The following is a 71,078-nucleotide window of genomic DNA, read 5'->3' as shown; positions in this document are numbered from 1 at the left end:
CTTCTATATCTTCACTTTTTTTAATGTTTACTTGCTCCATCAATTACTGAGATAGGTATATTAAATCCCCTATTATGATTGTGAATTGACCTATTTCACCTTTAATTCTATCCATTCATGTATTTGAAGCTGTGTGATAGTTACATAAAAATTTAGAATTATATCTCCTTGGCTGATTGATCTTTTTATCATTATAAAATTCTTCCCTTTGTCTCAACTAATGCTTCTTATCTTTCTTTTGGTTAATATTTGTATAGTGTATTTTTTCCCCTTCATTTACTTTAGATATTTATATGTCCTTATACTTGAGTTGCATCTCTTGCTAGCAGAATAGAATTGGATTTTGTTTTTGTCCAGTGTGACACTCTTTTTCTTCTAATTGGAGTATTTACTTTAATTTTTTCATTTACTCCTCACTTTATTTACTCCACTTATATTTAGTTTAGTTACGGAAATATTTGTGTTTAAGTCTACCAATTTACCATTGCTTTCTATTTGGCCAATCTGTTTTATGTTTTCTTTTCCTTTCTTTCTTGTCTTTTTCTCTGTTTGATTAAACAAGTATTTTTATTATTTCATATTGTTCACACATTAGCTTTTAAATTATATTATTTTACCCTTCTCATAGTGCCAATCCTACATCAGAGGTTAGCAAACTCTGGCCTGTGGGCCAACCACTTGTTTTCATAAATAAAGATTTATTGGAACACAGCAACCTTCATTTGTTTATGTACTGTCTGTGGCTGCCTTTGCTCTGTAAAGGTGGGATTGAGTAGTTGCCATATAGATTATATAGCCCGCAAAGCCTAAAATGTTTACTATCTGGCCTTTACAAAAAAGTTTGCCAACTGTATTTTTATTTCTTTGTCTCTCTTGCTTTACTCTGTATATTTTCTATGGATCTGTCTTTTGGATCACTAATTCTCTCTTTCAACTGTTTCTAATTTGCTATTAATCCCATCAATTACCTTCATTTCAATTATGTATATATTTTTTATTAATAGACTATTTTTTTAGAACAGTTCTAGATTCACGGAAAAATTGAGCAGATAGTACAGAGATTCCATATATCCCCTCGCCTGCCAGTTTACCCTACTATTAACATGAAACATTAGTGTGGTACATTTTTTACAATTAATGATCCAATATCGGTACATTACTATTAAGTAAAATCCATTGTTTACATAAAGGTTCACTCTTTGTGTTGTACAGTCCATGGGTTGACAAAAGTATGTTTTATATTGCCTATTATGGTATCATACAGAGTAGTTTCACATCCTAAAGATCCATGGTGTTTCACCTATTTGTCCCTCCCAGACCCCTGGCCACTACTGATCTTTTTATTGTACTTATAGTTTTGATTTTTCTAGAGCACCATATATATGGAATCATATAGTATGTAGCCTTTTTATGTTATTTTATTTTTGAAGATTTTATTTTTCCTTTTTCTCCCCAAAGCTCCCTGGCACTTAGTTGTGTATTTTTTTTAGTTGTGGGTCCTTCTAGTTGTGGCATGTGGGACACCACCTCAGCATGGCCTGTTGAGCAGTGCCATATCCGTGCCCAGGATCCGAACCAGTGAAACCTTGGGCCACTGAGGCGGAGCGCACGAACTTAACCACTTGGCCACAGGGCCAGCCCCATATGTAGCCTTTTTAGACTGGCTTCTTTCACTTAGTAATATGCATTTAAGGTTCCTTCTAGGGTGTATTTTCATGGCTCGATAGCACATTTCTTTTTATCACTGAAGAATATCCCATTGTGTAAATGTACCACAGTTTGTTTACTCATTAACCTATTGAAGATCATCTTGATTGATTCCAGTTTTTGCCAATTATGAATAAAGCTGCTGTAAGAAATCTTGTGCAGGTTGTTGTGTGTATATACATTTTCAACTCAATTGTGTAAATACCAAAGAGAGTGATTGCTGAGTTATATAGCAAAACTGTGTTTCACCTCATAAGAAACTGCCAAATTATCTTCCAAACTGGCTGTACTATTTTGCATTCCCACCAGGAATGAATGAGAGTAGTTCTGGTTGCACATTCTCACCACCACTTGGTATTATAAGTTGTTTGGATTTTTGCCATTCTAATAGGTGTATGGTGGTATCTTGTTGTTTCAATTTGCAATTCCCTTCTTTTTGTTCTATTTTGTTTTATTTTTTTCCAACTTTACTGAGATGTAATTGACACATAACATTGTGTAATTTTAAGGTGTACAACATGTTGATTTGATACTTTTATAAATTGCAAAATGGCTGTCACCATCATATTAACTACCACCTCCATCCCATCACACAGTTATCATTTCTTCTTTGTGGTGGGCACAATGCCCTCCTGACACTTCATGTTGAGCCTCTTTTCCTACGCTTATTTGTCATTTTGTATATTTTCTTTGTTGAGGTGCCTGTTCAGATATTTTGCCCATTTTTTAAATTGGGTTTTTGTTTTCTTGAGTTTTTAAAAAATTTTGAATACAGGTCCATTTAAGACATGTGTTTTGCGAATATTTTCTCCCAGTCTGTGGTCTGTCTTTTTGTTCTCTTTCTTTTGCAGAGCAGAAGTTTTTAATTTTAGTAAAGTCCAACTTATCAACTTTTCTTTCATGGATTATGCTTTTGGTTGTATCTAAAAACTCATCACCAAACCCAAGATTACCTGGATTTTCTCCTATGTTATCTCCCAGAAATTTTGTAGTTTTGCATTTTACATTTACGTCCATGATCCATTTGGGGTTAATTTTTGTGAAAGCTGTAATATCTGTTTCTAGATTCTTTTTTGGAGGGCCTATGAATATTCAGTTGTTCCAGTACCTTTAATTGAATTTCTCCATTGGATTGCCTTTGTTCTTTTGTCAAAGATCAGTTTACTACATTTACGTGGGTCTATTTCTGGGCTCTCTATTCAGTGACATTGATCTATTTGAATATTCTGTCACCAATACCATGCTATGTTGATTACTGTAGAGTCACAGTAAATCTTGAGGTTAGGTAGTGTCAACCTCTGACTTTGCTGTTCTTCTTCAGTATTGTGTTGGCTATTCAGGATCTCTTGCATTTCCATATAAGCTTTAGAATAGTTTGTTGATAACCACGAAATAACTTGCTAGAATTTTGACTGGGATTATGTTGAATGTATAGATCAAGTTGGAAAGAACTGACATCTTAGCAATATTGAGTTTTCCTATCCATGATCATGGAATAGCTCTCCATTTATTTAGATTTTGTTTGATTTCTTTCACCAGAGTTTTACAGTTTTCCTCATATAGATCCTGTACATATTTTGTTAGATTTATGGCTAAGTATTTATTTTTGGTGTTAATATAAATGGTGTTGTTTCTAATTTAGATTTTCAATTGCTCATTGCTGGTATATAGGAAAGCAGTTGAATTTTGTATATAAACCTTGTATTCTGCAACCTTGCTATAATCAGTTGCTTGTTTCAGAGATTTTTTTTGGTCAATTTCTAGGAATTGTTGCATAATCATATTATCTGTGGACAAAAGACAGTTGTATTTCTTCTTCCTCGATCTGTATACATTTAATGTTTTTCTTATCTTATTGTACTTCAAGTACAATGTTGAATAGGAGTAGTGGGAGGGGTCAACTTTGCTTTGTTCCTGATCTTAGGGGGGATGTACTCAGTTTCTCACCATTAAGTATAATGTTAGTGATACCAAACTTGAAGTGAGTTTTCTCACTCATTGCACAGCAAGCCAGTCTCTGACACTGAGTGTGGTGGAAGAAAGTAGGAATTTTATTATTGCACAGCGCTGAGCAAGGGGAGAGGGCAGCTAACACTGAAATCCCAAACTCCCCAAAAAGCTAAAAGGAAGGGTTTTTATTTGGGGTTTTAGGTGGGGGGGGGGAGCATATGGCCTTGCTGGTTGGAGCTTTCCCACCAGCCTGTGTTTGTCCTTGAGACAACTTGCAGAGAGGAGGGAGCCTGTGACCTTGCTGGTCAGCAGCTTTCCCACCAGTCTGTATCTCTTTGTGGGAGGAGATAATGAAGCCAGGTGCTTGTCCTTGGCAGTGTCTATCTTCATGGAGGATAGTGGATTCTGGAGCCAGGATGCCAGGGAGTAAGCAGGAAAAGAGTGTTTTGGTTTTAACCCCATATGTGCTGGGTTTAACGTAGGGAAACTGATATCAGGGTTGATATCATTAGGTGTAGAGTTTTTGTAGATATTCTTTACAAAGTTGAGGAAATTCCCCTCTATTCTTAGTTTTCTGAAAGTTTTTTTTTATCATAAATGGGTGTTGGATTTTGTTAAATGCTTTTTTTGCACCTATTGATATGATCATATGATTTTTCTTCTTTAGCCTGTTGATGTGATGGATTATATTAATTGATTTTTTAATGTTGAGCCAGTCTTACATACCTGGAATAAATCCTACTTGGTCATAGTGCATAATTCTTTTTATACATTGTTGGATGCAATTTGCTAATATTTTGTTGAGAACTTTTGCATCAATGTTTATGAGAGGTAATGGTCTATAGTTTTTCTTTCTTGTAATGTCTTTATCTAGTATTAGATAATACTAATTTTAGAGTATTAGAGTAATGCTGGTTTTGCAGAATGAGTTAGGAAGTGTTCCCTATGTATCTATTTTCTGGAAGAGATTATAAAGAATTGATACCATTTCTTCTTTCAGTGTTTGATATAATTCACCAACGAAACCATTAGTAGCTAGTCTTTTCTTTTTTAGAAGGATATTGATTATTGATTCCATTACTTTAATAATAGGCCTATTTAAAAGATTTATTTCTACTCATGTGAGTTTTGGTAGTCTGTGTCTTTCAAGGAATTGGTCAATTTCATCTAAGTTATCCAATTTTGGGGCATAGAGTTTTTCATAGTATTCCTATATTGCCCATTTAATATTCATGGGATCAGTAGTGATGACCTGTCTCCCATTTCTTATATTAGTAATTTGTATCTTCTCTCTTTTTTTCTCAGTTAGCCTGGTTAGAGGTTAATCAATTTTATTGATTCTTTCAAAGAACCAGCTTTTGGTTTCATTGATTTACACCATTAACTTCAGTTTCCAATTTTATTGATTTCTACTCAAATTTTGATTATTTCTTCTCATGTGTTTGCTTTAGATTTACGTTGCTCTTTTTTTCTTGTTTTCTAAGGTGAAAGTTTAGATTACAGATTTTATATCTTTCTTGTTTTCTAATATATGCATTAAATTTCATAAATTTCATTTAAGCACTATTTTCACTGAATTCCACAATTTTTTATAAGTTGTATTTTCATTTTCATTTAGTTCAAAATATTGTAAAATTTCTCTTTAGAGCTCTTCCTTGACCCCTGTTTTACTTAGGAGTGTGTTAACTTCCAAATATTTTGAGATTTTGCAGTTATTTTTATGTTATTGATTTCTAATTTAGTTCTATGTGGTCGGAGAGGATATTTTGTATGCTTTCTACTCTTTTAAACTTGTTAAAGTGTGTTTTATGGCCTAAAATGTGGTCTATCTTGGTGAGTATTTCATGTGAGCCTAAGAAGTACGTGTATTCTGTTGCTGTTGTTGGGTGAAGTATTCTACAATGTTAATTAGATCCAGTTGATCAATGTTACTTTTTTCTCCCTTTATATGAGACAGTAAGTCTAGATCGAGCTGGAGCTGGCTAGGTGTTCTTCCCCCAGGTCAGATAAGGCCCTGGTAAAGTAGTTTCTCTTTCAAGACAGGCTTTGTTATGGAGAACGCTCTAGACATATTTCAAAATGGTTACTTTTCCCCTGAGCTTAATTCACCATGGCTATCTTCTCCTCTCCTGCCAGGGGATTTTTCTCTGATCTTCATTGTGAGAACCTGTTGGGGTTCCTTGAGGTAAAATCAAAGTGTGGGACTCTCCCCAAAAGTGCCCTCCTACAAATTTGTAACTCTTAAGCTAGTCTACACTTAGCTTCTAGCAATTAATCAAAATTACCATTTAAATGTTCTAACTAGTTATTGGCTCCAGAGCCTTCTGCTTCAAGTAAGATTGTCATAGCTGTGATTCTGCCTTTATTTCTAGATTCTGAGGTGTTGGTTTGTCCTGTGGCCTTAATTCTCTGATAGATCTTAGAAAAGCTGCTGATTTTCCATTTGTTCAGCATTTTTTTATTGTGAGGAGGGTAGTGAGGACTTCTAAGCTTTTTATATGTTGAAGCTGAAACTGGAAGTCACTATTGTAGTTTTTAGTTTTAGAATTTCCATTTGATTCTTTTTTCCTCCACATTTCAGTTCCCGGGTGAAATTATTTGTCTTGTAATCCATTTTCCTGAACATATTAATCGCAACTATTTTAAAGTCTATGCTTGATACCTACAATAGCTTAATCTCCTATAAGTCTATTTCTATTGTCTACTTCTTTCTCTCTGGTTTCTCTTCTTCCTTTAAGAAGTTTTCTGTTTTTCTTGTTTCTTGGTATGCTTTTGTTTGAATGCTTAACAAAATGAATTTAAAAATTCTAGAAAATCTAGATAACATTCTCTTGATTTGTAGAGAATTCTCTTTAACTTTGGGAGGGCATTATAGAAGTAAATTACCTTAAGCCAATCAAGAATCGAACTAATTTGAGGTTGGATTTCAATCTTTGTCAGACCTATTCTATTTCCAGTTCACCCTTACTCCTAGGGCTTCTAACCAACAGCATGGGGAACTTATCAGGCCCTCCAACCTTGGAAGTCCCCCAAACTCCAATTTCTATCTTCCCTCCACTAGGAAGCTGACAATAGCGCTATCTTCCCACCCTCTTAATTGCCTCCTTCTACTTGGCTTCTTTGCTTCTAGCTCTACACGTATTAAGAATTGGGAATGCCACAAGGAGAAAATTAGCTCAGACTGCCCATTTCATTTCTTTGTAATTTCCTTTTCTCCAGGATCTTAGCCTATCAAATCCTGGCTGTCTAGGTAGCCCTGAGTTCTAGATTTTGAATCCTTAGCTCTGCATAAATGCTGAAAGCTCTACGCAGGTTTTCTGCCTCTTAGCAGCTTATTTTTCAGTCTCTTCACCCATGTTGATAAAGAATTGATAAATGCCTTAAAGGGAAAATTGGTGTCAAATGTTGGTTTCACCTCATTAAGTTTCCCTTCTTTCCGGGATTTTGGTACCTCAAATCCTGGCTGCTTTGGTAGCTCTCCAATGTATTTATTTATTTATTTTTTTTTTTTTTTTAAGATTTTATTTTTTTCCTTTTTCTCCCCAAAGCCTCCCAGTACATAGTTGTGTATTCTTCATTGTGGGTCCTTTTTTTTTAGTTGTGGCATGTGGGACGCCGCCTCAGCGTGGTTTGATGAGCAGTGCCATGTCCGCGCCCAGGATTCGAACCAACGAAACACTGGGCCGCCTGCAGCGGAGCGCGCGAACTTAACCACTCGGCCACGGGGCCAGCCCCTCTCCAATGTATTTAAACAATTTTATTTGTTTAAACATAATAATTTATTTTTCAGCTTTTCTTGTCCTTCTAAGTGGGAAGATTGGTCTTCTAGTAGTATACCATCATTGCCAAAAGCAGACCATTCTCCAGAACTTTGAATGTAATATTTTCATTACCATCCCATGCCAAGTGTTTTCTAATTTTAATTATTGTTTCTTCTTTGACCCATGCGTTATTTAAAAATGCATTTCCTAATTCCAAAAAATGTGTGAATTTTTATTTATATTTTTATTATTGATTTCTAGTTAATTGCACCATGGTTAGAGAACATACTCTGTTTGATTTTAATCTTTCAAAATTTGTTAAAACTTGCTTTATGGCTCAGTATATGATCAATTTTTATGCACATTCCATATGTTTTTGAAAAGAATGTATCTTTTGTAGTTGTTGAATGTAACATTATACCAACCAGGGATTGAACTAATTAAGTCAAGTTTGCTAATCATGTTAAAATCTTCTATATCTCTGTTATTTTCTATCTGCTTATTCTGTCAACCGTGAAAAGAAGTATGTTAAAATCTCCCACTATAATTGGGGACCTTTATTATTTCTTATAGTTCTGTCCATTTTTGCTTTATATATTTTGAAGTCATGTTGTTAGATGCATACATTTGGAATTGTTCTATCTTTCTGGTGAATTATACTTTTTTTTCCTCATGGTGTATCCGTCTTTATCTCTAGAAATGCTTTTTGACTTGAAGTTCATTTTATTTGATGTTAGTATACCTTCACCAACTTTCTTTTGGTTAGTGTTTTCATGGTATATATTTTTCACTCTTATACTTTCAAGCTTTCTCTATGTTCAAGTTTTAGATGTATCTTTTGTGAACAGCATATAACTGGGTTTTGTTACTTTTATCCAATCTTGCAGTATTTATGTTTGAATTGAAGCATTTAGTCTGTTTTCATTTAATGTAATCTCTGATACATTTAATCTCTTATCTTATTTGATGCTTTCTTTTTTGACCTGTCTACTCTGTATTCCAATTTCTTTCCTTTCTTATCTTCTATTGGATTTATTGACTTTTTTTCATTATTTGCTTTTTCTCTGTTGTTTTGAAAGTTGTACTAATGTTTAGTGGTTAGCCTATAAATTAGAATATACATTCTTGATTTTTAAAAATCTGCTATGAATTGGGCCTTTTACCCTCTTCCAAGATAACTCACAAGACTTAAAATAATAACTCCACTTATCCTCATCTCAATTTATATGCCATTGTCATCATATATTCCAACTTTCTATATATTTTCAACATAATTCTCTCTATATTTCAATATTTGAAGACATATTTATCATTGTTAAATATAGTCAAGAATTGTTTAGATCCTCTCACATATTTATTCTTTCCCTTGTGCTTCTTTTTTTCCTGCTTTGTAGGAAGATACATTTTTATTCTGCCTGAAGGACAACTTTTAGTATTTCTTCTAGTGTGATTTTTTTTTGTCTGAGAAGGCCATCATTTCACCTGTATAGGTGAAGGATATTGTCTATGGACATATAAATCTAAGTTGGCAGTAATTTTCTCTCAGCACTTTAAAAATATTCTTTCATTGTCTGGCTTCCATTTTTTCCTGTTGAGAAGTCAGCTGTTAGTCTAATTGTTGCTTCCTGTAAGTTAATCTGAGGTTTTTGTTTTATGGTTGATTTTAAGATATTTTCTTGTCTTTGGTTTTCAGTAGTTTTTATAATGTGCATAGATGTGATTTTTTAAAATTTATCTTGCTTGAGATTTGAAGGGCTTCTTGAATATGTGGCTTGGTGTTTTGGAAAGTTCAGAAAATTCTCAACCATTATTTCTTCACATATTACCTCTGCCAAAAAGTCTTGAAATTTGGTCCTGTCCAAAATGTCCATTGAGACATTTGGTCCATGATTAGTTAAATAATACAAACATTTAACTTCGTTAAAATTTTATTTTTGTTATTTTTTATTGTAGTTCATTATGAATTTGGGATTTCACATTTGTTCTTGTTCTTCCTCGTCATGAAGTTTGGTAGGGTTACTCTTAAGTCGATGAACAATTGCTCTCAAGTATGTATTGATCCGATTATTGGCTTTATATTTGTTATATCCATCAACAGTTTCAGTTACACGAATTTGATTTTGTCAGTGTCATTGTGAAGTTGGTGGCTGTATTTGAGTGTGACCACTGAAAACCTGGGTGATAACTTGTTTATTGCTATTCTTTTACCTCTTCAATAAATCTCCAGATTAAATGATGATGCACTACCATCAGCTTTTGAAATTTTCTATGCCAGCCTTACACTGCATTGTTCATCCTGTGATCACCATTCAGTACTGCTATATAAACATTCCAAGTTTCTAGTGGAAATCTTGGAGCTTCTTGTCTTCTTCCGCCTCTGCCATGCCTTCCAGGGACATACACTCTCACGACATAATCCATTAGGTCATCTAAGTTTCCTTCTGCATTCCCCACAATGTACTCAAAAGTTTCATTAACATCTTCCAAAGGCACAAATGGAAGTCCAAACAACATTGATGCACACTTACAAGTGTTACTTTTCATTGTCACACTCTCATGTTAGACCCCAAAAAGATATTTTTCAACACAGTGATTGTGAAAAATGAAACAAGAATCCTTTTACTTGTGCATTTGGTAGGAGTAGTTGAATCGCATTCATATTTGAAATCTCAAAATCCATCATGCACAATGAAGGGTTAATGTCAAAATTTCTTTCCCATGCAAATGCAAGTACTTTCTCATATAGATATCTGTAAGTGTCTTCTTGCCTTTTCAATGTTAATACATAAATCAATGGCATAGTATAACCCAATACCATACCATGCACAGTAAATTACTGAGTTAACTGTGTTGGTGCTGTCTTGAAGGTACCATCACTGAATAATGTGGTACCGGCACTTAAATACAAAATATTGTCATAAGTTGTGTAAGTAAGAATTGTTTCGTTATCATGAGCACTGGAATCTGCATAAGAATGGTTTTGCGCATCTGGTTCCTTTATTCTCCTCTGGAGTTTCAATTCCAGGCAATGAAGTTGAGTTTGGAGGTCGATGTCTGTTTTGAATTCCATTTACTTGCATCTTTAATGAGTTTCTTTCTGGTAGCATTAACAAGACCTCTTCATTATGAATATCACAGAGAGTTCTTCAAAGTACCTGTGATAGTTTTGCATTTGGTTCTTCTACGTGATGTTTTAATCTGTTCAGGTTTTCTTTACTCCTCCTTCAACAGCAACATTGTACTGATGTTTCCCTGTGCCATCTTGAATGATTGTAATGTTACACAGATCCTGACTAGTTGTGCATTGGGCATTGCAGATTCTCCTCTCTTCACAGCGCCAGTGCCTTTTACTCCTATCTCTGTTAAAGGAATAGAAATAGTAACAAAAACCATTATAATGTAGCATTGGCTTTTCTTTTTGTGACTATACTATTTCTGCCATATTCCACCGAGAATTTTCAAATAAAGATGTCATATTGCCAAGCAACAGAAGAAAGGTTATTTATTTTTTCTTTTGTAGCTGTCTGACCAATGGTCACTGGTTTACTGGTAGGGAAAACCTTACTAATGTCTTATGGATTTCATACCTGGTTCAGCCAGGCTGGATCAGCCAGTGGGTAGGCATCAGCTGAGGATGTGGCGGTTCACCACTGATTGGCAGGTAAGTGTGGGAATCACACCCACTAACAATTCTCCAAATAGCAGCAGATGCTTCTTGCAGTCTACCCAGATCTTACCTTTGTAGGACATCAATTCAAGGGAAACATCACCCATTAACCCTGGGCAATGGGATAGTTCTAGGGGGATTAATTAGATGCCTGGTATCCTCCACATGGTGGCTGTTACACGTGACTGCTATATAGTAAGAGAGCCACACTGGTTTGCATTCCTCCCAAACGAGCCAGAAGCTCTGTAAAGTGTTTACATCAACACATTCGCTGCCCATTTTACATAGCAGCTTGACCAAGCTCCTCCTTTCAAACTTTCCTCTTATTGAATGACCCAGCCGCATCCATCCAAATGCCCAGTGACATATTAACACATCATGCATTGCGAGATCCCATCTTTGACTTGTCATCCTCTGTGCGTTTCTCTAACTGTAGGACTCTTCCTCAGTATGCGTAGTTAATGTAAATCCTGCTCTTCCGCAAGATTTGAACTCCAACCCATCTACCTAACCCCATGCGTCATTACCACCCAGGCCACCGAGACAAGAAGGGCTATTATTGGCAATACAGCCATAGTACAATTATTGGACCAATAAAACATGATGGTATTTTTTATGTATTAATCCTATAAACCAAAAGTATAAGTAAACATTATGGCCTATTTGAACCCCAGGACATTTTCTACTTATGGGCATTTTTTTTCTTTTTTTTTTTATTGAGTTATTGATAGGTTACAATCTTGTGAAATTTCAATTGTACATTAATGTTTGTCAGTCATGTTGTAGGTGCACCACTTCACCCTTTATGCCCACCCCCCACCCCACCTTTCCCCTGGTATCCACTAAACTGTTCTTAGTCCATAATTTTAAATTCCTCATATGAGTGGAGTCATACACAGATTATCTTTCTCTCGCTGGCTTATTTCACTTAACATAATTCTCTCAAGGTCCATCCATGTTATTGCAAATGGAATGATTTTGTTCTGTTTTGCAGCTGAGTAGTATTCAATTGTATATATGTACCACATCTTCTTTATCCATTCGTCTGTTGCTGGACACTTAGGTTGCTTCCACGTCTTGGCTATTGTAAACAGTGCTGCAATAAACATTGGGGTGCACAGGACTTTTGGGATTGCTGACTTCAAGCTCTTTGGATAAATACCCAGTAGTGGGATGGCTGGATCGTATGGCAGTTCTATTTTTAATTTTTTGAGGAATCTCCAGACTGTTTTCCATAGTGGCTGCACCAGTTTGCATTCCCACCAGCAGTGTATGAGGGTTCCTTTTTCTCCACAACCTCTCCAACATTTGTTGCTATTAGTTTTAGATATTTTTGTCATTCTAACGGGTGTAAGGTGATATCTTGGTGTAGTTTTGATTTGCATTTCCCTGATGATCAGCGATGATGAGCATCTTTTCATGTGCCTATTGGCCATCAGTATATCTTCTTTGGAGAAATGTCTGTTCATGTCTCCAGCCCTACTTATGGGCATTTTTGATAAGACTGAGTATCAGGAACCATTTGGCATGGACCAAATATGCTCATGGGTGTTTTTGATGGAACCAAATTTCAAGGACCTTTTGGTGTGGAACAAATGTCTCTTGGAGTCAGGGTGGGTTTCGGAGGGCAGAGACCTGAAGGGATGGAGTCAACTTTATCTACACCCCCAGGATACCCACCAGCTCATTTTAGTTCTCTAAATGAGGCTCAGGGTCGGGGGGAAAACTGGTGCTGGCATCTGGGAGTGAGAGCTGAGAATCATTTGACATAGCCCTGAATCAGTAAAAGATAGGCATGGTGGCCTACCACTCAGCAGTAAATGTTCACTGACCCTTATCTGTTTGTTTGTTTGCCTGTCTGCAGGGGGCGGCACAATCCAAGAGAAAGTAAGAGAAAGAAAATTATAGGATATTTAGTAGAAACTGAACCAAGTGAGTGTCTCTTCAAGGAAATGTGGGGCCTGAACCCGTTATAAGGGGGTGGTAAAGGCAAGTGTGAAAACAGAACCTGTTCTTCCACTCTTATCCTGTCTTCAGGAAAGCATTACTCAATCCAATCCTTTTTGGCTCTGGGGAAGCAGTGTTAATATTTATGGAGCAGAAATGAGGGGTAGAGCAGAAAAGTGGGCATTTGAAGGGAGAGAGCAAGGTCAAGAGAGTGGCTGGGGGACAGGGGAGTGGAAAAGGTGCATTTGTGGAGGAGGGCCAGGGTGATGAAAGTGGTAGGAGAGCAGGGTGGGTGGTGTGCCTGAGACCTAAATGGGAGACATTTGAAAACCAGATTTGTTTTTACTCTGGAGAGAGTGCACCTACGTGCCAGTATATCTACCAATCTCCATTGTCTCTTATCTGTCTAGCTGTAGACATAACTCTAGGCAAGGGAGGAAGGAAATTGCTCCACACAGTGTGATATCCTGGAGATAAGGGGTGAGGATAGGGATGTAGGAGTCAGAATACAGAGTCTAGAGGCAATTCAGCTTCTCCCTTTCCTAGCCTTTGTTCTTTTCCTCTCTTACTTTGGTGCCAGGAAAGTCAAATGTTGTACGTCTGAGGAAACAGCAGGAATGAGCTTAAGGGAGGTAAATACCAAGGGAGAAATATTTAAAACTTAAGGTCCCAAGTCAGGAAAGAGAAATACTGATACTCTTCTATCCTGACTGTTGACGTGTTTATCTGCAGAGACAAATATCAAAGCTCTATGTATTTGCATTGCCCCTAGTCCATGTCACATGGCGGTTAGGACATTTTCTGTCCAGGAAAAGAACTTCCAACAATCTCCTTCCTAGAACACCACAACTAGATGGATTTTTCAAGAGGGAGAACCTTCTGTGACTTGTCATAGATGTGGAATGTGCTCAAACTGGTGATTAGTGAAAACAGGTCTGAAGGTCAGGGCTAGAAGTTGACACAGTGTTTACCCACTAATCAGAGGAGGGTTCACCACAGTAAGAAAAGAGCAAAAGAGAAGGGAGTTTCAGACAGGGGAGAACAGATACAGGCTCTGGTCTTTAGTCAAAGATCCGGGAAAAGCAAAGTCCGGAGGATAAGGCTGACATGAACCATGGGCAGTAAGTGCCAAGGGTATCCCAAAGAGGACACTTCCCAATAAAGAAGAATTAGCTTTTCCTGAATGAAAATTACATTTGTTGCAATGCTGAAGTCATTAAAAATTTCAGTTGTATTCTTTTTTTTTAATTAATTAATTTATTTTTTATTAATGTTATGATAGATTACAACCTTGTGAGATTTCAGTTGTACATTTTTGTTAGTCATGCTGTGGGTACACCACTTCCCCCTTTGTGCCCTACCCCCACCCCCCCCTTTTCCCTGGTAACCACCAATCAGATCTCCTTGTCAATATATTACCTTCCACCTATGAGTGGAGTCATATAGAGTTCGTCTTTCTCTGACTGGCTTATTTCACTTAACATAATACCCTCGAGGTCCATCCACGTTGCTGCGAATGGGCCAATTTTGTCTTTTTTTATGGCTGAGTAGTATTCCATTGTGTATATATACCATATCTTCTTTATCCAATCATCAGTTTCTGGGCATGTTTCAGTTGTATTCTTGACCTCTCCAAGTATCCTTTCATTCAGGGAAAAATGTTGTTTGCTCAGCCCAAGGAAGCTGGTTTTTCATTTAGCCACGATATCAGTAGTCACTTGGCCAGCCTCTCCATTGGTGGAAACACGATCCCCACAGCGGACCCTGCTGTTAAGGAGAAGGCTTTCTGTGCCCTGGATAACTTGAATGCGAGTGTTGAAAAACAGGGCCCGATTAAGATGTACATCAATGAAGTGTGTCGGGAGACTGTGTCACATTGCTGCAACTCATTTCTGCAGCAGGCCGGATTAAATTTGTTAATAAGCATGACAGTTATTAATAACATGCTTGCCAAGTCCGTTTCAGACTTGAAGTTTCCTTTGATATCAGAGGGAAGTGGATGTGCTGAGGTTCAGGTTTTGAAACCGTTGGTGGGTTTGTCTGAAAAGGCAGTCTTGGCGGGGGAATTGCTGGGTGCCCAAATGCTGCTCTCGTTCACATCCCTCTTTATCAGGAACGGGAACAGACAGGTTCTCCCGGACACCCTGGCCTCTTAGATGGCCATGTCGAACAGAACGGGACTGAATCCACCCAAAACCTGTTGGGCGAACACACCCTTGTGTTCTCAGTCGAGGCATCTGCAGTGGGTGCTACTGAAGGTCCAGCCCTCGCCAATCACCACATCATGGGGTGAAAGTTACACTTGCTAACAGGAGGACCACACTCTTATCGGCCAGGCAGGCAGGGTTCCCACGGAGCTCTGAGTAACCTCTTGGTTTTGCAGTCTGCAGGCAATGCACATAGTAAATTAGTCCCTTGCAGCCTCCTTCCTGTGGTAAAGGGATCATTTCAGCTGCCCGCTGTCGATAAAGAACATCCCATTATAGCGTCACGAGGGACACCTTGCCTGTGTCCCTCACCTTGCCTGGGTCTCCGTGTGTAAGCTGGACTGTTTGGTGGAGACCAGACAGGTATCGGAGCTTGTGCTGAAAATGCAGTTTGTAGCTGCTTAGGTTGACTTCTTTTCCATTTACTCTTTTCTTCTGCGTGAGCTGATGGATAGTGAACCTGTTCATCAAAAAGTACACGCCCCTTCTACGTGCTCTACTGACGTAACCTCATCCACCCAAGCCTACATTTGTATGTATCATCAATAAAGTTGTGTGCTTTGATTGCCGAAAAGGAGCCATGGTACTTGTCCTTGAGTTTAAGGTCTGCGTGGAGAGAACGACAATAATACATGATCAGCGCTAACCGAGGCTTTTGCTCCCCGACAGATGCATGCTTAACAGTGTTCACAGGAGGCAGGAGGAGAGGTGGGCTGCAGTGGTGCTCACGATAAGCCTCCAGAAGGGGCTGGAGGCGGGAGTGGGGGGCGTGGAGGGGAATGTGGTGGAATTAAGATGGAATGTTGGGAGGACTAAGAGAGACAACCCCTGTGAAGTGGGCAGCACAGTGCCCGGCTCCTGGTGCAGAGAAATCCCTCGATGAAGGTGTCTTTCCTTGGCTGCTGGCCTAGAGACGCAGGTCAGCATCCTTGGGGTTTGGTCCCCTCCTTGGGGACCACTCAGCAACCCATCCCTGTGCATTCAATGCACAGTTACAGCAATAACGGTTGCCACTTGCTGAGAGCCTGCTGTGTGTAGTTCTCTCTCTCTTGTGAAGCAGCTGTTAAACCTAGTTCCCGGCCCTCTCCCTTCCTTGGGATCCAAACCCAAATTCCTGGCAGAGAGAGAAGGGCTGGCCCCTGCTTCCTCTGGGGGAACCCCCTTCTGCCCAATCCCCGGTACGTTTGGTGGGATCCAGGAAGGGGACAGAGGAGCCCTCCGTGGACTCTCTGTGGAGGTGGTGGGGCAGATGCTGAGGGTGCTTGGCGTGGCCGTGATCCGTTGGGAGACGTCTGCATCCCCTCTGTCCAAGATGCTGACACCCTTTGGAGGAAAGGGAGAACCGCCCTGCACACTGAACCACTCCATGGATCTGGGCAGCTCCTTCTGCTGCTCGCTCCCCAGCATTTCGGGACCCTTCCCAGCAAGCCTTAGCCCCTGCCTCACCAGACCAGGTTCCCTGCATGATTTTGATATGTCAGGCAAGGGTCCTCTTCCCCAAAACCCTGGCCACCACAGTCGACGAGAAGCTTCTCTGGGCAGTGCAGCTTCTGGGCCCGGTGCCTGCTCCTGGTCTCCCTGGAATGCCACCCTGGGCATCAGCGCCCTCTGAGTGTTCTGCCTTCTGATTGCTCTCCTCCATACAGAGCGTAATTTTTGTTTTATTTTTTTCTCCCTTTCCCGGAGTTTGGGTTGCAGATAGGTTACAACTGTCCTGCTTGTGCCCATCCGCCCCCCTCTTTGGGCTGACAGAGGGCATAAGTGCCTGTTAGGTCCCAGGACCAACTCTGGGGAATACTCCTACCTGGAACGGGGACACTGCCTCGTCCTAGGCCCTGGTGCCTTAGATGGCCAGGAGGTGACTTGTGGTTGCTGTGACAGCCCGCTGGGGCTTGGCATCCTCTGCTGGCTCTGGGGCCCTGTCTTGTTTCCTAAGAGTTGCTAATATGACCACCCCTTCTTGCCAAGCCAGCCTCAAACTCTGCTTCCTCATCAGGACCTTATGTGCCACTCTCAGCAGTTTCGACCACAATCCCCTCACTTTGAGGTGCCATCCTTGGACAGGCACAGCCCCTCACCAAGTGACTCCATGCTGTGCCACTGTAGCACCTCTTGTCTAGGGGCTGGACAGCTGTGGTGAGGACTGGCTCTTGCCTGCTTTCTAGTGACCACTGGTTGGTCTGCGATGAAGATGGGTGCTGCACCACAGTGCAGAACAGTCCTACAGAGGATTGGCCAATCCCTTGTCTGCTACACATGCTGCATGTGTCACCTCACACTCTGTCCCTTCCCTGTCTTTGCTCATGGCCTTCTGTTTGCTCTGAAACGTTATTTTCCCTAATTGTCTCTCATTTTTGTGTGTGGCTTGGGATGTCCTTCCCCAGTCCCCGATTACAAAGAGTCTCCTATATGGTTTCCTGCTTCTTTCATTCCTTTCCACTTAAAGGGTTGTCTCACGGATCGACTTGGAATTTGCCTTTGTGATAGGTGGGAGCTGTGATCCAACTTTCCTTCTTTCCCCAGGTAGATAACCAATTAACCCAGCACTGTTTATCACTCCATTCTCCTGCTACAGTGTGGCACATTCATGCACCCAGCTGACCATCCCCTCTGTGGCTTCCTGGTGTTAAGTCCCTCCTGAAGCAAACCCTTTTCCCCTAGGAACCTCTAACTGACTCGGGGACCCTCTACTCCACAGGTGGTCCGTGACAGGTGGTGTGTGTGTTGGAAGAGAGGGGTGTGTTGGTGCCTGTGGGTGGCCTCTGCCCCAGGCACCGTCTCAGGACACATTCTGGCCCACAGGGAACTTAGGAACCTGCACTCTGCTATCTTAGCACCGTGGGAAACTGGAGACTGCTTTCTTCCCTCACCAAAATTACCTTATTTGTATGAGAGAAAAGCAAGTTTGCTATGTATAGACTTGCTGCACCGTCCATAGGGTAACCTTTAGCCACAGCTGAAATATGGCTATTGTCACATGTTGAACTCTTGGCTTGCAATGGTTTCGCTCAATCCTTCCCTTGATTTTTTTGGGGGGTAGTTTATTTGATCTCTCAGGAATTTTAAGTTCTCTGCTTCTGTCAATGTTTTCCTAATGGACTTTTATATTTTCATTTATAAGGATGGTCTTTTACATCCAAGTTTATGAGAAAACATTTGCCTATATTTCCTTCTAATACAAACGCAGTTTTCTTTTTAGAGTTAGCCTCTTTGTTAACCTACTAGTAGTGTGTGTGTATGTTTGTGTATATTTGGTTTGGGGTAGACTTGTACCCTAATTTTCTCTAAATGTATAATTAATTATACCAATGTCATTTACTGCTGAATCCATTTTTTAAGTTTTGATTGCAATTGCACTAAGTTTGTAGATCAACTGGCAAGGATTGGCATCTTTACAATTTTCCCATCTAGGCACATTTATTTAGATCCTCTTTGTCACTTAGTGAAGTTTTCTTTCTAATGATCTTTCACATTTCTTTTGGAGTTTATTCCTAGATATGTGTCTGTTTTTGTTGCTTTTGTGAATGGGTATGGTCCTTTCCTTCTCCTACAATGCTATGCTACTTCAACTCTGCTGTGCTTATCCCTTGTGCCAGCACACTGGACATATCTGTCTGCTGCTTTTTGAACAGCAGTGAAAAAGGGGGATGGTCAAGTGCCTCACCATCATTACTCCTGAAGAGGAGAGAAGGGGAAAAGGACAAGGCATTAGGCCCTATTGTTCTACGAATGCTCTTTTCCTAGAACTCTCCCTAGAGATCCTTTCATTTCTTTCATTTTACTTTTGTAGTTTCTTCCTCCCTTTCCACTGGCAGTGAAGTAGTTCAAACTGGTTCTTCTGGTTTATTCCATCCTGTTTCTTTAACCCTGGCAAGGTCTCCACTAAGTCTAGCCATCAGTATCCTATTGTTCTTTGTTCTTGGTTATCTGGATATGGGATGATTTTGAAGGAAGGAAAGGTAGTTTGATGGCTCAAGTTATTGCCACAAGTAAGCACTCCGAATAACCATGTCACAGAACTCCCCTCTGAGTAAATATTTGCATCTCACAAAAACCAATTGTCAATGTATCAATATAAATCCACAATTCTGTATTTTTCACTACCCAGGCTTTTAAATTGGGTAGTAGATGAATTTGGTGACTTTCTCAACTAGGGAGGACATGTAGAGGTAAGGGAAGTGATGGAGGATGTTCCCATCAGCCTTCTCTCTCAGCCTTTTCTACTCTGCCACTTGTGCTGCCCATGTCTGATCCCACACTTATCGCAGCTTGTGCCTGGGGAGGTGAGAAACTAACCTTAGTGTTTTGAGATTTTCTGAAATTGATCTCGTCATTTCTAATACCCACCACCTCTAAGGTTTTCATTTAGGGATTGATTTGAGCCAGGAGACGTGTGGTTGGCTGTTCTTCCTTCTCCCCTCTCTCCCTCCACAAAGTTCCTCTCTGATGGACACTTCCTTTAGGTTCTGAGTTCTCACTACCTATAGTTTGCAGCAAAGATCTACGGTCAGAGGCCGGCCCGGTGGCCGAGTGGTTAAGTTCGCATGCTCCGCTTTGGCGGCCCAGGGTTTCACTGGTTTGGATCCTGGGCACGGACATGGCACTGCTCATCAAGCCATGCTGAGGCAGCATCCCACATAGTGTAACCAGTAGGACCTGTAACTAGGGGCTTTGCAGAGAAGAAGAAGGTTGGCAAGAGATATTAGCTCAGGGCCAATCTTTAAAAAAAAAAAATCTATGGTCAGAGTCTTCCAGGCCTGCTTCCTGATATGTAATGAGAGCTTTTGGATATTAGGAAAACTCTAAATTGATGGTTATGAATTTTAAAAATTAACTTTGAGAACTCTAAGTATCTTGAACTAGATATAGGTAGTAGCTTGCTTCTCTTTGTGCGAGGTTATAATCCCAATTACTTAGTCTTAAAGGTGAATAGGCTATATGAAAACGTTAGTTACAGGGGGAATGATTAAATTTTTTATAACATTATCCCTGTTACACGCTAAAGGGACTGCACCAGATCTGGGTGAAGAATGGGCAGAGACGCAGGGGCCAAGTGGACAGCTAGGACACTGCCCTCTATGTTTGCCTCAGTCCTCAGAGGGCCAGAACAAAGAGAGAGGTAGGTGTGGTTAGGAAGCTTATATCAGGCATCTCACATAATACAATATCCATAAGGCTGGGCAAAGAGAGGTCAACCAATTCTTTACATTTCATTTAAACTTCATTTTAAAAAATAAGTAGCACAGGCGGGAGGGCAAAAGGGGTGATTAGGGTCACATGTGAGGGGATGCACTATAACTAGTGTTCGGGTGGTGAACATGATGTGATGTATACAGAATTTGAAATATGATGTACATCCGAAAAAAATAAAAAGAAAAAAAAGAAAATTAGAAAAAAAAAAAAAAGATAGCCCCCTTTCTTAGTTCTCCTGGAGCAGCGTGCTGTTGTTTTGCTGTCTAAGGGTATGTCTCCCCTGTTTGCAAACTGTGTGACCAATAAAGCTTTCCTAACTAAAAAAAAAATAATAATAATAATAATAATAATTAGCACAATAAAAAAAATCTATGCAAAAAAAATAAGTAACAACCTAGTGGTTCAAAATTCAAAAGATAACAAAGGGTATACATTGAAAATCTCCCTCTCACCTCTCTGTCTCCACTACTCAGTTTTCCCCATCAGAGGCAACGTTATCAGCTTCTTGTGCACCATTCTAGACAGATTTGAGAGAGAGAGAGAGATTTTAAATATATATATATAATGCATATTTATATATATTCACACATACATGATAGTTTGTCAATCCTTTGATATCACTGCATGAAAAATTTTCTTTTTAGTTTATAGCTGAGTAGTATTTTATTGCATAAATATGCCACAATTATTTAGTCAGTCCTCTATGTGTGGATATTTAAGAGGGGTTTTCCCCCATTTTTCCTTGATATTACAAATAATGATTCACTGCTTATATATATTTCTTTTTCTTCCCTTCTCTCTTTCCTCCTACCCAGTTTTGGTTGAATAGGTTATACTTCTTAGTGTGTATCTTTATAGTACTCAGTATACTTAGACCCCTATTGCCGGATTTGTCTGCTTTAGATGGCATCTTTTGACTCCAGCTACTAAGGATAAGAATATCAACATATTTACATTACCTCCCACCATCTTTCTCTTTCCTCTCCCAATTGTTGTTAATTATATCACTTCTACTCCATCTGGGTTTATTACCATTACATTTGCTCTGTAACCATAATCACTGCATTTGTTTGGGTCTTCGTCCTAAATTTACATAGATTTGACACTAATTGCTAGACTTTTGCTATAGTTTCTTTCTTCCCTGTGTTTCTGTCACTTTCGCCTTCATCTCTGTGATTAAATTTCTACTGCATTTTCCCTGAGGCCTGACAGCTCATATTTCAGTTCATTCTTGTCTTGCCATCCCTTTCTTGAGCTTTGCTTAATTGCTTCATTAAACTTTCTAATTCATCGTGAAATATTTGGTGACATTTTTCATCTACTTTTTTTTCAGGTGATTTCTCTTTATCTGCCATGCGTTTTTCAGGTCCCTTTTCTCATGTGTTACCTGTGTTTACCTCTTGTGCCAGTTCCACTTTGATTCTCCATCTTTGAGAAACATCAGGTTTTATTAAACCAGTTATTTGCAGAAGGTTCATCTAGGACAAGGACCAGGAGTGTCTCCCCTGATACCCCAAATTTTCCTTATGGCTCAAGTCATTAGAGAGAAGCAGCTGTGGAGTCGTTGAAAGCACAGTCTCTCCTCTTCCTTGCTGCTTGGGTGCAAACTCATCTCCAGTGCTATCTTGGGAACAGATTACTTCCTGCAAATGTGACTTGTCTCTGTGACTCCTTGTTTGGCCCAGTCTCTCTATGCTTCTCCTTATGGATCTCCCGCTCCACGGTGGCTCCTGCTATTAACTTGTGCATGCTTCTTGTCTTTAAGAAATACACAAATTTGTTAAGAGAGTGGATCTTACGTTAAGTTTTCTTACCACAATATAGAAAGAAAGAAGGAAAGAAAGGAAGAAATATACAAATAGTCTCTCCCCTCTCTGGAATTCGGTGTTTAGTGGCTGACTTGAGAATGCAGAATCACAGCTAGAGAGCTTCTGGAAAATTAACCGAACAGACTGTGAAGCATAAAACCAACTTAGAAATGCAGGAGATGCTCTCTGTGAAGGAGTTAGATCCAGTACACTGCAGGCTTGGTTTGGACAGAGCCTCTGGTCAGGCCCAGAAAGGCAAACAACTCCATGTTCTCTGCCAGCCTTCCTGAGCTTTCTCATACACAGCACGGTGGGCAAAGGAACACACACACACACGTTCTTCCTGCCCTGGCAACTGAGCTTGTGCCTATGAAGAGAAAAATGGGTGACATAAAAGATGCTTAAATCACATCCCGTTGCATCTTTAGTTGAAGTGGTTTTTCGTGATTAATTTTCTTAGCATTTACTACACTGCATTGTGTTTTCCGTTTCCTTTGTCTGTATTCCCCACTAGATGATAAGCTCTATGAACACAAGAATGGTGCCTGTTTTGTTTACTATTCAATCTCCATCTGCGTCACACATGATTAGTGCACAGTGTCTACTCAGTTTGATTGTCTAGTGTTCAAGCTGCAATTTTGGTTCTGGACGGGAGTTTGTGCTTATCTATGTATTTGTGAAATATCTTCAATAGATGTACAGTATGTTTGCAAAGAGAAATTTGTTTTAAAAATGTGTTAAATAATATTTACAATATGGTCCCAATTAATTTTAAAAATGCAGATGCATGAAAAAGACCAGAAAGTTACACACTCTGTATCTTGAGGTCGTGTTCTCAGATCTTTTCTCTTTCCAGGAATCTCATCCAGTGCCATAGCATCAGTTATCATCAAATATTCATGACTGGCAAGTCTATATATCTTGAGTTCAAGATTAATTTATTTGATCCCTTCAGGTTGCATATCCCACAGATATCTCATGTTCAACATATTTGAAATTGGAGTCATCACTCCTCAGTCCCACACCAAAACTCTTCACCCTCCTGTGTCCCCTGTCTCAGTGAACACAACCACCCCCCACCCAACTGCACCTGCTGGAAACCTAGTCATTATTGACTCTCCCTCGTCCTATATTGCTAGCTTGTCTCAAAGTCCCGTTGATTCCACTTCATTAATGTTTTTGATAAATGTTAATATTTATCAGAACAATACATACACGTGATAGCAAAACAATTAGTAGAGAGTTTATGATAAAAATGAATAATTTCCCCTCCTGCTCTTCCCTAGACTCAGTACCACTCTCTAGAATCCAGAGGCAGCTTTTCTTAGCTTTTCTGATTTTAGCTCCTTCTGATGCAGTGGTTCTCAACCAAGGGTGATTTTGCTCCCTGCCCTGGGGACATCTGTCAGTGTCTGGAGACATTTTTGGTTGTCACAACTAAGGACAAGGGCGCTACTTGCATCTTGTGGGTAGAGGCCAGGGATCCTAAAATGCACAGGATAGTCCCCAGCCCAAAATTTTAATAGTGCCAAGAGTGAAACCTGTTCTTGTAGTTATATTCAAAATGCCAAAAATGTACTTCTACCCCTAATGGCCTTCTGATATGAAAACGGGACAATTTAGCTGATTTGCCTTACAATCCTTCCTCCCTCTCTCATTCCCAGTGTTTATAGTGTTATTATTATTTTAGTTTAATCACACAGTCAACAATAATTTATTGAGCACCACTGTGTGCCAGGCACTATTCAAAGCATTTAGAATTTGGTGGCAAGCAAGACAGAGAGAGCTTTTATTAAGCTTGTTTTCTTGTGGAGGAAATAAGCCATAAAAATCAATTAAAATAAATAAAGTAGCTAAATTCAACTTGAAATGATATACATAAACTTTTATTTTGCTTCATTAAATTCCACCAGGATTTGTATACTTCTCACTTTATAAAATGAGGATATCAGCTTTGCTATCCTTCTTTTATCATCTTCTTCTATATCTTACATTTTGTCAGTTATATTTTATTTAGTCTCATGCCTTCTTAAAAGCTCATCCCCACAAGTGACATGTTAATCATTTTCTGAAACTATACAAAATAGATTCGAGTGTTAGGACACTACTCGGCTCAGCAATGAGCAGCATTTATATAGTCATAATCACCTAAATACTGTTCGTGATTTTCAATATATACAGTTCAAAGCAGAAAGCTTTAATTGGAAAATTGGTTGTTATAGAACACAATGTAAAAGTAAACTGGAGCTTACTATATAGGTATCTGTTTGTGTGTATGTGTCTATATATGACTATATAAAGTAGAAACCTCAGCCGCATTCTCTTCATTAGAAGGACAAGCTCCCCTTGCTTTCAAGACCCCATGAAGGCACCCCTTTAATGATGATACCACTTGACTCCTTTAGATACTTTCACAAGTTCAACCTAAGTCTTTTTTGGGGTGTGAGAGGGTTGCCTTTATATCCATTTGGTCACTTCAGACTGTTTTGGGAGCCATGTAGCCATAGTCTATTTATCTACTGTCTTCTGGTGTTGTAGAGCGAGGTGTAAATTACAAATAAATTTTATCAGGGTATGAATGCATCTTACTCTAGGAGTATATTCTTAGTAATTGAGGAGCTAGTGCAAGCCTGCTGCATCCTACGTGGCGTACTCAGAGCCCAGAAACACGTGGGATTAGCTTTTGCTTCAATCTAACACAGAATATTTGCTTAGAAATGTTCTGGAATCCAAGGTCAAGGCTCTTGAATCACTTAAGGGATGCTGTTCGTAGATTCGAGACTCAATAGATTCTTTTTCCTTATATTCCATCAAATGCTGGGCTCGCTGTCTATCTCAATTTGCTGCATATTGGCGCATGTAAACTTTTCTTGTTTTGTTTTGTATCTGTTGTCTATTGCTGCAGAACAACCGCTCCAAAACTCAGGAGCTTAAAACAGCCATCTTATTTGTTCATTATTTTGTGGATCAGGAATTTGCACTGGGCTTACCTGTTGATTCTTCTGCTAGTCTTGCCTGTGATCATTAATGTGGCTGGGGTCAGCTGGAAGATCAGCATGGAGTCACTTGGTGAGGGGCTGTGCCTGTCAGAGGGTGGCACTTCAAAGTGAGGGGATTGTGGTCGAAACTGCTGAGAGTGGCACATAAGGTCCTGATGAGGATGCAGAGCTTGAGGCTGGCTGTATCAGCTGGGAAGCTGGATGTCTGCAAGCTTGCCTGCATTTATGGGGTGGAGGAGCCAAATCACCAAACCCCCAGGAGAGGCAGCAGGCTGGGAGGGCACTGGGAGCTAGTGTGGAAGCCAGTACCTACAGGCCCCACAGGTAGACAGAATCATGAGACGACAAGGAGAAAAACCAGGGCCTTTCTGGAGCTGGGAGGCAGTCTGTAGCAGCAGCTCCAGATTGACACAAGAGACAGTTTAGGCTGGGGCTGCCCCATCAAGGCAAGGCAGTCTGTGTGTCAATCTCCAGCTTGATGACCTTGTCTGATGTTCGCCACAAGGAAACCCAGAAAGAATCTCCCTCAGTCTCAACAGACATGTAGGTAAGTTCTGTGCTTGGTGGTCTCGTGCTGCTTCATTTCGAATCAAGTATGGGAGGGGCACCATAGTGCCAATAGCCTCTGAATGTCTTAATCAGGCCCTGACTGGCGGGCATGCCCCAGACTGCCCCCCATGTCCCTAGGCAGAATCCACTGGGAACTGGGCTCCCGCCCTGGCACAGCAACCAACCAAGAGATGAGACCTGAGCTTCCAGACACAGAGAATGTTTTGGGGCGAGCAGTGCCAGCAAATGGAGAGGAGGCTCTTGACTTGGCCCCAGACCAAGCGCTGGAGATGCCTCGATGCAGGCAGCCTTCCCTGTGAGAGTTGCTCAGGAGATGGGCGGAAAGTCTCTGAGGCCCATCCTGTGCCGGGGGTCAGCTGTGGCCTGCAAGTGCCGAGTGCTCGCCTCGGAGATGGTGCACACCTGCCTGTGGCAGGACTCAAGTCGGGATTCAGCAGAGTGCAGAGGAGGAGGAAAGTGCGTGTTAATTTGGGACCCTGAGCCAGGAGGAAGGAGAAAATGTTCGGCCTTTGTGCTGAAATGAAAGACGCTGAGCACTAAGGTGTCACTGAAGACAGCATTGGCCAAGCAGACCCCACTGGGACAAGTGGATGCAGGAGCTGTCTACAGGGCAATCCTACTTGGGACGCAGATTGCCCAGCTCACCTGAGGCTGGCTTGGCAAGAAGGGGTGGTCATATTAGCAACTCTTAGGAAACAAGACAGGGCCCCAGAGCCAGCAGAGGATGCCAAGCCCCAGCGGGCTGTCACAGCAACCACAAGTCACCTCCTGGCCATCTAAGGCACCAGGGCCTAGGACGAGGCAGTGTCCCCGTTCCAGGTAGGAGTATTCCCCAGAGTTGGTCCTGGGACCTAACAGGCACTTATGCCCTCTGTCAGCCCAAAGAGGGGGGCGGATGGGCACAAGCAGGACAGTTGTAACCTATCTGCAACCCAAACTCCGGGAAAGGGAGAAAAAAATAAAACAAAAATTACGCTCTGTATGGAGGAGAGCAATCAGAAGGCAGAACACTCAGAGGGCGCTGATGCCCAGGGTGGCATTCCAGGGAGACCAGGAGCAGGCACCGGGCCCAGAAGCTGCACTGCCCAGAGAAGCTTCTCGTCGACTGTGGTGGCCAGGGTTTTGGGGAAGAGGACCCTTGCCTGACATATCAAAATCATGCAGGGAACCTGGTCTGGTGAGGCAGGGGCTAAGGCTTGCTGGGAAGGGTCCCGAAATGCTGGGGAGCGAGCAGCAGAAGGAGCTGCCCAGATCCATGGAGTGGTTCAGTGTGCAGGGCGGTTCTCCCTTTCCTCCAAAGGGTGTCAGCATCTTGGACAGAGGGGATGCAGACGTCTCCCAACGGATCACGGCCACGCCAAGCACCCTCAGCATCTGCCCCACCACCTCCACAGAGAGTCCACGGAGGGCTCCTCTGTCCCCTTCCTGGATCCCACCAAACGTACCGGGGATTGGGCAGAAGGGGGTTCCCCCAGAGGAAGCAGGGGCCAGCCCTTCTCTCTCTGCCAGGAATTTGGGTTTGGATCCCAAGGAAGGGAGAGGGCCGGGAACTAGGTTTAACAGCTGCTTCACAAGAGAGAGAGAACTACACACAGCAGGCTCTCAGCAAGTGGCAACCGTTATTGCTGTAACTGTGCATTGAATGCACAGGGATGGGTTGCTGAGTGGTCCCCAAGGAGGGGACCAAACCCCAAGGATGCTGACCTGCGTCTCTAGGCCAGCAGCCAAGGAAAGACACCTTCATCGAGGGATTTCTCTGCACCAGGAGCCGGGCACTGTGCTGCCCACTTCACAGGGGTTGTCTCTCTTAGTCCTCCCAACATTCCATCTTAATTCCACCACATTCCCCTCCACGCCCCCCACTCCCGCCTCCAGCCCCTTCTGGAGGCTTATCGTGAGCACCACTGCAGCCCACCTCTCCTCCTGCCTCCTGTGAACACTGTTAAGCATGCATCTGTCGGGGAGCAAAAGCCTCGGTTAGCGCTGATCATGTATTATTGTCGTTCTCTCCACGCAGACCTTAAACTCAAGGACAAGTACCATGGCTCCTTTTCGGCAATCAAAGCACACAACTTTATTGATGATACATACAAATGTAGGCTTGGGTGGATGAGGTTACGTCAGTAGAGCACGTAGAAGGGGCGTGTACTTTTTGATGAACAGGTTCACTATCCATCAGCTCACGCAGAAGAAAAGAGTAAATGGAAAAGAAGTCAACCTAAGCAGCTACAAACTGCATTTTCAGCACAAGCTCCGATACCTGTCTGGTCTCCACCAAACAGTCCAGCTTACACACGGAGACCCAGGCAAGGTGAGGGACACAGGCAAGGTGTCCCTCGTGACGCTATAATGGGATGTTCTTTATCGACAGCGGGCAGCTGAAATGATCCCTTTACCACAGGAAGGAGGCTGCAAGGGACTAATTTACTATGTGCATTGCCTGCAGACTGCAAAACCAAGAGGTTACTCAGAGCTCCGTGGGAACCCTGCCTGCCTGGCCGATAAGAGTGTGGTCCTCCTGTTAGCAAGTGTAACTTTCACCCCATGATGTGGTGATTGGCGAGGGCTGGACCTTCAGTAGCACCCACTGCAGATGCCTCGACTGAGAACACAAGGGTGTGTTCGCCCAACAGGTTTTGGGTGGATTCAGTCCCGTTCTGTTCGACATGGCCATCTAAGAGGCCAGGGTGTCCGGGAGAACCTGTCTGTTCCCGTTCCTGATAAAGAGGGATGTGAACGAGAGCAGCATTTGGGCACCCAGCAATTCCCCCGCCAAGACTGCCTTTTCAGACAAACCCACCAACGGTTTCAAAACCTGAACCTCAGCACATCCACTTCCCTCTGATATCAAAGGAAACTTCAAGTCTGAAACGGACTTGGCAAGCATGTTATTAATAACTGTCATGCTTATTAACAAATTTAATCCGGCCTGCTGCAGAAATGAGTTGCAGCAATGTGACACAGTCTCCCGACACACTTCATTGATGTACATCTTAATCGGGCCCTGTTTTTCAACACTCGCATTCAAGTTATCCAGGGCACAGAAAGCCTTCTCCTTAACAGCAGGGTCCGCTGTGGGGATCGTGTTTCCACCAATGGAGAGGCTGGCCAAGTGACTACTGATATCGTGGCTAAATGAAAAACCAGCTTCCTTGGGCTGAGCAAACAACATTTTTCCCTGAATGAAAGGATACTTGGAGAGGTTAAGAACACAACTGAAATTTTTAAAGTTTTGAGTACTCCAAGTGTTTTTATGTTCATAGGGGAATGGGCGCTGTTTTATTCCATGTGTTCTGTAGGCCTTGCCCCCACCTGTGGGCCTGTCCTCAGTGCCACCGGGGGCCCCAGGTTCAGTCCAATCCCCATCCTCACTCCAGGGCCGAGCCATAGTTGCGAAATCAAACCAAATCTCGGGCTCCTCCTCATCCAGCTCCTGGTCATCATCCCATTCCTCTTCTTCCTCCTCCAACTTCTCACTGTCATCTCTTCCTATGGTTAGTCTGTAAACGCAGTAGCAGGCACCAGCCCCAATCATCAGTCCTGCCGCCATCCAACCCACCTCCCGTGCCCGGCCCATGTTCAAGTCAGTGCCTGCCTTGGGGCAGGACAGGAGAGGGCTTTGCTCCACCTGATTGAAGAGGATTCTTAGGGCCAGGTGAGTAATGGTGGAGGGTAGTTGTCTTCAGCCTCTCCCAGGCTCCCGTAGCTCTCTTGTGCTGAATCTACGGGTGAAAAATTGCATTAGGGCTTTGGGCTATGCCTGAGTTTGTGCCTCACTAGACAGACAGAGTGGAGTTTGAGTTCTGGTTGAGAGAGGTGGATTATTAGGAAACTATTTCTTTGTTCTTTTCTGTCATTTTCCATCTACCCTCAGGATCCACCATTTCTCTTCCAGCCCCACAGAGAAGGGCAGGAGGTGGGGCTGTGCTATGATTGCTAGTTGGGTGACACGGAGAAGCTGACCGTAAGGTAAGTTTCCTCCTCCACCACACTCCACCCCCAAAGAGTCACAGGCAGTTTCTCCCACCAACCTCTACCAAAGTCAGGTAAATTCCTTCTTCTTCCCTTGTCTTCTGTTGTCAGTGCTCCTTCCACAGTGATTGACGGACAGTCTGGCAGCAGGACAGATGGAAAGGCAGATAGCTGGCAGTGGAGAACTGAAAGTGTCGTGGATGGATCAGCACTGAGAACACAGGTCCCAATACAAGCTTTCCTGAATTTTCGGCCTTTGAGTTTAAAATATTTCTCACACCCTCCTGACTTTCCTAACGCGGGCTTTCCCCGCCCCACCCCCCCCTTGTCGTCCGCCATTTCCCCAGCAAAGGCCGCCACACCCCTTTCCCTGCACTGAAATGGGAGGGGGTGTGGAGAAAGAAGGGGCCGGGAGAGGGCGACTCGGACCCGGCCCCGCAAAGATCCCAGCCCTCCCTCCTCCGCCGCCCCCATCGCCACCCCCACCCAGGGTCCAGGGCTCATTCCACCTTCACAGCGACCTGCACGGTCCCAAGGCAGTTTGCTCCTTCCGTCACCGTGACTTTTGCGGCCACCTACGGACCAACGGACCTACAAGCCTGCAGACAGATAGGGGACCTAAGGGACAGAGTGCTTGGTGGACGGAGCAGCACTCGGGACACGAGTGCCCTGATTGTGGAACCTTTCTTTCCTCAGAGTCTCTGTAACCGCCATTCACTCCCCTCACCCCCGCCCGAAGTCCACCAGTTCTCTCCACTAAAATGGGCACGAGGAGGGGCGGCAGTTTTTAGAAAGTAGGCGAGAAAGGGACATAGCCCCTCTCGGCCCGAACGTGGATCCATGGCCCTCTTGGCCCTCTCCTACCTCCACCTCCCTCCAAGCAGAGCTCACGCTCCTACCGACCTGCACGGTCCGGGGCGAGTTTCCTTCTTCCTCACACGCCTGCAGAGTAATAGGGGGCTGGTACCCAGACGGAGGCGACTGGCAGGACTTCTGCTCTAGGCAGCTCTTGGTCACGTGACGACCACGTCACCAGTGAGCTCTGGCCCCCAATTTCCACTCCCACAAGCAGTGCGGCAGGCGCCAGTCTGCCCTGTACCTCCCCCCAGTCACACTGGGCCCTGTCACTCTTTTCCTCTCTAACAATACCAGAAACCAGAAGGGGCCCTGGCTCTCTGGGGTTTGAATTTGCCTTTCTTTAATTACAGGAAGGGGCAGCATCTTTAGTTGGGTCTACCATTCACTTATACTTCTTGGGGAAATGTCATCCTTTCCTTGGCTCTGAGACTCCTGCCCCCTTTCCTTAATTTCTACCCCTTCCCATATCCAGTCTATGCGTCAAAATTGGGGGCAGGGGAGACAGAAAAGGAAATTAATATTTTTGATAAATTTATGTTCTATTTTGTCCTTTCTTCCTTTTTTATGGACTTAAGGTATACTATTTTGTAATCAGAAAATACAATCAAGCTGTTTCACAAGGAGAAAAAAAATCAAGACTTTAAAAACATATATATATATATGTGTGTGTGTAATAACCAAGATTTTCCAGTTAATAAGGAGGCGTCATTGATTTGGTTAGGTTAATTTGTGTCACATTGAAAATATTTTATTGTGACTGCACAGGAAATAGCAGTTTTCAAACGGCTTATTAACATTTAAAAACATATCCTTACAAACAAAACCAGTGTGCTTTCAATATGATTTATAAATTGATGGATAAAATTAATCTATAGTGAGGTGGTCAGTGTTTCAGTTGTGACCATTTTAGATCAGTTTACCGCTGTCTCTTTCATCTTCCTGGCTGAACTCTTAGTATGAGGCATCAGACGACCGAGATCTTCAGAGAAGCCTGCTTTCATTCTGGCTTTAAAGGACAGACTTTATGCAGACCACAACTGCGGATGAATCTTACGTCTTCAGATGAACCTTACAAACTAGTAACTTCACAGATTAGCCTGCTACAAAAATTTCAAAGGTCTTCATTTAAAATCTATTCTGAAGTTTCACGGTGTAACCCATAAATCATCCAGAAATTGGAGAATTCTCTGTTATCCCACTGATGGAAATGAGACTCAACGGATGGAATTTTCATTTAACTGTGACACTGGTGAGATATCTCTGGTGTCTGTCATTCAGGTACCATGTCACCCTGGGAGCAGCTAGTGTCCTGCATCTTCCAGCGGAGACACTGGTGCGGGTCTGTGGGTGACTGTGAATCCTTGCAGCACCCCTGAGATCCATGTCATTTTTCCCTCACAAAAAGCACAGTTTACAGGATCCCAAGCAGTCGCCAGGAGAAAGAAGCCTTTTCATTCCCTGCCTTCTGGTCACAATTTCACTGCACCCCAAGCCCCTCAGAATAATCCCAGAACTCAGGGACAAGGCATGCAGAAGTTAGTCCCCAGACATCCAGCTGTCCCCACTAGGGAGTCATATTCTAAATATAGACCCTTCAGGCAGCCTCTTTCTTAGAACGTTGAAATATGACACCCAGCAGGAAGCTCCCTGGGTGAGGGGCCCCTGTGTGGAGGAGGCCCTTTGAGGAGGTGAGCCAGGGAGCCCAAAGCGCCTTGCTGGTGAATATTCAGAAGTTAAGATCATGTCACAACTTTCTGGTCTTCCTCAAACTTTTATAGTCCAAATTCATTCACCAATATCATACCCCATCTCTCTAAACCCCTACCTCATTTGTTTTGCAATCATCTCCTTATACTGTTCTCTTTGTCACCCTTTATTTACTTCTAGACAAGTGAATTCTATTTATGAAGCCTTACTAACAGAACTTGCAGATTGAAGTGTTCATCATTTGATTTTTGGCTGCTAAGTACTTATATAAGTGGCTTTTGTTTGTTTTGAATATATACATTAGAAAGAACTAAGGAGTGTGTAAAGCTTAACAAAGCTTTAAGGATAAAGACTCCACTCTTACCTCTGCTTACTAGTATAAAATCTCTCCCCCGCTTTGGTATATTTTCCGAGTCTTCCAATGTATAACCGCCGGCCATCATTTTCCCAGTCCGTCAGACCTGTCTTGTTTGAACCCACTCCCTCTCTCAAACTTCCTAAACCCCATGGAATGATAACCCTTTCAATTCTCTTCTTTGTTGTTTTGATCCACAATTTCTACCAAAGAACCCGGGGACTAGCATTTAAATTCTGCTTTGCTCTCCGTTATGCATCCACCAACAAATATTTATTTAAGGTCATGTTATTTGCCTGGCGTACCATTTCAAAAGTGAAAAAGGAAAATCTTTAAGCACTCCTCAGACAAACCTGTTAAAAGTTCCTGAGCCCGCAAAAGACTCTGTGCAGCAACTGCCAAAAGGAACCTTTTGGCTTAAATCAGTATGTGGTCAAATGTAATGTGTGACTTACAAAGTACCCCAAACCGAAAAGGAGTCAGCAGATGGCAACACTAATGGAATTGTAGAGGGTGAGAAAAATAAATTATAGAAGACTGTTATCTTAAAAAGCTGTTATTACCTTTTGTATTGTATTTGTTTTTGTATCGTGCATTAGTTAATTTTGTTTGGTTGCAAGCAACAGAAACTAAGCCCAGTTAACTTAAACAATGAGGAAATATTGAAGACCAGGGTCAGCTCTGAGGGGTCTAGGTAGGAGAAATTGATGGATGGCCTTTCCAGGATGCCATAATTCCACTGATTTTCAGTTTTTTCTCTTGTTCAAGATTTAAATTTTAGTAAGAAAGTATTGAGTTGGTCTGCTTTGGGCACAATGCCCACTCTTTTGCTGGGGAAAAGGACGGGGTATGTAAAATGTAAAATGCATGTCCTTTCTTTTTCCAGAGACAAATGTAAACTGCTTCAGATGTTGTTGTTGATTTGCAGGAGACTTTTAACTACTTTGGATATTAATCTGTTGTCCAGCTGTGACTGAGGTGCTAGGGGCCTATTTGCCACAGCATGTCTTAGTTGTAATTTTCACTTTAACTGAACATTAGAGAGGTACAGTTCTGAAATGGTGATGCACAAGATTGTCTTCTAAGCCAAAGCTACCTGGCTTCCCTGACAGGATTCCACAAGGTTGCATCTACAGTTCAGGGTCTTGTCCTCATTGTTGCACAATCAATCCCTGATTTTGTCTGTATGCTGTGAGCAGATGCCTCTCTCAAGGAAAGACCCCCATTCATAGAGACATGTATAAGTCTAGATCTGAATGCCCAGACTCACGGATCTCTGCATTTGCTCCCTGTAAGTAGGACACAAGGGAAGCTAAATCTCAACAGGAGTGACAACTGACAAATTTACCCTGAGAAATGCAACTGTCAGGGTTACAGGAGGTTTCTGTCAGTTTTACCAGCCCATTCTCTCCCGGTAGGCAAGCTACTACAATCATGTATAGCTTAATGACAGGGTAGGTTCTGAGAAACGCATCATTAAGTGATTTCGTCGTTGTGCGAACATCATAGTGTACTTACACAAATCCAGATGGTATAGCCTACTACACATCCAGGCTATATAGTACTAATCTTAGGGGACCAGCATTGTATATTCAGTCTGTCATTGACTGAAATGTCAGTTACACAGCCTACGACTGTACTTGGGAAACCACAACCTCAGAAGGTTGCGTGGTGAGCCTGCAATCAGAGCAAGGGCATTCGTTCACCTTAAGAAGTGGCTTTCAGCTAAGGAAGCTTGAAGTGCTCTTACACATCATGAGGATGGCTCTGCCAAGGAAAGCTAAATGTTCCATTCATCTTAGCCATGACTCTCTCTTCTCCAGACAGTGCTTGGGTGGGAACTACCAACACTTTCCTCTGGCTCTCCTTTTCATATATTCCTATGCTTGAATAAGCCCCTTTGCTGCGCATGATCTTCCTCTAAACACAGAATCATATAGTTGATGTGGTTTCTGTTTACTAAATTTCAGTCATATCCTAGTACTGCCTCCCAGAAGTTACATCCATATGAATTTCCCCGGAGTTTTGCCTGTTCCCAAACTTCCCATTCTCTTGATTCACTGTCATACTGCCTGTGGATTTTAAAAGTTATACTCAGATAATAACCTTATATCAAACTATTGGGGACTATCCCACTGTAGACCCCATGTTCTGACATTATTATTTTTCCCACTATAATAAATCTCAGTCATTGCTGACAGGTGAATCACTGAGTTCATCAAACCAGTCAGTGAAATGGTTTCACTAATTCACACTAACTGCTAGATACTGAGTTCCGTTTTGTCTTGGTCTCAAGCTTCCTCCAACACCTGTTCCATTTGAAAATGATATTCTCTATTTGTACTCAAGTATATTTTGTAATGTTCTTTGTATGCCACTCACTTTGTCAGTGTGCGTGCTTCTTTATCTCACAGATATCCACCACGTAGTTGTGGTTTCTACTTAATCTTTTCTGTGTCACTGGCTTCTGAGGCTCCATGCCGTTTGCTGATGCAAGTGAAAGTCTGGAGCTCTCCTGTTTAGAAGACTGGCCTGGTCAGAAGATTATGCATTCTCAGACACACTGATTAGCTCATTCAGCGTTGTGTTATGTGCTAGGCCCCAGAAGATATTAAGATCGCTTTGAGTCAAGGGTGTAACACTTCCAACAAGTGATAAAAGTGAGAAAACTTTTGGAGGCCATCACCCATCACTCTCCAACTCCCACTCTTTTTTTTCTCAAATGAAAATAGCTTTATTGTAATTTTTTTTTCTTATAAAAAGAATGCAGGCCGGGGGAAGAAGAGGGCAGAACAAAAAGAACAAAAAGGTATCAAGAAAGTAAAAACCACACTCTCACTCCGGGTCTCCTTTTCTGATAGCTTTTCCGTTTCAGATCTGGGACTAGATTTCAGAGGAAATGGTAGACGTTAACAGCTGGGAGGAGGGGAGGTAGAAGGAGAGGTTACTGTCCCAGGAGCCTAGGGAAGGAAGAGGCAATTTTTCAAGAAGTACAAGTGGCCAGTAGCCCCAGGGGACGATGCTGTCCCTATCTGGTAATCAGAGGAAGGCAAACACAACTACAGGGAGCCGGGATTAGCAAAGAAGAAAGAGTAACAAGGCCTAGTATGGGGGAGGGAACGGAGGAGGGCGGGCCCTCTTCTGCCGCACTGCTGGTAGGAGGGGAAATTGGGGACCCGAGTTGGTGGATGACGTAGCTCTCACGTGACCAAGAGCTGACGTGTGCAGAAGTCCTTCTTGTTCTGGTCGTTGTTCCCGTCTGAGTACCAGCTCCCCATTGCCCTGAGGGCGATCGAGCCTGCGGCACAGGGAAGAAGGAGGAGGAGAAGGAAATTGTCCCGGATCTCTGCAGGTCAGTGCCTGGGAGAGTCCATAAGGTGGGGGTGGCCGAGGGCGTAGGGCGGACCCGTCGCGGGTCCGAGGCGCCTGTGTCGTCTCTCCCTCTCACCGCCGGCTTTCCAAGACATCTGTCCCGTCCGCAGCCCATTTCAGTCCTGCGAAATGGTGAGCAGGGGGGTGTTTGCGGAGGAGCCAGAGATCTGGAGGTGGGAATATGCTGGGAGCCGGGGCCATAATCCGGAAAGGGAGCTCTGGCCTGGGTGTTGGCCCCCGATCCTCCAGGACAGTCCTGGCGGAGAAAGGCTGGACATGGGGCGGGGGAGGTATAACATGGCGTGTCAGCATAACTTCAAGAGGGGTAGTCGGGGTGGGAAACCTTTGACAACCAGGCCTCCGAATTAGGAAAGAGTTTCATGTTCTGGGGACCGGTCCGTCCACCAAGCACTCAGCAGCGGCTGTTTCTCGTCTTTCTGACTGTGGCTGTGTCTTCCTGACCATGGCTCTGTGTCTAGTGGGTCCGAGCCTCTCCCGGGTTGCTAGTCTTTCCGTAGGTTGCGGCATTACGCCAGGCAAGAGAAGAGGAAGGAAATTAACCCCGATCAGTGAAGGTCGATTTGAGGGTAAGACCATCGGGGGACCCTAAGAGGGGCGGTGGTGGGGGTGGGGAGAAACCAGAGACGGCAATAATCTAGGTTAGGTCTGAGTCTGAGTGTGTTTCTTGCACTTTCGGGACCGTGGCGAAATGGCGTGCGTTGTGTGTGTGTGTGTGTGTGTGTGTGTGTGTGTGTGTGTGTGTCGCAGGGGGGTGGGGGCTGGGGAGAATGACAGAAAGGAAACCTATCAGATAGTTTGTTCATAATCCTCCTCTCTCAACAGCAGTTAGTCCCCATGTTTTCGATCTGTCATCCTGCAGGTCTGCTGTAGCAGGTGGCACCACTTGAAGCGAGGGAGGAAGTTTCCTCGGATCAGCAGAGGTCGGTGTGGGCGTGGGGGCTGCCTGGAATGGGGGAGGGGTTGGAAATCGGCCGCGGTTGGACAGGCTCACCCAATCCTACTGTATTTCCCTAACATCCCTCCCTGAATTCAGGCTAAGGAAGGGGCAGGCATATGCATGTTTTGGACGGCATAGAGAGGTTAAAAAAATCTGACAACCTGGATAGTGAATCAGGAAAACTACGAATGAGGAGTCAATCTATCAAGCCCTCAGTTCTCACTGGCTTTGGTCTCTCTGCAGATCAAACGGGTTGTTGGGCGTGGCACACCTCCAGGGGAGGGAAGAAGGGGCAAACTGCCTGTCTGGAGGAGGTTAGTGCAAGGGTGCCGCTCCCTGGGGATACCCTGAGATTGGGTAGCTGAAGCCTCATTGGAGACTATGGGCTTCATTGCCTTTATCTAGGCTTGACAGGGGGTGGGCTGAGGAGGGTAGGGGGAGGGTAAAATGGGGGGATAGAGAGAGTTTGTTAACAGTCTACGTTTCCTACCACTTACTCATTACTACTCTCTTGGCCCTCTGTGCAACTCCCTGCATGGGGCAACACAAAGAGAAGAGAAACTCAAACCCATTTCCTTCCTCCAACCCTAGGTCCATCTCGAGTATCAGCTATTGTGGCCTTGAAGTGACTGAAGACGATCACCCTCCTCAGGCCTGCACCCAGGCCGATAGCCCTCCTTCCCCAGCCTGAGTGACTACTCTATTCCTTGGTCCCTGCTATTGTCAGGGACGATTGCATGGGCTACGCCAGGAAAGTAGGCTGGGTGACTGCGGGACTGGTGATTGGGGCTGGCGCCTGCTATTGCATTTATAGACTGACCCGGGGAAGAAAACAGAACAAGGAGAAAATGGCTGAGGGTGGGTCTGGGGATGTGGATGATGTTGGAGACTGTCCTGGGCCCAGATACAATGACTGGTCTGACGATGATGATGACAACAGTGAGAACAAGGGTATAGTATGGTACCCACCTTGGGCCCGGATTGGGACTGAGGCAGGGACCAGAGCTAGGGCCAGGGCAAGGGCCAGGGCTACCCGGGCTCGTCGGGCTGTCCAGAAACGGGCTTCCCCCAATTCAGATGATACTATTTTGTCCCCTCAAGAGCTGCAAAAAGTTCTGTGCTTGGTTGAGATGTCTGAAAAGCCTTATATTCTTGAAGCAGCTTTAATCGCTCTGGGTAACAATGCTGCTTATGCATTTAACAGAGATATCATTCGTGATCTGGGTGGTCTCCCAATTGTTGCAAAGATTCTCAATACTCGAGATCCCATAGTTAAGGAAAAGGCTTTAATTGTCCTAAATAACTTGAGTGTGAATGCTGAAAATCAGCGCAGGCTTAAGATATACATGAATCAAGTGTGTGATGACACAATCACTTCTCGCTTGAACTCATCTGTGCAGCTGGCTGGACTAAGATTGCTTACGAATATGACTGTTACTAATGAGTATCAGCACATGCTTGCTAATTCCATTTCAGACTTTTTTCGTTTATTTTCAGCGGGAAATGAAGAAACCAAATTTCAGGTTTTGAAACTCCTTTTGAATTTGGCTGAAAATCCAGCCATGAGTAGAGAACTGCTCAGGGCCCAAGTACCATCTTCACTGGGTTCCCTCTTTAATAAGAAAGAGAACAAAGAGGTCATTCTTAAACTTCTGGTTATATTTGAGAATATAAATGACAATTTTAAATGGCAGGAAAATGAACCCACTCAGAATCAATTCAGCGAAGGTTCACTTTTTTCCTTCTTAAAAGAATTTCAAGCGTGTGCTGATAAGATTCTGGGGATAGAAAGTCACCATGATTTCCTGGTGAAAGTGAAAGTTGGAAAATTCATGGCCAAACTGGCTGAGCATATGTTCCCAAAGAGCCAGGAGTAACTTCTTGATTTTGTAGTTTAGAAGCAACACACATTGTAAACTATTCCTTTTCTCCACCTTGTTTATATGGTAAAGGAATCCTTTCAGCTGCCGATTTTGAGTAATGAATATCATATTGTTTCATCAATGCTGATATTTACCCGAGTTGGTCTTCAGATCTAAGCTGGATGAATGAATATCACTACCTGTTCTGAAAACATGTTTGTTGCTTTTTATCTCGCTGCCTAGATCGAAATATTTTTACTATTTTTTCTGTGTAAGTGACAGTGAACCAGTTCATCATAAGTAAGCTCCCTCCTGTCATTTGCATTGACTTCATTTGTGTATCATCAATAAAGTTGTGTGTTAATGCTGGAAAGAAAAAAAAGAAAGAAGAAAGAAAGAAACCATCCTTGTCCTTTGGTTTATAATCTAGTTGGAGAGATAGGAAACATATAAACAAAAAGATAACTGAGAATACCTAGAGCATGTACTCATTATCCTATGTGTGCTCTGAGAGCACAGAGGAAGCAAAGGCTTCTGTGGGATACAGTAGTTAGCTGCAGATTCGTGAAGGAAGCAGCCATTTAAAATAAGTCCTGGACAGGAGAGGTAGTTAGGGCATTCCCTGAGATGAGAGTAAGGGGGGACTGGTGTGAGGAAGGCATAGAGGTAGGAATTCTCTTCCTATAACAGTGAGGAGACGACTAGTCTGCTTAGAGTGGAGAGTGTGGGGAATGGAAGTAAATAAATTTGGAAAGCTGGGAGAAGCTAGTTTGTGGAGAGCTGTTTGAATATTATCCCACTGAACACAGAGAGCCACTGAATATTTTTGACTAGGAAAAGAATTGGAATTCATATAAAAGTCCCTCTCTCACCTACGTGCAGTGTCCACGAGGGTGTGACAAAATGGGCCCTTTCAAACCCTGGTGGTAGGAATAAGTTTACACTGGTGCAAGGTTTGTGGAGGGCCATTTGGTAATACATATCATAAGCCTTGAAATGTGTAAACCCTTTGTCCTAAGGAAATAATTGAACAAGTGGCTAAAGACTGTATGTACAAGGCTGTTCATCCCAGCACTGTCTAAAATAGTGAAAATTGGAAACAGGTGTCTAGCATATGGGATTGGTTAAAGAAATTAAAGAATGTTCACATGGTATATGATAAATATGTTGATTCAAATCTATATTGCCAGGAAAAGATATTCATCATGCATTGTTAAGTGGGAAAAGAAGATTAGATAGCAGTATTCATGGTACAATTCCTTCTTTTTTTTGAGAATAATAAAACATATGTTTAAGTAGACACTAAAAACTCTGGAATTACAGACACCCAAATAGTAATAGTGGTTATCTTTGGGTGGAAAGATAACGAGTGATCTTTATCTCTTTACGTTTTATTCATTTATTTGTTCTTATTTATCTAAAATGAATCTTGATTCTTCAGAAATTTTTGAAAAAGGAAAGTGTTGGGAATGAAGCAGGTGATTGATTGGAGCATGTACTGAGTAGAAAAAATATTTAGATTAAAAATGAGATGGGTTGAAGTTTCCGCTTTGAAATGATAGATGAGTGGTGAAGATAGGGCTCATTGTGAAGATTAAATGAAGTAATACATGCAAAATACTTAGAATGTTCTGGCACATAGCAGTTAATTAAGAAAAGTAAGCACCTTTAATTTTCTAGAATGCAGAGTTGATAGTTTTTTTGGTTGACCTTTGTTTTGCTGGGGGCATTCTGCCATGTGTCAGTGTCTTTTAATAAATAATAATAACAATAAAGGCTAGCATTTATTAAGTGACTACTTTGTAGAGTTCTGTCATTCCTGCAAGGCAACTGTTAAAATAATTCCTCAAACGAATAGAGTTTTCTTATTTCTAAGGACTCAAAGTGTTTCCTAAGATGTGATCTCACCAGCTCCCACAACATCTTCCTAGTGGGTTTGGAGATGTTATCCTGCTTGATATGTGAGGCCAGGAAAGGGTAATATCCTCTGTTCACTTATGGTCTGGTTTTAGCCCCAGGCTTGCGTATACTTACTCTAACGTTCTCTGTAGTAGACACAAAGATCAGGGACTGATTCACCTAAAGTTGTGGGGTATGGTGACCCTACTGAATCATGCACATGTGAAGACTCATCTGACACCAGTTTTAAAGGCCGGGTGGGGAAGAGGGAACTAACATTTTTCTTGCTCTATTATTAAGTAGGAGAAAAAGACTTGAGAGGAGAAAGCTAATCCATTTACAATAAACTGACTTTGAGGTACGTGTGTGACATCCATATGGCGACACCCTATTGTCATTTGAGCGTATTGATCTGGCGCTGGGAGGAGAAGACCAGGCTGCAAATAAAGATTTGGGAGCCAGCAGAGAATGAATGATAACTGAGGACATGGGAGCGGATGTGATGGCCAGAGAGAAGGTGTCGAGTGTAAGAGTGGAGGGCTGCAAAAAGAACTGTGTGAGGGACTGTGGCAGCTGGGGAGAGAAGCACAGAATTGAAACTGAGTGTATACCCTTCCAGACACGTTTACTATCCATATACCTAGATATTATATCCATAAAATTGGATGACACTGTAGATAAATTTTCAGAGCCTGATTAAAACAATTTTTTTTTAAAGATTGGCACCTGAGCTAACATCTGTTGCCAGTCTTCTTTTTTTCTTCTTCTCCCTAAAGCCCCCCAGTACATAGTTGTATATTCTAGCTGTAGGCCCTTCTGGTTGTGCTGTGTGGGATGCTGCCTCAGCATGGCCTGATGAACGGTGCCATGTCGGCGCCCAGGATCCAAACGGGTGAAACCCTGGGCTGCTGAAGTGGAGCACGCGCACTTAACCACTCGGCCATGGGGCCTGCTCCTGATTTAAAATTTTTGTACTTCTCTCCTAAAAAAATATTCACTGGAGGTACTTGAGAAAATAGAGACAATGAGAAAAAACTTGTCTCCTCACCCAGATATGTAGCTTCAACACCTACAAAAAATATTCAGATCAAGCCGTGTTGAACTCGGGGTGCTGAATCACTTTTATGCCTGGGGAGAAAATGAGGTTCACTTTGAGTAATAAAAAGCCTCCGTGTGGCAGGGGCCCAGGCCTCACCAGCTCCATCTGCTCTCACAGGTCTCTTCTTCTTTCCCATTCTTCTTCCCTCTCCCTCCCTCGCCCTTCTATCTTTATTTCCTCCTTCTGGGAGATCTTTGGCAGTAGTGTCTTTGTGCTTCTGTGTCTTTTGGGGTGGCCATTGAATTCCCACAACACCAGGTCATCTGCTAGTGGGCATTTAGTACAGAATAATAATTGCTGTTGCTGTGGTAACACGGTGACCCTGGATGTGACTGGATGCCACGATTGTTTGGAACCCTTGTTGAACAGAGACTGAGAAGGAACCAGTCTTAGCGTGGCGCAGCCCTATGTGCACTGCATGCACTTTTGATGTCGCACACCTGGTATTATTTAGAACTGAATCACCGGAGGTTGGGAAGTGTGAGACAGATGTGTGACTCCTGGTCCAGGCAAGCCACATGCTGATGTCCCGATGTTTTCACATCGGAGGTTGCCACTCAATCATTTTGGGAAGGGAACAGTTCTAGGACTGTGGCTGTGATTGTGGCAGCTGATGGGGGCAGGGAGGAGGCAGTGTCCTCCCTTTAGAGAGGATGGCAGCTCCTGGGAAACCGAGGAAGGTGGAAAGTTGGAGGTTATCTTGCTCTTTTGATTTTCTTCTTATCTAATGATTTTAGGAATATAAGTGGTCTATCCTAGGCAAATGTGTTCAAAGGCGATTTTACAAAGATGGATTATAGTTCTCTTATAAATTGTCACCCAAAGCATAATATTTCAAGGTTCAGGAAATTGTTTTTTTTTAACTCATATTTTACTTGCCTTGTTTCTAAAGAGATTCTAAGTGTAGGTTTAGCAAATTGATGCGGTTCAGGGAAATTTTGTGTTTATGCCTGTGATTGGTTAATTTCTCTGCTAAGCTCCCTTGAGAATGGCTTTTCTAGGAATGATTGTGACTATTTTCAATGCTGTCTTTGTACATTCCTTTTACATCACACCCCAGGCTGGAGGTTTTGTCTGGGTTCTCTGTTTAAACTGTGGCTCTTCCTTGCCTCTACACCAGACCTATCTTGCTGCCATCCTGGGGTGCAGAAAACTAGGAGAATGGCCCCTGGTCTGCCCTGCCCTGAGGTATGTGTGAAGCAGGGTAATGTGTAGTTACTTTCAGAGTGCCATAGCTCCACACTTGGCCTCTCCATTGGGTCCCTCTGGGGTCTTGTGTGAAGAGCTTGGGCAATGTGTGTGTCTAGGGACAGGCCTGGGGGGAGGGAGAAGGAAAGGGTCGGGAAAGAAGCCTTGTTGAAGGGGTAACTTTATCCTGAAAGATTCATGCAAATGTAATTCAGTCCACCATTGAGAGTGGGCTAAGTGTAACTCTCTGGCCCTGTTGACCATTTGCATTTTAAAATGTGAAAGAGTAGGTGTAACACAAGCATCTTTGTTTGGGCCTAGAGCCTCCTGCTTGTTGAGCATTTCTAAGCTTGCAGAGGACATGTTATCAAATGGGGTGGAATTTCTTTTTGAAGATAAAAAAACAGAATGATAATTTATGTTACTATAAGAAACGTAATGCCCAGTAGACCAGATTATTATGTTGGCTGCTGAGAACATTCTCTCCTTAAGCTCAGTCTACATCAGAAACCAAATTATCATCAGAAGATTGTTTATTTAGAGCTCAGGGAATCAGGGCAAACTGACTTAGATGTTGGTGCTGTCAAAGGAGGAGAACCTGGTGTATCCATGTCTGCTATGGGGACTGACCTGTTGGTAAAATCAAATACTTGTATTCAACAGCTAGAATATATTTCTCCCTGGACACAATTATAAATTTTGTCTGCCATGAGGCCCCTTTGCCAGAGGCAAAGCATCAATGGATGGTACTTTTATGACTATTAAGATGCATTACTAATTAGCTTTCATACATAATTTGGAAGATGTATACTTTTACAGCAGGAGAAAACTGTACTATTTGCAGTGCATTCTCCCCTACATATTGGTTGGTCTGTCCCTTTTCTGCATTTTTTTGTTTGATCAGTAATGATAACTTGACATTAAATTTTTTTGAATCCCAAGAAAAATGAATTGTCACCTCTTTAGTTATTCTTTTCTATTTCCATTTCAGTCTTCTCTTCACTAAAATGTGATTTAACTATGTTCATGCTAATTTTTGTGGCTTTCTTTCAATAAGCTGTAATGAAAATCCAGACATAATGAAATGGATCCATAAAACAACCTTTTAATTTTTACTTTCTTCCATCATTTAAAATGAGTTAAACGGATTCTCTTTTTGATATTAGAAAAAATGGAATCTAAGCAAGACCAAATAAAACAAACTATTTAAAGTATTTTATAAATCTTAAATCCATTCAAACTGACTTGGAGAATGACTCTTTATGACCAGTTATTATTTACTTCATCAGTTATCACCCCTTGTTAAGCAGGTTCATGTAATCTATAGCCAAAAATTAAAAGTATTAAATTACACCATGTCGCTTATGAAAATTCAATAAATTCTGGTTAGTTTCTTCTAATATAGAGGTTACACCTTTATGTTATGCATGTCATAACTTATGAATATCTATAAATATATGTCACACATATATATAATCACATTTGTTTAGGTGAGGATAATTGGGGAAGTATTAAGATGTTAGTAATATCCTGGAATCAGCTATTTTTTAACTACTGATTGAAATCCCAGGTATATTTGTTTTAACTTAGAAAGGGGAAAAATTAGTGTTTGGGAGTGAAGTCCATATTATAGCCTCTGCATCCGTGAACAGGATTGTGCATCCATATGGACGTTTGACTACCACTCTGAGACGGATTTGGGAGTTCTCTGCACTCTGAGAGATTATTTTTCACAATGAACTCTATTTTAATCTTTATTGTCTTTTCTTAAACCATAGAAGTAACTCATCTACTAAAAATTAAAACAGATAAACATATAAATTAAAACATGAAACTGTCCTCTTCTCACCCATCTGTACAGTTAGCTACTGTTACCAGTCTATTGTAGTTTATGAACATACAAACATAAACGATATACATAGTCACATTTTTATCAGAAAAAGAACTCAGTTCATATATTGTTGTATTTTGAAACTTTTATTTCACTTAAAATACATCATATGCATCTTTCCATGTATCTCTTACCTCATTTAACTTTGTTCGTCGTGTCTTTCTCTGTAGATGATCGACATTTTAAGGCAGTCATATCACTCAGCCTTTCCCTTTATGGCTTCTAGGTTTTGAGTCATACTGAGGTAGGCTTTTCCCAACCCAAAATTTTAAAATAACTTTTTATATTTTCTTCAAGCTTTTAAAAATAACTCTGTGTGTGTGTGTGTGTGTGTGTGTAGGTGTGTGTTTAATTCTTCTGGTATGTGCTTTTGTGTGTTTTATGAAGTAGAGATGTAATTTTACTTCTTTCTCCCAGCCCCAGACATTGAATATGCCGTCTTTTCCTCCACTTTTTGGCAGCACTTTTCATGCATTATTAGTCATAGGTTATTTACCATTGTTATTTTTCTCTATAAATGGGAACATTATTGCTGTTTTGGTATCTTTGAGATATGATGCACTGAGGACTGTTGGTGAAGTCCTATGCCACAGAACCTGTTTTATAAAAGATGAAATTAATAATTTTGGGTTGTGGTACTAGTAATTCATTGTGGTATGGGTCTATTATGAAGACATTTAAAACACCAAAACGATAAATACAGTGCACTTTGGGCTATGAAAATGCCACAATTTGTAAAAGTTAGTCTAGCAGGTGACTTACATGAATGTGACAACACTTCACTCAAAGAAATTTTAATGCTGTCCTGGGACATAGGACAATGAATGAGATAATCAGTGTATTTGAGTTTTTGAAAATCTGCTAGCTAATTCAGTCTTCCAAGCAGGAGAGTTATTATATATTGTCATGTGTGCCTTGGAACCAAAGATAAGAAACTGATCTTTTTGAAACACGCGATGAACTGTCATATCTAGAGGGCTTGAGCACTATGAATTAAGACATTTCATTCATTGGGGGACACTTACAAGATAAAATAATATTCTTATCAAAAAACTGGAAGAGATACAGATTTAAACACACATTTTGGTACAAATAGAGAAAATAATATAATGAATAATATAATGAAATGATATCAGTGGGATATTGACACTGAGACAATTGGTTGAAGTTGCAATTGATGAAAACATTCTGTGGATGAGTTTGATAGATGATACTTCTTTCACCAGTAATATATGTATTTTTAAGAAAAAAAATTAGAAAATGATGTTAGCACATGGTCTCTACAGTATAGTGCTCCCTAAAAACTTGCTAGAATAGAGAAAAGCTATTAATTTTTTGTATTTATCTTATGTCTCACCACCTCTTCTAATTTGCTTATTGACTTTGTGATTTTTAAATAATCTTTTGTGTTTTAGACGAATACAATCATATCAATTGTAAATAGAAATTAGTTTTAACTTTTCCCAATTTTACGCTAATTATTTATTTTCTTATCTTATTGTAATAGCTTTAATCTCCAAAAATACTGTTGAATAAAAATGGAGATTGTGGATAACCTTGACTCGTTCCTGGTTTTAGTGGAAATGACTTTATCATTTCATGATTAGAATGAGGATTGCTGTTGATTATTGGTAAAAAGCCCTTTCAATGTTTAAGTTATTCCCTTCTATTCCTCTTGATATTCAATAGGAGTAGCTACTGATTTTTTTTCCTAATGGCTTTTCAATATCTACTGACTGAAATGTACTTTTTTCCTTTTAATTTTTTGTGAAATGAATTATATTGATAGAATTTTCAGATTTTGACCATTTTTGCCTTGTGGATCAATCCCTACTAGGTCATAGTATGGCTTTTTCTTGCTAAACTTCTGAGTTCTATTTGTTTATATGTTTATAATTTGTTAATATTTTATTTTGATTTTTGTATTTACTATTAATATTTTTTATAGTTATCTTTTATGTATTATCTTTAACAGGTTTTAGTCTTAGGTTTGTTTGCTAGCTTTATAAAATTCATTAGTGAACTTTCAGGTTTTTTCCCTTTTTCTGGTAGAATCCAAGTAACATTGATATTTTCTCTTCTTGAAAGGTTAGATATAACTGAACTGCAAAACCATTTGATCTGGTTCCTTTCTTTTTAGTGGTAGATCTATAATCACATTTCCAATCTTTAGTAATTTGTCTACTCAGACTTTCTATTTCCTGGGTTAATGTTGGTAACTTCTATTCTACTAGGAAATCATCCATTACTTTTAGGTTTTTAAATTTCATATCATAGATTTGTATGTAAAATTATAATTCTTTTAATCACATCTATTTATGTAGTTAAGCCCTTTATTAGTCATAATTTGTATACTTTTTCTTTCCCTCTGTTTTTACTTAGTTGTAGTCATGAAGAATGTATTTGTATTATTGGTCTTTTCAAAGAACCAGCTTTTTATTTATCACTTCTACAATTGTCTTTTTTTGGTCATTATTTTTAACTTTAACTTTTACTAATTTCTTCTATCTTTGGATTTGTTCGGTTGTACTTTTCTAATTCTTCAAGAAGAGTGCTTATTTCCTTTATTTATGGTCTTCTTGAATAATAATGGCCATTAAGACTATTTATTTTTCTCTGAGTACAGCTTTAGACATTGCCCCATAGGCTTTGATAGGATGCATTCTCTTTTTCTTTGCTTTCCTTATAGCTTGCAATTTTGTTTTTAGTTTTCTCTTTGACCCAGGGGTTATTTCATGGAATAGTGCTATACTATCATTTTGTGGTGATCTTTTATTATTTATTTCTAATTTTGTTTTGTTAAGATAAGAGGATGTGCCTATAAATTTCTCTCCTTTTTAGAGTGTATTCCTTCTTTCATTTATTCTGATTGAGTTTTTAAATTTGAAAATCATGTTTTTCAATCCCAGAAATTATTTTTCTTGCTTTAACTACATTCCTTTTAATGCTGTTATTATTTTACTAAAGATTGTATCTGACTCCTTCAATAGTTCTATTTCAGTGGGAGATAATATGAATTTTGAAGTGCACAGGCAATGGATATGAATAGTCACTTATGGAAGTAATAGAAGAGACTGGTGAAATTTGGAGAAGGGAAAACTCCAAGGAAGGTCTTCTGGGAGATGTCCCTTGGAGGCAGGACCGGGATTTGATTGAAATTTTATTGAAATCAATTTTATCATTCTGTGTTTATTCCTCACTATACCCACATTTTCTTAAAACGTTGTTTCTTAGACCTACCTGGTGATGCCTACCTAAGTCGTAGATTAAAGATTTTCTGGAAAGTACCTTTAGACTGTTACCCATATTTCATCTGTTCTCTCAGTCTGTCTCCCCCACCCCTTCCGGGTTTGTAATGTATCACATTAGCACAGTGTTCCAGCCACCATTATTCTATTGTATGGTATGTTGGTTACCTTAGTTGTAGCTTAAAAGAGCTGTACTCAGAGTTTAGTGTCTAGGAGAAAAACAGAGTACAAGCAAATAAGCTGTGTAGAGACTGTGGCTTGATCAACAGCTGACACCATTTCCCAATGGGCTCATCCTGCTTATGTCTGCAAGGCAAACCTCTGAATAGTTGGAAAGAAGAAAATATACAATGATTTACTAAGGAAGGGTGACAGACACAAAAAACTATTGAACATTTCCATGTACTCTCTCACTGGAATCCTGGAAAGAGAGTGCCCTTTCCTCCTTTCCTTGAAGATGGTATCTTATGTATTCTTAAAATAGGGACTTAATATTCCACTGGAGATTATAAATATATATGTATTTACATGTGTGCATATATGATAGAATATTGTTTTAGATATAAACTTATGTTTTTGTTTTTCTCTCTCACAGTATTTCTTACTTTCCCATTTTTCCTATTCCCTTCTTCAGGAAAGGTTTATGGAAGGGCTTTGTGTTTTCCCAAAGCCTAAACACATGAAAATATGCTAGGTATAGTTGATGCTTACACTAAGATGTGTCTAGTTATGGTTTCATTTGTATTCAGCCTGTTCAAGACTCAGTATGTTCAATATGAGGATTTATGTCTTGCTTCAGTTGTTGAAAATGCTGTGCCACAATCTCTTCAAATATTGCTTTTTCCTCCTTCTCATTGGCCTCTATGGAACTCTCCCAGGCATTCTTTCTACCATGTCTTCTAGTTTCTCATTCGTATTTTGCACCACTTCACCTTTTGTGCTGCATTCTGGGTGATTTTCTGAGAGCTATCTTTGAATGTCTTAATTATCTCCTTGCTTTTGGGTTTACCTCTGCTAGGGCCATACACGTTTTGCCAGCTCCAGATTAATTTTTACATTAGCTTATGTCCATTGGGTTCTCTAACATGTAGGAACTGTGAATTCAACCCCACACCTATGGGTAGAACTGGCCTGAGTCCTGATTGCTCCCAGGGGGCTCTTTATCCACCCGTAACTTCACATAAAAGACAAGCTTTCTTGTTATATATCTTTGCTGTGAGAAAAGGTTTTCTAGTCATCATTTTATGTGCTGGTTGTGCTTCTGTGGAGTCTGGATTTGGACAGGAGCTCAGTAGTAGCTTCGCATCTTCCACTGCCTAGAGGCATTGCCTTCTCTTGCCATATGGGATTAAAATCCTCGTCTCCAGCCCTTAAAACCAATATCCGTCTGTTTCTCTTTACCTCCTGCTCAGTGTTTTTAGTCCCTTAGTTGTTTCTTGGGGATTTCCATTTTATGATTATGAGTTTGACTATATTACTATTTTAGAGGGGATGCATATTCTATCATTTCTGTGAGTTTCAAGTGGGAAGGGAGAAACTTTCCTCATCAGTTCAGTCTGTATTGACTGAAAGTTCCTCAGATAGGTTTGTTGGATTGGATTGTGCGGGTGACTTGTGTCATGCCTCTTAAGAGACATCTTTGGGGATGGGTGCTAACATTACTTTCAGCCAGGTAGGAGAGGGTCATACCAAGCCTTCTGTATCCCAGCATAGCAGTGGCTGGGAAGTAGCAGAGAAAGTCTTGATCGTGTTGACAGGATGACAGGATTGATTAGGATGACACAGAAGCAAATAGAGATCACCATGTCTGAAGGGGCCACAAGGAAGGAATGAAAGTGGTGAATCATGTAGAACAATGATACTAGAACCACATGGATTCCTTCCTTACAACAGCTCTAAGGCATGGCATAAACATCCTTGAACTTAGACGCAATCGTGGAGAAAACAGTAGATCTTGAACTGATACTGTTTCAGTCACCCTCATGGAATGAGAAGACAAAATGGAAATTGTAAGTATTGCTATAGAAAATAAAAGTTGGATGTCTTACACACTTGAGTTTGTGGATTGAGATTTATTGCAGTTACACATAAATACATACATATATATGCACATACATATGTGTACATGGATAGTAAAACAACTGGAAGGATATGCCACAATGTATTAGCCATGGAATTCTGTAACAGTGAGATTACAAGACATTTATATTGTCTTATTTGCCTAGTTAACAATACTTATCCTTATTAAGGCTCAAATTTCACTTTCTTAGGGAAATTTTCCCTGTCCCTTATCTACCCCTTTAGAGTGTGTCTTGATCTTCTGCTATATACTCTTGTACACCTGTGTTCCATTCCTTCTTTGTACTTATATGGAATTATAGTTTTACATACACTTGTATGATTATTTGATTTATGTATATCCCCTACTAGTCTGTGAGCTTCACAAGTGCAAAGACATAGCCTGTTTTTCTCACCATTGTATTCTTAGTACTTTGCATAGGTGCTCAATAAAGACATTAAATGAATAAATGAATACATTTCTGCATTGTTTGAATATTTTTACAATGACTATTAATTTCATTATTAAAAGAAAATAGAAAACATCAGATTTAAAACAAATATAAACATAGACCTTCTGGGCCAGTGATTCCTGTGTTGGTAACTATAGCTTCTCTCTCCTGAAAAATCCACATATACCCTCCCTTCACTCCCAGCACACAACCTTACATATCCTTTCCAGGTATTTATAGACTCGGCCAGAGAGCACCTGGTCTATGTTAATTGGTATGGTGAATGGGTGAGAGTTCTTTGGACACTGGTTTAAGCCTGGCTGAGGGGCCGCTAGGGAGGAGGGTAATGGACAGGCAGCAACCCTGCAGCGAGCCTAAGCTCCTTTTGGGTTCCCTGGAGTTTGGGCTTGAGAGGCCCACTAGACTGCACTCCTCAGGCTAGGTGGGAGGCAGCAGACAGGGGCCAGGGAAGCTTCTACTCAGGCACCATGAATAAGGACAGAGAACAGGTGTGTCTGAAGGGCCTTTCCTCCCAGCAATCACTTTTCCAGGCTTCATAGAGGCTCTCAGCTGCAGGGGTCTAGGAGGGTTTCCATTCGGTTTCCATTGGTAGGAATGGTGTTCCCATCTATGCTGGGGCTGAGTTATCTCTATGGGAATTTGGAAGACAGATGGAAGGGGCCAAAGGCATTTACTCAGGTCACCGCCTTGGTCACCTGTCCGTGTATATTTTTGGAGTGAGCAAGAGAGTCACATGCCTGAATGCAAATAATGAGAAGCTCTGGAACACAGGAAGGGGTCGGGAGACAGCAACTTGCCCCTCTCTTGACAGGACAGGGAGGATCAGATCACTCCGCATCTCTCACACTCTCAGTTGGCTTGGCCTCACAACTCTTCCCTTTGCCCAGAGTTGAATCTCATTGTTTCGAAGGATTCCATCTAAAAACTTATCAAACACCTTGGTATGTTTATAAACATTTCTTATGTAGAAAAACAAAATAATTGTAAAACTTAATTGGACTAAGGCACTTGCATGAAATAAGGCCTCCTTAAGTTGGAAATATTTTTTACGATAGATTTTTCCTCAAATTGATTCCTTAATTTTTCAGTGAAAATAATTTCATTGCCTTTTTTCTGTTTTCGCTAACCAAAAGAAATCTGAAGATTTTTGCTTTGTGAAAATAGCGTTTGTTTTGCAACCAGTGGTTATAGAGGCTAAGCAATCAAGCACACTGTCGTATTTCAAGCCTTCTACATCAGCTACATCAGCCACAACAGACACAGCAGACAAGGAACCTCGACCTTCGACCTCGAGGCAGGCAAACATAGAAGAAGGTGTAGATGTGAGTGACCTGCCTGCCCTGATGGATTCCTACGAATGGGATGTTGCTAGCTGACCCTCTTCCTCTCTCTCTGCACCCCGGTCTCCTGTACCTCCCACCACTCCAACCTCGGACGACTCAGCCTAACACGCCATCATCATCACCACCTCTCAGTCTTCTGGCATGCTTGTTGTCTTCCCGATAGTGGTAAGTGAAACTATACTATGCACACATTATTACTACTTTATATAGCCTGTGTATTTATCATATAATTCCTGCTTTGCCTATATGTTAGTGTTATTTTATGTTTTATGTGTTATTTGCTATAATTTGATAGGTTATTTTTTGAGTCTGAGAATGCTCAAAAATTTTCCCATATAAAAATAATGGTACTTGCTTCTTCATCTTATGGCATTTCAACTTACAAAAGATTTCATAGGAACACTCTACTTTCGGATAGTGGGGGAAATCTATATTTGATGGGTATATTTTTGTTTTTCTGAGTTCTTTTAAAACTTGCATTAATTTGTGTGCATTAATTTTTAATTTACATAGTGGTATGGTGCTGTGGTTCTCATTCTGTCTTTTCCCCCTCAGTAGTATTTAAAAAAAAAATGTTACATGCCTCTGGTCTGTAGTTTTAAACCATTGCATGAAGTACCACAGTGTTCATCCGCTCTAATTTACTTCTTCATTTTCCTGGAAACGGAATCTAGACTGCTTCCAACTCCTTACTATCTATCTCAAACACTGTGGTGAATGTCCTCATACATGTTCCCTTATGGACCTGTGTGGGTAGTGTCCTGGAATATATATAAAATAAATGGAATTATTGGGCGATAGGGCATATGTATAATTAATTTGATTAAGTATTGTCAGATTGCTTTTTGAAATAGTAGCTCCCATCTAAAATCTAATCAGCTGTGTGTGGTAGAGTTCCTGTATCCCCATACTCTCACTAACAATTGGCACGTCTCAGCTTTCTAATTGCCAGCCAAATAGGTGTAAATGTATTTATAATTGTATTTTAATTAGCAATTATCTGATTAATAATGAGTTTGAACATCTCTTTATGTTTTTCTAAGCATTTTGGTTTTCCTCTTCTTTGAGTATACTTTTAATATATTTTGCCTACTTAGGGTGGTATATTCCTATCATTTCCTTTCAGATTTTCAGGAGGACTCTGTATATGCTAGACATTACTCTTTTGTTAGTTTAAGATATTGCAAATATGTTTTTTTCTATCTGTCATCTATTAACTTTGTCCATGATGTCCTTTATTGAATAGAGATTCTTAGTTTTTATGTAGTCAAATCTATTAATCATTTTTGCCTTATGATATGTACTTCTGAGGTTTTGTTTAAGAAATTATTATCTAATTCTGGGCCACAAAGATATTCCCCTATATATATATATATATTTTTTTTTTTTTGAGGAAGATTAGCCCTGAGCTAACATCTGCCAGCAATCTTTCTCTTTTTGCTGAGGAAGATTGGCCCTGAGCTAACATCTGTGCCCATCTTCCTCTACTTTATATGTAGGATGCCTGCCACAGCATGGCTTGACAAGTGGTGCATAGCTCCAAACCCAGGATCCGAACTGGCAAACCCTGGGCCACCGAAGCAAAACATGTGAACTTAACTGCTGTGCCACGGGGCTGGCCCCGATATTCTCTTACATTTTCTTCTATTAACTTCATAAGTTTAGCTTTCGTATTTAGGTCTTTCATCCTCCGGAGTCCAGATTTATATTTGGTGCTAGACAAGGGTCCAGTTTTATTTTTCTTCAAATAGTGAGCCAGTCTTCCCAATACCATATACTAAGCAGTCCATCCTTTCTTCATTGATTTGTGATGTCAATTTTATAGTGTATTAAGTTTCTATATTTACTTAAGTCTGTTTCTAAGCCTTTCCACTTATCTGTTTATCTCTTCCACATACTTTTATTACTGTGTTATGGCAAGGGCAGCTAGTACTCACCAAGTGATCTTTGTACTTCCCTACTTTCCCAGTCTGCCTTGCATTTATATTGAGGCCATATGACTAGATCTGGACAAGGTAGTATAAGCAAAAGTAATTTGACTTCTGGGCCAAAGTAGTTTAAAATCCTGTATAAAAGGCCACGTGTTGAGATGGAGGAGCCACAAGATGGAAGAAGCCTGGATTACTGAGTAACTGTGTGGAAGACTGGAGAGCTGCCCAACACTGATTAAATTTTATGTAAAAAAAGAAATAAACTTTTGTTTATTTCACTGGGATTTGGGGGTTCATTTGTTACAGTAGCATAGCCAATTGTTATCCTGACTAATATATGGTTATGTAGTATATCTTACTATCTGGTAGAATAAGTCTCCCCTCTTTATTCTTATTTTTCAAAATTGATGTAGCTCTTTTTGAATTTTGATACTTCAGTATAAATGTTAGAATGTGTCACTCAAGCTTTCATAGATTTTTTTTATGTTAAGCCAATTTTGCATTCCAACATTGATCATGAATTTTTTTATACATTGTTGGATTCTACTTGCTAGTATTTTGTTTAAAATTTTCACATCTATGTTTATAAGTGAGACCTATCTATGATTTTCCTTTTTCATACTGACTTTGTCTGGTTTTGATATAAAGGTTGCTACTAGTTGCAAAAAGTGCATTGGATAGTATTACTTCTTTCTCTTCTCTGGAAGAATCTGTATAAGATTGGAATCATCTATTCCATCTGGGCCTGTTTTTTGGAGCAGATGGACTTTTAAACTACTGATTTAAATTCCTCGATGGTTATAGGACACTTTGGGTTTTCTGTTTCTTGTTGAGTCAGTTTTGGTAAGTTCTGTTTCTCAAGGAATTCATCCATGCTTTCAAATTCATTGTCATAAAGTTAATCATAGTATTCTGTTATCTTTTAAAATCTCTGCTTATTTATTTATTATGTCCTTGTGTTCATTGCTAATATTGTTTATTTTCACCTTTTTTTTCTTAATCAGTCTCATTAAAGGTTTGCCTTTTTAATCATACCATTTGAAGGACCAACTTTTGGCTTTGTTGATACTGTCTAATGTGTTTTTGCTTTCTAGTTCATCTATTTCTGCTCTTCTCTCTTTCATTCTTGTTTTTGGGCTTATTATGTTGGCCTTTTTATAACTTCTTAATTTGGATACTTAGCTTATTAGTGTTTAGCCTTTTTTCTAGTCTAACATAAGATTAAAAAAAAACAGCTTTATTGAGAGACAATTCACATACTAAACAATGCACCAATTTAAAGTGTACCATTCAATGTTTTTTAGTATATTCACAACGTTGTGCAGCCATCACCACAATCAATTTAAAAACATTTTTATCACCCCAAAAAGAAACCCTGAAACCATTAGCTGTCATTCTCCATCTCTCCTCCACTGCCCCTCCAGCACCTGTCAACCGTGATTCTACTTTCTGTCTCTATAGATTTACCTATTCTGTACATATCATATGACATAAAAAATTTAAGCCCATAAATTTCCCTTGAAATACTGTTTTTACTGAATCCCACAAATCTTAATCTTTAGTATTTTCATTATTATCCAGTTACTGGTATTTTAAAATTTCCATTATGCTTCCTTTTTGAGGTATGAATTATTTGGAAGCATGTTTTAAAATTTCCAAACACATTTTTTTAAATGTTATATTGTTATTATTAAATTCTATCTTAATTGCATTTTGGTCAGATAAGATGATCTTTATGATACCTGTTCTTAGAAATTTGTTGAGACTTGCTATATGGCCAAGTCCATGTCAATTATTGCAAATGTCCTATGTATGCTTGAGAAGAAAATGTATCCTCTCATTATTGGGTGCAGGATTCTGTAAATGTCCATTAAATCAGCTTGTTGATTGCATTGTTCACTATTTTATATCTTTACTATTTCTTGTTCTCCTTGTCTTTTAAATACTTTAAAGAAGTAAATTGAATTCTCTCATGTGATTGCAATTTGTTCATTTCCTTTTATAGTTCCATAACATTTTTCCTTATATATTTTGAGGTTACTTTATTAAATGCCCATACATTTAGAATGATTATTTTTTGTGGTGAATTGAACATTTTATCATCATTTTTAAAAAGTTTCATTTTGAAATAATTGTAGATTCACAGGGAGTTGCAAGGATAGTACACAGAGGTCTTCTGCATCCTTCACAGTTTACCCCAAAGGTTACATCTTACCTAACGATAGTATGATATCAAAATCAGGAAATTGATGTTGGTACAATGTGCGTGGATAGTTCTATGCCATTTTATCACACCATTGCAATCAAGATGTGGAACTGTTCCATCACTGCAAAGATCTCCTGTGTGCTACCTCTTTATAGTCACACACACCCTCCACTTCACCATCCCTGACTCCTGACAGCCACTAATCTTTTCTCCATTTCTATAATATTTTCATTTCAAGATTTTATAAGTAGGATCATACAGTATGTGACCTTTTTTTTTTTAAAGATTGGCACCTGAGCTAACATCTGCTGCCAATCTTTTTTTTTTCTTTCCTCCCCAAAGGCCCCCAGTACATAGTTGTATATTCCAGTTGTAGGTCCTTCTGGTTCCGCTATGTGGGATGCTATCTCAGCATGGCTTGATGAGCAGTACTAGGTCCACACCCAGGATCTGAACCGTGTAAACCCTGGGCCAGTAAAGTGGAGCATGCGAACTTAACAACACAGCCACGGGACCAGCCCAGTATGTGACCTTTTGAGAGTGACTTTTTTTCACTCAGTACAATGCTCTTGAGATCCATTCAAGTTGTTGTGTGTATCAATGGTTCATTCCTTTTTATTGTCAAATAGTATTCCATGGTATGGTTGTACCACTGTTTAACATTCACCTGTACTTTTTGTCTTTAATAACGCTTTGTGTCTTAAAATTTATTTTGTGTCATATTAATTTGTCTATGCCAACTTCCTTTTGGTTAGTGCTTGCATGATATATTTTTCTATCCTTTCACTTTCAAAGTTTCTGCATGCTTATCTTTTAGCATGGAGCTGGATTTTTAAAATCTGACAATATCTTTTAATTAGTAGGTTTAGTCCATTTTCACTTACTGTGATTGTTAATACATGTGAGCTATGTGCTTCCTATTTGTCTTACTTTTTTGAGGCTCCACTTTTCTCATTTCTCACCTTTTTATGGCTTAATATTTTTCTTAGTGCGTTTTTTCCCTTTAATGCATCAGATGTTATATACTCTCTAGTATCTTAATGGCCACTCTTGAAATTTTACTATTTATATGTAACTTAAGTCTAGAGCTAATCAATATATTAATAATAGGTGAGAGCCCCAATTGCAATTAATTTGAACTGATATAAACTTATGTTCTTAGTCAAGCACACTCAAAATCTATGTCTCCTCTTTTTTTTGTTCTGATATTGCAATATCACCCTCATACCTAAAGTGTTTTCATATTTCAAAGTATGAGTCTCAGTGAGGGCATATGAGGCAAATTGCTCTTTCTTTTCCTTATAAGCAGGGCACAGTGGGAACTCTTTTCTAAAGACCAAGAAAAGCTCAGGATTTCCTAGATCACCTATTTAGGTTACCATTGTCCCAAGTTTCACTAAGGAAATCTAGTAAAGTGGTGCATTCAACTCATATTACAATAAACAATAGAGAAGTCCAATTTCCAAACTCATTTTTCGAGTTGTCTCGGTCTGACAGCCTTAAGTGGAGAGAGATTCTTGCAGTAGGGTTCCCAATTGCTCTATTTTATCTTTTCCATTGAATCAGGTATTCCATAATTTAGTCTACTCATTGTTTTCACTGGAAGTTGCTCAGTGTCCTTAGAAACAAATATCTGATCCTACCCAATTCCTCTTCTCCATCAAATTGTTCTATGGGAGCAACTACCTTGTTACCTAGAACCTATTGTCAGAGGGAAAGCACTCTCAGTTAATCATAGGCTGTTAGTTTTCAGCCCCGGCTTTGCACTTTGCCCACCTCAACTCAAATATTCCATGTTTTCTTGAGAGTCTATTGCTTTTTACCGTATTTCTGGTCTTAGTCTGTAGCCTTTTGCTTAAGCACAAAAATGGAATATAAGGAAAGGTATTGTGATATATCTTACAAGTAATGGAAAAGTGGAATACTTGGCCTGATAAAGGGTGGAAATAAGGGCAGCTCCAGGGACTTCAAGAGCAGGAGTTTGTATCACTTTATCCTTGTGCTCTACCACTAGAATGACAGCCTTGTATTCTCAGTCCTTGCGTTTATCAATTTTTTTTAAAAAAGAACATAATCACTTCTTGATCCAATTGTTTACCCAGACCAATAAATTAAAGCAAGGAAGGCGGGACTATTCAATGCAAACATGGTTGTGAGAACTGTCCCACTTCACCCAAGCCCTGGACACACAATGTAAAAGGTAAAAACTATAGTACAGAATGTCTAAGGAATATTTCAACAGTTACGTTTCGGGAATAATAGAACACTATATAGCTGGTGCTAAATTCCTGGTGTCTACTATTGTTTTACTAAGATCTTTCCAAAGAACTACCCTTTTAAATGTCAGCCATACCTGGACTATGCCATTGATCTTTCACATGTGATGTGATTTAAGACACAAAAACTTAGACTTTAGGAAATGAAATATTCGCCTATTGTGTGATTCCTAGCTCATTCATAAGGCCAGACTACATACCTCTGCAGGGGAATAAGTTTCATCTGAAGGAGATGAAAGTTTCCATTGCTAATCAAGGCAAAGGAAGCTGGTTGGATTACCCAAATAGCTGGGATCAAGGTGAGAGACACTGATCCATCCCTCTTCAGTATATGAGCACAGATATCACCTCTAACTTACCCAGAAAAAGACATTATAGTTCCAGGATTGACATCTTTTCAGATTCTCCTTATTAAGGGTTCAAAAAATCTTGGGTCTAGCCTCACCCAGGTTCACCTTGTTACCACCGCAGTGATTTCTTTATTAAATGGCCACGGCTTTGATGTCATATAGGTTACAATGCTCACTGTAAAACCGAGTAAGATTAACATTAGGCCCTAGAGGCTGCCATCATTTCTCTCCTAAAAGGAGATAAAGAAAAAAGGCTTTCGTCTTCATTATCACCGCTGATCAATTTAGGAAAATCCTTAAGTATTGCAAGCTGTCAAGCCTATATTTGTGGATGCAAGTTTTCCAAAATTCTAATTTTGCTTGAAAACTCCAATTTTACTGTTGGCGGCAAATGCCACCAGTTGCCTTCCTTGAAGGCTCATCTCAATCATTTTCAAGAAAATGTCTGCCCAATACCATGTCTGAAAAGCCACAGTTTTTCTGCCAGTCATTCTTTCAAGCAAAAATGATGTTCCACGAAAAAAGCAGCTAAATTAGGGCACAACTCAAATAATCATGCACGTATTTTTCTTGGAGACAACCACTGTGTTAAGCTGTGCGGCAGAAGTGCTCTGTGCACCCTTCTTATTTTATTACACAGAACAGTAAAAAGACAAGCACTTAATGGGGCTGGCCCCATGGCCGAGTGGTTAAGTGCGCATGCTCTACTTCAGCAGCCCAGGGTTTCACCCGTTTGGATCCTGTGCGCCGACATGACATGGCACCATTCGTCAGGCCGTGCTGCGTTGCCATCCCACATAGCACAACCAGAAGGACCTACAACTAGGATATACAACTATGTACTGGGGGGCTTTGGGGAGAAAAAAAAAAAAGGAAGATTGGCAACAGATGTTAGCTCAGGGCCAATCTTAAAAAAAAGAAGAAGACAAGACAAGCACTCAAGCATCGAGATTTAATAATATTAATAATTTTATGATAAATAAACACTCTATTAAGGACATTTTAAAATGAAACTGTATTTAAAAAGATTTTGAATGTGTGGTTGTAAGGAAATCAATCACTACTAGTACAGTTTGGGGACACTGCTTTGATCGATCTTAAGGCACCAGCAATTTTACCCACTACTCCTTTTGTAGCATTAGTGCAAATGTCATCCTAATGAAAATAGCAAATACCATGTTAGTATTGTTTTGAAAATAATTTTGATCTTACAGTTTCAGGGAGCTGCAGTGGTCTGTGGACTAGACGTTGAGAACCACTCATGTACAATATGATTCCAATTCTGTGTAACAGTACAGAGAGATGGCTTAGTAAACATCTGAAAGAATTTTCATCAACTTGCAACTGCAGGAGCCTTTTTTGACTGATGCCACCAACTTTTACATATGGTGAATGTCTTTTCATGCCAATAATATAGAAGTACATCACAGTTTTTAATCGTTGGATAATATTTTACTGCATGGACATACCACCCATTGTTTAGCTAATTCCATAGTGGTAGGTATTTAAGTTGCTTCTAACTTTTCTCTTTTAGAAACAGTACTCAAATGAGCATCCTTGTATATTCCTCTGTGTACAATGATTTGATTCTTTCCTGAGGAAAAAAAATCCTACAAGTGGAATGCTTGGCTGAAAGGCGGGTACATCTTTAAAACCTCTTATGCAGATTGTTAAATTGCCTTCCAGATAAATTGTACCAGTATATAATATCAATGTGTCCCTTTTCTGTGTGCCTCCCTCCCAAGAGTCCCTATCTCTATCCCTGCCACAGCCTACCACACACTTTCACAAAAATGAGGATTTCGTGAGGGGTGTCAGGAAAGCAGGCTGGGTTTGGAGAATGTCTGGGATGTCTCCCATTTTCTTCTTCCATTGCTTCAGTGGGCCAGTGGGGAGAGGAAGGAAGATGCATCTGCTCTTAATTGAACTCAGAGGTTGGGGTAGGTTCCCATAAAGGCCTCACCACTGCCTCTCTTGGAAAAGAAGGCAGACCTAGACCGCTAACCATAGGGGGAAGAAAAACCCCACTCTTTGCACCAAGAGTCATTCTTTCTGTCACACTGCTTTTTCTCATCACTAGAAATGGTAACTCACTTTGGCATTACTTGGTTGCCAGAACTCCCCAAGAAAGAGGGCTTTCTGTTAGGACCTGCACCAGATTATATGATTCTCCCTCTGTGGACCTACAGCCAAATCAGGTAGCAGATCTTGGTACTTTTTTTTAAGTGCCTTTTGTTACCATCATTCCATAACAGTTCCTATAGACACCACCCCATTTTGTTCTTCATCTCATGCTTGGTTTATCATCACTTCCTAACAAATATTCTTGTTTCCAGTCTCCATACCTAACCCCATCCTAGCTCCAATCCATTTTGCACATTGCTATAAGATTATTTTTCCTTTTGTCAAAAATGTCCAATAACTCCCAGAATATGACAGGATATTATTTCAATATCTCAGCTTGGGGTTCAGCATCTTCCTCAAACTTTCTTCACCCTGCATTTCCATCTTTATCCCTCATCATTCCTTTTCCCGTAGCTTCCATTCCAGGCAAACTGGTTACCTTCCTATCACAGGAACAGATTTCCCACCTCTGTGCCTTTCTTCAAGCCGTGTCCCCCTCCTGGAATGCCTGTCTATGTTTTCTCATGCCATCCTTCGGGGCCCAGCTTGTGTGCCCTTCTTCCTTGAAGCTTTCTAGCAACGTTTGCTTCATTTAACCAGACAGTATATATTTGACAATGAACAGATGTCCAGATGTTACTGTTAGTAATCCTTTTGTATTTATGTACCTTATCTCTCCAGTTAGATTTTAAATTAAAGCACGAGAACAATTTTTTGTCACTTGAAACATACAACTTTATTGATGATACACAAATGAAGTCTTTGGTGGATAAATTCAAGTCAAAACAAATGATAGAAGTGTAGGCTACTCATGATGGACAGGTTCACTGTCAATTCACATAGAGGAACCAGTAAAAATATTTCCATTCAAGCAGCACGATTAAAATCACAAATGTGTTTTCAGTAAAAGAAGACTATTTATTTGGTATCCATAAAATGGTTCAGCTTAAAGCTGGAGACTGTCACAGATAACATCACTCTGGATGATGCATTATTCAAAACTGGCAGCTGAAAGGATCCCTTTACTATTTAAGCAAGTGGAAAAGCAGTAACTTTCAATTTTCATTGCTTCCAGACTGCAAAACCAAGAAATTTCAAGTCTTTTAAGAGCACATAGCCAATCAGAATTTGTCCACTAGTTTTATAACTTTCACTTTCACCAAGAGGTCGTGGTGATCTGCTAAGGCTCGAATTTTCTTAACACACACTCCAGATGTAGTGCATAAGTAAAAAAGGGAACCTTTATTGAATTCTCTGTAGTTGAATACTTCTGCTCTGAGATTGTCGTAGATGATCTCAAATAGAGTAAGGGCATTAATAAGAATTTCTGATTCCACATAAGAATTGTAGAGGGAACTAAATGATGACGGCACTTGGGTACTGAGCAGTTTTTTTAACATATCTGGATTTTCAGCAAAATTCGAAAGTATTTTCAAAATCTCAACCTTGATTTTTCCACCTCCCTGAGATAACAAACGAAAAAAGTTTGCAATGGAATTGACAAGTAGGTGCTGGTAGTCATTAGTAATAGTCATGTTGGTTAAAAATTTTAGTCCAACTACCTGTACTGCTGAGTTCAGATTAGAGGCCATGATATCATCCATCACTTTATTCATGTATACCTGAAGCCGGCCCTGATTTTCGTAATTCTCACTCAGGTTATTCATGGCCATTAAGGCTTTTTCCTTAATGTGGGGATCACTTTTGTTGATCATGTTTGCAATAATTGGGAGGCCTCCCAATTTGCGAATTGTGTCTTGGTTGCACGAGTAATTGGCATTGTTGCTCAAAGTGAGCAAAGCTACCTGTTGGATGAAAGGATCATCCGATTTCTGAAGCAAAGCAAGGACTTTCCTGAGATCTCGGACACCCAGAATCTCATCAATTTCATAAGGAAAGGGGCGCTTCTGCACAGCAACGGGTCTCCTCCCTCGCCCTCTCTGCTGGGTCTCAGGCTCAGAGTCTGACTCAGACTCTGTGTCAGTCCACCCGGACTCCCCTTCCTCAGAATCGGGGACCTCTGCCAGGAAAGCTTGTCCCCCATTAGCAGAGGCTGCAGCAGCGGCTGCAGCCCCATCCCCAGGTCGGAAGCCCAGGCCCAATTCGTCTACTTCAACCTTGTTTTTCTTGCCTTTGCCCTTGCCTCCAGTCCGGGACCTAGTTCCACCCTTTGCTCCACCTTTGGGTACAGCTCCAGTCGCTGACCCGGCCTTAGGTATAGCTCCAGTATGAGCCCCAGGGGTTGCTTTCTTGGCCGCTGCTGCTGTTCTAGGGGACCCTGAAGTCCCAGGAGCCTCTGCAGCCCCAGTAGGTGCTGCTGCCCCAGAGGGCGCTGCCAGTACGGGAGCCTCTGCTGCCTCAGTAGGCACTGGTGCCCCAGGAAGCACTGCTGGCGCCCCTGAAGCCTCTGCTGTGCCAGGGACTTCTGCCAATTTGGGAGCCCCTGCCATTGTGGGGGTCTCTACAGCTGTGGGAGCTTCTGCCTCCCTGGGAGGTGGTGCCATTGCAGAAGCCGCTGTGGCCCCGACTACTGATTCAGTCTTAGACCCAACCCCAGCCCCTTCTGCCCGCTGGGCCTGACTTCCTCCCCCACTCTGAGCCCCAGCACTGGATGCAGCCGGGGCGACTGCCTCACTTCCAGCCACGTTCAGAGCAGTGGCTTCATCTTGGGCCCTGTTCTTTGCCTTAGTGCGGACTGGGGTTGGAGGACCAAATCCTGGCCCAAGGTCAATTGTGAATCCAGCCCTTAGTCCAGCTCTAGCCCTGGCTCCAGTCCCGGCCACAGCCCGGGTCTTGGGCTTGGCCAGTCTCTTTTTTGTCTGGTTTCTTCCCCTGGCGTATTTGTAGACACAGTACCAGGCACTAGCTCCAATCACTATCCCGGCGGCTACGCAGCCAGCATCCCGAACGCGGCTCATGTTGCAGCTGTAGTAATTCTCTGACCCAGGTCGTGGAGTTGGCTTGCCCAAGAGGGATGCGTGCACGTCTGGGTGAGGTGCTTCAGTTCAGGCTCGAAAGTTCCGCCGAGGCTGCAAACTGAGCAGGACCTGGGTTAAAGGATAGAAATGAGGCTTAGAGCTCTGGCTCTCTTCATGCCTACTCAGGCCTACTTAGAGGAGAGTCTGAGGACATAATGCTTGGCGGGTGGGCTAGTATACAGATACAGGAGTCAAGGCCTGTGTTTGCTGATTCAGGACCTGGGTTATCCAATGTTTTCTACATCTTCAGCCTTAGCCCACCCTGCTCAATGACAACACATATCACTTCCCAGCACCTAAGTGGGGGATGACAGGCAGTATGGATGTCAAGAAAGCTGGTGGAGAGCATGAAAGACAGTAGAGATCCCAGATTCTGCTCTGATACCCCTACCCCCACTTCAAGGTCTCCAGATGGTGCTCATGCACCTACCAACCCACTGGCAGCAGAAGCAGTTTGCTCTTTTCCTCCAGGCCTGTAGTCATACAGGGCCCAAAAGGCAGACAGACCTGCGGAGAGACCCCAGACAGGGCGTTTTTGGGTTTTGGGGCCTTTGGTAAATGGATTCCACTTCCTTTCCTGATTTGAATCCCTGGAGGCGAAGTTTGCCCCTCTCAGGGCTCCTCTTTCCCTATCTCTTCCTCTTCAAACCATTAATTAAGGCGGCGGATACCACACCCCTTTTCTTGCACCAAAAAGGACTGGCCAGGGGCACAGGTGTCTTGTAAAGAGGGAGATGATGAGGAAGAGGAGCCCCTCGTGTCAGATTCTGCTCTGGTTTCTGCCACACCCACACCAGGGGTTCCCAGACAGTTCCTCCGCACCCACTGACCTCCAAGGATTCAGGGATTTCTCTCCTTCCTTCAGTTCAGTTAGGGCTCCATCCTAAGGACAGACTGAAGGGCAGGAATATAGACAGCAGACGTTGGAGACTGAGAGCCTGGTGGATGGAACAGACCGAGGACAAAAGTCCCAATAATTGCCTTTTATCATTCACATACCAGAATGACAAATGGTTCCACCTCTCAATTCCAACTCCTCACCCCCGCCTCCACCCCCAATCCCCACCTCCTGCGCAGACTCCCCAGGCACTCAACCCCTCCTTCCCTTTGCCCCGCCCCCTCGTCCGCCATTTCTCCCAGACACGCAGCCACACCCCTTCTCCTGCACTGAAGCGGGAGGGGGCGGGGCGAGGGTGCGGCGAACGCTGGATGGGAAGCGGGACGAGGGATTATTGTGAACAATCTAGTGTCCCTCTCTTATGACCACCCGCCCTTCAGCCCAAGCCCCAGCGCCTAGGGCTAGCGTTAGCCTGCAGAATAGGGGCCCCAATATCTGTCCTTTCGGTTTGAGGGTCGTGATTTTCCACTGTTTCTCCGCTCTGGGCTCCGCCTCCTACCCCCCACCCAAATCTCCCGTTAACCGCCATTTCTCCAGCAGCGTACCCGAGCTCCTTTCCTAGGACGGAAAAAACGGGGGTGAAGGGTTGTGTGGGTCGGAGGTGTCTGGAAAGCAGCCTGGGAGTTAGCACGGCAGTTTAATACCAGATTGTCTCAGGGGCCCCCCCGCCTGTGAAACCCAAACAGCGCCAAACCCGCCATCTCCCCTACAGTGGCTGGCACACCCATTTCCCAGTGCCCCCAAAGGACAGGGGTTGGCCGGGGGGAAGGGAGGCTGCGGGGGCGGTGGTTGGGGAAGGTATCTGCAAAGTGAGGGTGGGAGTGAACAAGCCCGATTGTTTCCAAATTGCGTGCCCCTCCGGTCCCCCTTTCCCAACCTCCCCACTGGCCTTATGTGCGCTGCCACGTTTATTTCTCTTCCCTCCTCTTCTCAAAACAGGACGGGATGTGGGGTGCGGGGCCTGAGTGTCAAAAACAAAAACAGAAAACACTGGCTGGGAGAGGAAGTAAGCGGATTCTCCGCAAGTACATCAGAGTCGTTACGTTCCCCCCTCCCCCTCTCCCCGCCGCCCACCAAAATGAGCTGCGACTGAGCGCGGGGGTCTGGAAAGCCGGCCAGGAGCGGGCGAGGTGGAGGCGCCCGTGGCCTCAGACTCCCGCATCTCTGGGCTACCCCTTTCAGAGGTGCCAGGCCATGCCCACCCTCACACCCACCTGCCCGATCTGGGGGAATTTTCTCCTCCTCCTCCTCGCCTGGGTTAAACGCACGGCAGTGCGCAGCGCAATAGAGTTGGTACCCAGAGGAGGACGGAGGACGGCGGTCAGGGCTTTAAGTACCTTTGCCCACGTCAGCTCCTGGTCACGTGAGGACCGCATCGCCAGTAAGCTTGGGTCCCCAATTTCCACTCCCTCCAAGAACAGAGCCCTCTCCTTTACCCCTGCTCCCACCTTACCCCACCACATCAGGTCCTGTCACTCATTTTTTTTGTCTTTGAAGTCCCGGAGGCCACAAGTAGCCCCTCCAGTCTCTCATGCACTAGTGCCCACCATTTCCCTTGCAGTTGGGCCCCTGCTCCAGTAGGTAAGGGGCAGAGTGTGAAAAAGGAGACAAGGAGTGGGAGTGGGGTCTGTACTGCTGTAACACTCCTCTGTTTTGTTTTTAAAGCTATCACCACCCTTTATCGTTAGAGTAAGAAAATGCAGCAAAACAAGAGTTCAGTGTGGGACACAGCAACAAAAAAAGTAGGCATGTTTTATAAGAAAGATTTCCCACTAGTATTGGAAGGCACCATTAATTTTGGTTAATTTTTACCACATAGACAATGAATTCTGTTGGCCATATAGGAATAGTTTTCAAAACATGCTAAGGTACTTGAACATCCAAAAATGGATTTTTTCTCAACAAGGTAAGCATGTTTCCATATGATCTGTAAATTGATCCACGGAGAGATACTCAGTTGTCCGATCTTATTTTGGACAAATAATTTCCTACTTTTTCTCCTTCTGGGACAGCTTTTAAGTTGGATAAATAAATGATCCTGTCTTGTTCTGTTAGAGAAATACATTTATTTAATGTTGCTAAACCATTGCTGACTGCTGCGGGAACCTTCTGTAATTTGATGGCTGTAACCATGGCAGTTTTGAACACCTGTCCCTGGATTAGGTTCCAGTTTCTTGATTCAGCTCTGGGCAAAAGGAAGAGCTGTCAGGCCAAGGAAATGACCGACATGAGGGATGCGGAGATGGTCCAATGCTCCCTGCCCTGTGTCAAGAGGGGAGGGAGGAAGGTGCTGTCCCTCTACCCCCTCCCTCTCCCGTATCCCAGAACCTCTCATCACCTGCAGTCAGGCACCTGACTCTGTTGCTCACTCCAAAAGTAGACATGGACAGGTGACCAGGGTGGGAAATGTCGCCTTTACTCAGGTGACCAACCTGGGTAAATGCCTTTGGCTTCTTTCCGCCCTCCCTCCCCCACATTCCCACAGAGGGAACTCAGGGGTGCACAGAGGGATTGCTGCTCCCACATAACACTGCAGCTGCGGGTTTCCAGGAAGCCTGGAGAAGTGATTGCTGGGGGAAGCACCCAGGTCAGCCCGCTCTGCCCTCATTCATGGTGCCCGAGTTAAGGTTGCTCCTAACACTGCTGCTACTACCACCTGGCCTGAGAGGTGCGGCCTGCTGAGCCTCTCAGCTCTGGCTTCCTTACCCAGGGCACTCAGAGAGAACCTAGCCTTGCTGCAGGGCCACTACCTGCAGCCCACGCCCGCCTCGGTGCCCGCTCAGCCAAATATATGCCCTGACCCATTGGACTCTTCCCACTGACCATAATGATTAACCTGGAGTAGGCGTGCTTAACTGGCCACCTCTGTGGTCTACTTGAAATTGTACACAATGTTTTGTTTGTGAATGTATGTGTGGCTAAGTGCATGTTTTTCGAGAATAGAGGTTATTGACCTCCCTAGTTTTTCAAGGGGTCTGCGTTCCCTCTCCTTGATATTAATAACCAATACAATGGCTTAGGGACTCTGTGTTATCTGTAATAGTCCAGATTAAGAATCTCTTGGGGTTTTTTTTCCTGGTAATAAAAGTTATATATATTAGTGGGTAAAAATTATTCAAAACAATAAAGAAATATATAAAGTATACAGGGAAAGAGCTCTGTGATATTTTTTCCATTCCCAACCATTGCTAACAATCTCCAGTTTTCTTTTTATTCACATATTAGTAAGTGTATTTGTGCTTATTTATCAAGATCCAAATTGAGCAACAATAAACAAATAGTAAGCATTTGGAATTAGAATTGTAATTGCAATAAATCTGCAGATTAATTTGAGGAGCGTTAACATCTTAAAACTGAGACTTCTGCTCCAGGAGTATGGTATGTCTCCATTTTGCTGAGATTTATTTTTATGTTTGTTAATCAAATTTCCATAAGTTTCTTTAGCTAAGTAATTCCTATTACTTGTTAGGTTTTTCCTAGGTATTTAGTAGTCTTTGTTGCTGAAATGCTATTCCTTTGTCCATCTACAGTTTCTGGTAGGTAATTTTCTGCTTTAGGAAAATGTTCTGCTATTATATATTTATTTCATATCTGCCAATTTTTGTGATCTGTCTTATGAATTCCAGTAGTTTTCAGGTGATACCTTTGGTTTTTCCAGGTTTGTATACATAATCATCTGCAAATGAAGATTTTTTCATTTCTTCCTTTCCAATATTTCTACCTTTTTTCCTTTCCTTTTCTGCATGCGTTACATTAGCCAGAACCTCCAGAACTGTGGTGAGTAATGGTACTTGAGAACCACCCGATCCTATTCTTGAAGGAAATGAGAATGCTGCCTTTGTTTCATCATTTAGCGTAACTTTTGCTCTTTCTGATAGATTCTCTCCTTTCTTCAAGGTTACTTTCACTTTTGTTTACCAGTACCAGAAAAAAGTAGTACAAAGAAATAATGTCAGTGAGTGAAGGCAAGTCATAAGTTCTGTGGTCTTGGTAACCCACAAGGAGTGAGGAATCTGCCAGTCAGAAGAGCCTCTAGTATATGTTCTTCATCAGGTTAAGGATATTTTCTTTTATATCTAATTTAACCTAACCAAGAATGATTCATTAAATTATGTATAATTCTTTACTTCATAAACGAAGTTTCCTTCTATTGCTATTTAACTAATAGTTTTTTAAAATTTAGGAATGGGTAAGTTTATCAAATGCTTTGATTGTAAGGTTTCCTTTCTCCTTCATTTTCCTGCTGTAACGAATGATGTAGATAGACCAGTCTCCCTGTCACTGTAGTCTCCCTATAGTCTATTCTCAACACATCCCCTTTGTTCAAACTCCCCACCCACTTCACATGATGTTTAGAGTAAATGCAAATGTCCTTGGGACAACTGACCAGGCCTTATTCTATTCAACCTTTTTACCTCTCTGCCTCTTCTTCTACTGCTCTCCCTTTGGCTCAGCCATCCTGGCCTCCTTGATGTTCCTGAATCATACTGGCTTGTTGCCTTCACAGAGCCTTTGCACTTGCTTGTCCTCCTGCCTGTGAGATTCTTCCCCCAGATATCACCATACTTAGATCCCTCACTGACTTCATCTCTTTACTCAAAGGTCACCTTTCTAGTGATTCCTTCCCTGGCCACCCTATTTAAAAGTTCAACCCATCTCAACTCTTCATTTCTTCTTTTCCTGCTTTTAATATTTTTTTTAGTATGGATCACTAGCAATATACTATATATTTTGTTTATTTATCTTGCTTATTGTTTCTCTCACTACAATGTAAGGGCCATGAGATTAGAGATTTAGGTCTGTTTTATTCACTGCTGTAACCACAGCATTGAGAACAAGGCATCACATGTGGTAGGTGCTCAGTAAATGTGTTGAATAAGTGAGTAAATGAATGGCTTTCAAACACTGAATCACTCTCTTGCATTCCAGAAATAAAGCCTAGTTGGTTATGCCACATTAGCAGATTTGTAAACTCTCAAATGAGTTTTTACCTAAATCAGGGTCTTGTCATGTGACAAGATGTAGAAGACATTACAATTTCTTTGAGTGGCATGTGTAAAACTCATTATGCACTGAGAATGATTGTTTATGATACATACTTTTTTAAAAAAAAGTGAATCTTTTTTTCTTAAATAAAAAATAGTTCTATCATATTTTCCAATAATAAAAATAATGCATATTTGTGTTTAAAAAAAAAGGAACAGAATAGTGCTAACAAGAAAGTCACAAAATCCATTCCTTCTTTCTGTTTCCTTTCCTGACACCCTTCCCCCATCCCTATCTCCAGGTATTTTCAGGACTGGGGAAGTGAACATTAGTGATTCTGAAGATAAAAGCTGGAGGGAGCACAGAAAAGGATGGGACAATTCCCCCAGAAGCAGTAGAATTGTCCAGTAGCCCAGGAGAAGATGCTGCCCCTTCCATTAATAAAAGAATGACATGTTTGTTGGGTGTGCAAAGACTAAAAAGAGTAACAGTGTCCTGTCGGGAGTGGCGGGGGGGGGGGGGGGGCCACTCTCTGCTTTGCTACTATTAGGAGGGGAAATTTGGGACCCGAACTCACCAGTGATGTTACCTCATGAGACCAGGAGCCTATATGCTGAAGTCTTGGTCTAGATAGTGGTTCCTGGTTAGGTAACCAGCTCCGTGTTTCCTTGGAGGTGGCATGACTGTGGGCAAGGAAGAAGGAGGAGGATGAGGGGGAAATCCATCCTGGTTCCTGTAGGTCTGCATAAGGCTGGGTGGTGATTGGAGACTCCTGGAGTGAGGGTGGAGAGTAGCAGCACAATTTTCCAGTTTGGAGGCACTTCTCTGTTTCCCCATGGAAACACCTGAATCCAGCCTCTTTTTCATTTGGTGTTTTGTTAAAGGCAGAGCAGTGCCAGCAGCAGAGATGGTTGGCAGCATTGACTTAAGAAGGCAGAGAGGAGGAAGCAGTTATTGGAGAGCAGGGCAATGGGATGGGGGACTGTGATTTGAGAGACCGGCCTGACAACCTGAACCGGGAACAGGGAAAGGTTGGGGTTTGGACCCACATTCAGGTGTTAGTGCATCCACCAGAGCGCTAAGAACCCATTGTTTCCTGTTTATTTCTGTCTGGTTCTGGCTTTGGTCTGTCCATGTCTGCCCATCTGTACATCGGTGGTGGTTGTCAATGCAAAAGAAGGAGAAGCCCAAAGCCTCACTTCCTCCCCCCCTCCCCAAGAAACCCCTGTCCCCTAGA

General features: G+C 41.6%; 4 protein-coding genes across 16 annotated transcripts; 2 read left to right on the top strand and 2 right to left on the bottom strand.

Annotated features, from left to right (window-relative positions):
* The first annotated feature begins 14,139 nt into the window (after positions 1-14,139).
* Positions 14,140-15,816, top strand: LOC124245436 (protein ARMCX6-like). Its single transcript, XM_046672850.1, has 2 exons — positions 14,140-14,153; positions 14,648-15,816. Exons 1-2 carry the CDS (start codon positions 14,140-14,142, stop codon positions 15,186-15,188), a joined length of 555 nt encoding a protein of 184 aa, XP_046528806.1. The 3' UTR covers positions 15,189-15,816.
* A 12,039-nt stretch (positions 15,817-27,855) lies between these two features.
* On the bottom strand, positions 27,856-30,806 carry ARMCX6 (armadillo repeat containing X-linked 6). Of its 9 annotated transcripts, none has more exons than XM_046672600.1 (4): positions 30,685-30,778; positions 30,291-30,380; positions 29,841-29,992; positions 27,856-29,531 (listed from the first exon to the last, which is right to left on the bottom strand). In XM_046672600.1, exon 4 carries the CDS (start codon positions 29,384-29,386, stop codon positions 28,484-28,486), a length of 903 nt encoding a protein of 300 aa, XP_046528556.1. In that variant the 5' UTR covers positions 29,387-29,531; positions 29,841-29,992; positions 30,291-30,380; positions 30,685-30,778; the 3' UTR covers positions 27,856-28,483. The 9 variants fall into 9 exon arrangements, with proteins under 9 accessions (XP_046528556.1, XP_046528555.1, XP_046528562.1 ...); XM_046672599.1 differs by having other exon boundaries at positions 29,841-29,966; XM_046672606.1 differs by having other exon boundaries at positions 30,291-30,399; positions 30,685-30,748.
* Positions 30,807-35,905: 5,099 nt separating this feature from the next.
* Positions 35,906-40,688, top strand: ARMCX3 (armadillo repeat containing X-linked 3). 3 transcript variants are annotated; one of them, XM_046673528.1, is made up of 5 exons: positions 35,906-36,053; positions 36,581-36,660; positions 36,954-37,014; positions 37,275-37,345; positions 37,623-40,688. In XM_046673528.1, the coding sequence occupies exon 5, from the start codon at positions 37,769-37,771 to the stop codon at positions 38,906-38,908; it is 1,140 nt and encodes a 379-aa protein (XP_046529484.1). In that variant the 5' UTR covers positions 35,906-36,053; positions 36,581-36,660; positions 36,954-37,014; positions 37,275-37,345; positions 37,623-37,768; the 3' UTR covers positions 38,909-40,688. The 3 variants fall into 3 exon arrangements, with proteins under 3 accessions (XP_046529484.1, XP_046529485.1, XP_046529486.1); XM_046673530.1 differs by having other exon boundaries at positions 35,914-36,053; positions 36,553-36,660; XM_046673529.1 differs by lacking the exon at positions 37,275-37,345.
* Positions 40,689-61,689: 21,001 nt separating this feature from the next.
* ARMCX2 (armadillo repeat containing X-linked 2) lies at positions 61,690-64,900 on the bottom strand. Of its 3 annotated transcripts, none has more exons than XM_046674155.1 (3): positions 64,788-64,900; positions 64,388-64,464; positions 61,690-64,026 (listed from the first exon to the last, which is right to left on the bottom strand). In XM_046674155.1, the coding sequence occupies exon 3, from the start codon at positions 63,895-63,897 to the stop codon at positions 62,101-62,103; it is 1,797 nt and encodes a 598-aa protein (XP_046530111.1). In that variant the 5' UTR covers positions 63,898-64,026; positions 64,388-64,464; positions 64,788-64,900; the 3' UTR covers positions 61,690-62,100. The 3 variants fall into 3 exon arrangements, with proteins under 3 accessions (XP_046530111.1, XP_046530112.1, XP_046530113.1); XM_046674156.1 differs by having other exon boundaries at positions 64,392-64,464; XM_046674157.1 differs by lacking the exon at positions 64,388-64,464 and having other exon boundaries at positions 64,788-64,898.
* Between the last annotated feature and the right edge of the window lie 6,178 nt (positions 64,901-71,078).

This window comes from Equus quagga, chromosome 10 (genome assembly GCF_021613505.1).
Source record: "Equus quagga isolate Etosha38 chromosome 10, UCLA_HA_Equagga_1.0, whole genome shotgun sequence".
NCBI classification, from domain to species: Eukaryota; Metazoa; Chordata; class Mammalia; order Perissodactyla; family Equidae; genus Equus; species Equus quagga.
This window is presented reverse-complemented; position numbering and strand designations above follow the sequence as displayed.

Excerpts from the sequence above, each read along its gene's own strand:
- ARMCX2 (XM_046674155.1), bottom strand. The coding sequence starts at position 63,897 with ATGAGCCGCGTTCGGGATGCTGGCTGCGTAGCCGCCGGGATAGTGATT.
- ARMCX6 (XM_046672608.1), bottom strand. The coding sequence starts at position 29,386 with ATGGGCCGGGCACGGGAGGTGGGTTGGATGGCGGCAGGACTGATGATT.
- ARMCX3 (XM_046673529.1), top strand. The coding sequence starts at position 37,769 with ATGGGCTACGCCAGGAAAGTAGGCTGGGTGACTGCGGGACTGGTGATT.